The sequence below is a fragment of the Nicotiana sylvestris genome, chromosome 8, assembly GCF_000393655.2.
Source record: "Nicotiana sylvestris chromosome 8, ASM39365v2, whole genome shotgun sequence".
NCBI classification, from domain to species: Eukaryota; Viridiplantae; Streptophyta; class Magnoliopsida; order Solanales; family Solanaceae; genus Nicotiana; species Nicotiana sylvestris.
In genome coordinates this window covers 50304499-50376587 of record NC_091064.1, presented here as the reverse complement: position 1 = coordinate 50376587, position 72089 = coordinate 50304499, and the positions used below count along the sequence as shown (strand labels likewise).

At 40.3% G+C, this 72089-nt stretch overlaps 2 protein-coding genes across 6 annotated transcripts in view; both read left to right on the top strand.

Annotated features, from left to right (window-relative positions):
• Positions 1-8086, top strand: part of LOC138875011 (uncharacterized) — a 20948-nt gene extending 12862 nt beyond the window's left edge. The window contains exons 4-5 of the mRNA XM_070153816.1: positions 7370-7496; positions 7574-8086. Of these exons, the coding sequence (XP_070009917.1) occupies positions 7370-7496; positions 7574-8086 (640 nt within the window). The remainder of the gene's footprint in view (positions 1-7369; positions 7497-7573) is intronic.
• Positions 8087-31991: 23905 nt separating this feature from the next.
• On the top strand, positions 31992-50953 carry LOC104210898 (ribulose-1,5 bisphosphate carboxylase/oxygenase large subunit N-methyltransferase, chloroplastic). 5 transcript variants are annotated; one of them, XM_070155668.1, is made up of 12 exons: positions 31992-32082; positions 35636-35734; positions 35893-36018; positions 36433-36727; positions 38338-38456; positions 47801-47933; positions 48459-48535; positions 49239-49436; positions 49714-49903; positions 49991-50172; positions 50332-50432; positions 50511-50953. In XM_070155668.1, exons 1-12 carry the CDS (start codon positions 32068-32070, stop codon positions 50644-50646), a joined length of 1671 nt encoding a protein of 556 aa, XP_070011769.1. In that variant the 5' UTR covers positions 31992-32067; the 3' UTR covers positions 50647-50953. The 5 variants fall into 5 exon arrangements, with proteins under 5 accessions (XP_070011769.1, XP_070011772.1, XP_070011770.1 ...); XM_070155671.1 differs by having other exon boundaries at positions 32043-32082; positions 36397-36727; XM_070155669.1 differs by lacking the exon at positions 31992-32082 and adding an exon at positions 32089-32402.
• Positions 50954-72089: the final 21136 nt, after the last annotated feature.

The window sequence follows — 72089 nt, the reverse complement described above, 5'->3', positions numbered from 1 at the left end:
CCTCTTCTATTTTACGGGTTTGAATTTGGAGTCGACGCTCTGCCGATGGGAGGTTATTTCCGGAGGGATACCTATCATGTCTAAGTGGGACCAGGAAAAACAGTCGATGTTATTACTAAGAAATTGAATGAACCTTGTCCTGAGTTCGGGGGTCAGCCCCGTTCCCAGGTATACCTTGCAATCTGGGAGGTTCTTGTCAGAACAGTCTGCTCTAGCTCCTCGATCGTTGACTTGGTCGCATCTGATTCTTCGGGGGCGATGAAAGTTCGGGGGGCAAAGAAATCTTCTCGTCGTCTCCTAGAGTCTGCATGATGCTTTCCTCGTTGAGACCGAGTGCGTAGGGGTCGGCGTCTCATGGAGGACCGCGAATATCTCCCTTGCTTCCCACTGTTCTCCGTGTATCGTCGTAATGCCATCTCTTGAGAGGAATCTTATTACTTGGTACAAGGTCAAGGGTACCACCCTTATATTATGTATCCAGGTCTGCCAAGTAAGGCGTTGTACCTCATGTTGCCATCGATGACCTGAAACTCGGTGCTTTGGGTTGTTACAAACATGTCGAGCTGGAGGACGATCTCTCCTTTCGTTTCTTCTCCGACCATGTTGATGTCGTGGAGGACTCGGGGGACGGGGATAACTTGCTTAAGTAGCCCCAACTGTTCTACTGCTTCTGACCTGATTATGTTAGCCGAATAGCCCGGGTCCACAAGCACGCGCTTTATCCTCGTATTCTTTAAGAGAAATGAGATCACCAGCGCGTCGTTGTGTGGTTCCCCCATGGCCTCGAGGTCTTCCTTGGCGAATACAAGGGTTTCTATGGATAAGCATTTTCGGGTTGATCCCTCTTCTGTAGCGGATATTTTTGTTCGTTTGGACACGGGTCCTCAGAGGTCGTTAGTTCCTCCGATAACTATGTGGACGCTATGTTGGGGACCCCTCCATTTCACTCGTATTGAACCCGGGGATGCCTTGAACTTTGGATCGGCCGCATCTATTTCCCTGTTTCTTTTAAGGTCTCGGTTATCCATCTCACCAGCCAGCACCGGCGTTCTACCCTGAAAGCGAAGATCTTGGGCAAAAAGAAGTGTGAGAGATAACGTGCGTTTAAATGACGAAACCAGCAAGAAAATAATCACTACTATTTTTAGCCCCACGGTGGGCGTAAACTGTTTACCGTGAAAATGGTAACAATAATTAAATTTGTAAATGGGGTTCTAAATATACGTGATCTATTCCTGAGTTAGTTTTTAGGGTAGTTGATGCTTGAAATGCTAAGTGCAAAGATAAGATGTGAGCTAAGACGAAGCAGTAAGTAAACCGAAGGGGCCTGTTGCCCGAGCATGGAGCAGATCGATGGAGGCCTCGGGGCCGAGGCTCGAGCTAGGATCGAGCTATCAGGGATAGTCGAGGAAGGGATAATAAGCAAAAATACGATTAAGTGAGGCTCTTTATGGCCATTACACAGCTAGATAGGCGTAGAAAAAGTAAGAAAATAATGAACACGAGGTGGCCTCGGGCCAATGGGAACAAATGGCTTAGAAGAAAGGAGAGAGAGAGAGAGAGAGAGATATTATTGCACTTGTGGAGAAATGGAGCAACAACCAACCGTTTACAAGGTGGAGCAAGTTCCCTTTATATAGAGGGGGAGACTTGGCTACAAGTATGTGGGGGTTAGCTATAAAGTACGGCGAAGGGATGGCTTGACGTGATGCTTTAACGTAGGCTCCGGATAGGCTGCGTTTGTCAGGCGTAGCCATATGCCTAGAGGGTTTCTTCCTCTGCCCTGGCTTCGTCCTTTGCTTCCTCCAAGTTGGGCTTCGACAAGCCCCGAGGTCGAGAACGAGGTCGCGGCCTCCTACCCTCGAAATCCCGAGGCATGCTTCTGGAATGTTTTGACAGCGGGAAATTAAGTCCTCTAATTTCACCATGTACAATGATGAAGAATATGGAGATCGGGGGTGGATGAGCTGATTCGTTCGAGTACGGACTGTCGACATTATCCCTATGGAATTTCTGCTATTTCCTGAGGAATGAAATTTACACGTAAGTAGTACACTCGTGCCTTTGTAGTTTTTAGTTATGGCGAAGGCGGGCTCTGTAAATGCACCTTCCTTTTCCTTTCTGCAGCAATTTCATGGACGTTGTGCGAGGTCCCCGACCTGTCGGATTGGGCTCGGAAGTTGGCGACACACTCGACTTATAATGAGTGTAAATGGCAAGCTTTGTCTGGTGCTAGATGGGAGGAAAAACATCACGGTACATGCTATGTGATTTGCTCCCCCCTTTTTTCTTTTGAAGGGAACTTTCTCTTTCTGCGCACTAACTCTATCATCGTACGCATTGGGGAGTCCCTTGAAGCGAGGTCATGCCCTTTAAGAGAGGGAGAAAAACCGCTGACTCTAGGACCAAGGGATGATAATAATAACAATAAGCAGAAAAGGCCTTTGCAGGATGACAGTGATTGTAGCAAGACGAGTCAGGCCCGGAGGCTCAGAGAGGGCGTATCGGCCAAACCTGAAGCACCCGAGGCCCCTGGCTTTAGAAAAACAGTCCCTCCTTAGCCGCCTTCTTCCTTTACCATCAAAGATACTTAGAGGAACGAGGGTTCTCTGCCGCTGGCTTCTTCTCCCATCGAAGGCACTTCGAGGGATGTTCGACGCCAAAGGACGCGTATATTGGGTGATCATGTCCCAAACCAGGGTGATTCTACCGGGGTATATAGAGCCAGACCAATAGATGTATGCTCAACTCTCGAGGAAGCTCAACGGCTTTACTCTGAGGTAGGTTCTGGCCATTCGTACAGGTTTTATTTCGAAGATAACTGCAGATGTCTCCGTACCAATCTGCAAAACTCTACTAAACTCGCTTATGACTCGTAGCACCTATGAACCTAGCGCTCTGATACTAACTTGTCACGACCTAATTTCTCTTCCGTTGGGTTGCGTGATGACACCTAGTCTTAGGGACTAGGTAAGCCTAACATTTAGTGAATATCAACCATAAAAGAATGTCTAACAGTCTCAATATAGAAATCTTAATAGAATTTACTATTTACCGTGAAAATGGTAAAGACAATTAAATTTGTTGTTGGGACTCTAAAATATATGATCTATTTTTATGCTAGTTTGTTAAGAGTTGATGTTATGTATGTGAGACTTTAGAGATGAAATATGAGTAAAGGAAAGAGAGATAAGCAAACCGATGGATCAATTATCGGGGCCTTGAGGTCGATTCTGGAGCTCGACTTGGAGCTATCGAAGGTAATCGAGATATGGATAATAGTTATACTAAAATCGATGGAGTCTCTTTATGGCCAATAACAAGCGATAAATTAAGAACAATGATGAAGATAATAAATGGAACCAATAATATCAAGAGAGTTTGTTAGAGAGCAAAGATGATATTCTTGTATATTTCTTGTAGAGTAACTGAAGCAACAAGACTTACAAAATGGCATGGACCCCCTTTATATAGGAGGGGAATCCTAATATAGTATAAAATACATTTATTACAAAGGTAAAGGGATGGGACAACTATATGACACCCTTATTTGGGTTTAGAGTAGCTCTCTAGGCTTTGTCAGTCCTAGCCACGTGTCTTGGAAACTCCCCGTTTCTGTTGTGGCCATGGTCGACACTATCCCAAGATCGAGCATCGATGAACCTAGAGGGAGGAGACTCGATCATAACCTTGTAGCTTCAAGATAGTCTTCTGAGGTTCTTTGATAATGAGAAATTGGACCCTCCGATTTCACCGTATATAGATAGTCCCCGCGTTTCTTAGAGAAGATCGACAAGAAACGATTTTGACAACCGACTCTTTGGACCTCCTATGATGACGTCATACTGATGACGCAAGCCTTAGTGGTTATCGAAACGGCCTGTCGTTTCACTTCTCGGGATCATTCAAAACATAGCAGTTTCTCGTTCTTCAAATCCATAATGTCGATGTCGGTTCAGCTCCCAAGGATGCCATAAATGCACCTGTCGTTGCGCCTTTTGAGGGCGATAACGGCACCGTCGGTTATGTTGCCTCCCTTTCTATAAATGGGAGCCTCCTAGGACCAACTCTTCATCTAAGTATCTTCTCGTATCTATCTATTCTTCTCTTTTTTACTATCCTTATTCATTGTCGTGCACTATGTTTGGGGCCAATGGCCCCAAGATTGTATGGCAGCATTTTTAGCAGCCATGCCATGGCCTATCTCCTGGACTCTCTCTAGTCGAGCGGGATTACACCATTTTGCTATTGTTTTTGTTGTTGCCATCGTTGGCTCGGGACAATGAAGTAGGGGGCCGATTTCTCCTGCCCCAAGGAAATACTTGGACTCTGCACCGCTGCTTAAGAGGGGGCTCGAACTATACACCGCTGCTCACCTCCCCTAATTACCCAGTGTGACGCCTCACTCTGTTTTGCTTTCCATGGAGTGAGGTGTCACTATCTACTACTGTTGCATCCCGCACCAGGGCAATATCCCAAGAAGTGGATTCACAATGGTGGCACTGGCGAAATACATACTATCCAGATTTTTCACCCAGCCACTTCTCGTTGTCACTTTGCTCTTTTCCGTTGCTTTCCTCTTCTTCATCTTCCCATTTGAAGATGCCATTCTGGCAGTTCGAGGTGAGACCCTGAGGCGATGGTGGTAGAAGATACTGCCACCGAGGATGCATACCCAAAGAGATAATGCTCGAAAATGCTGCTGTCGAGGAAGCACCCTTGAGAGTAGGCTAGGCTCTAGGTTGTTTCTTGCATATGTACCTTTTGCTTCTTAGTTTCTGTGTAAGGACCCCTTGTGGGCTTTTGTAACCATACGTATGGACCCCTCGTGGGCTTTTGTAATCAAAAAAAATTTACGAATACAAAGAAGTTTCTTCAAACTTGTCTTCAATGCTTGCTATATTCCTTTTAATTTATGCTTATGGAGATTCTGAATGCATGACTCTACTGATTGCTGCCAAGATCGAGCCTGGATTGAACCGATGAACTCGGGTCGTCGGGACCCCTACTTTGAGTTGAATGAAAGTAACGCTTCGAGCCTTAAAACCGTGACTTATCACTTAGGTTCTGTGGTAACCTTCGAGGAGAAATTTGCTCGGAGGCTCGCGGACAGGGAATGCCTTTGAACTTTCGAGGGCAATCCCCGAATGGAGGTTCGTTTAAGTACGGACCACCTGGGAATTTGTTTTGAACATAGTGTGGATAGACTTAAGGCGCTGTAGATAGGTCCTGGAGGATTTTCCCAAATTTGGTCGGTACCCCGGGGCCAAGCCCATATGGGAGGAGCTTGAATGCTTATTTCCTTGGAGCCTAACTTTTTTTTGACGAAAGTCCCCGAGGTCGGGTACCACCTCGGGGCTGGTGATGATGACGTCGGCCTTTTATGCAGGCTAATTTCATTTTGATGGAGGTCCTCGAGGTCGGGTACCACCTCGGGAATGGCAATGATGTTGCTGACCTTTTAGGCAGGCTAACTTTATTTTGACAGAGGTCCTCGAGGTCGAGAACTACCTCGGGACTGGCGATGATGTCGCCGGCCTTTTAGGCAGGCTATCTTTATTTTGATGGAGGTCTTCGAGGTCGGATACCACCTCGGGACTAGCGATGATGTCACCGGCCTTTTATGTAGGCTAAATTCATTTTGACAGAGGTCCTCGAGGTCAGGTATTATCACGGGTCTAGCGATGATGTCGCCGGCCTTTTATGCAGGCTATCTTCATTTTGATGGAGGTCCTCGAGGTCGGGTACCAACTCGGTACGGCGATGATGTCGCTGGCCTTTTAGGAAGGATATCTTCATTTTGATGGAGGTCCTCGAGGTTGGTACCACCTCAGGACTGGCGACGATGTCGCCGGCCTTTTAGGTAGGCTAACTTCATTTTGACAAATATCCTTGAGGTTGGGTACCACTTCGGGACTGGCAATGATGTCTCCAGCCTTTTAGGCAGGCTATATTCATTTTGATGGAGGTCCTCGAGGTCGGGTACCACCTCGGGACTGGCGATGATGTCGCCGGTCTTTTAGGAAGGCTAACATCATTTTGATAGAGGTCCTCGAGGTCGGGTACCACCTCGAGACTGACAAAGGTGTTATTGGCTTCCTGGAGCCTAACCTTTTTTTTGATGGAGGTCCTTGAGGTCGGGTACCACCTCGAGACTGGTGATGATTTTGCCGGCCTTTTAGGCAGGCTAACTTCATTTTGACGGAGGTCCTCAAGATTGGGTACCACCTCGGGACTGGCAAAGGTGTTATTGGCTTCCTGGAGCCTAACCTTTTTCTGATGGAGGTCCTTGAGGTCGGGTACCACCTCAGGACTGGCGATGGTCCGGGGATTTCCGTTCTTCATAACATTTACACAACGTCGCCTAATATATTATATGGTTGTTGAGTTGTCGAGGCGATTTGGTGACATCGGCTAGTATTTTTAATTGGCTTTGAGGCAAGCGGGTCATCGCCATTTTTTCCACACACACACACACACACATATATATATATATATATATATATATATATATATATGAATGTCCCTGCTCTTTTGGAGATCCCACCGTCTTAAGTAGTTACCCTTCCTTTTCTACGTTGAGCCTTCCTACTTTCAAATTTTGCTATAGCCATGACTGTTATACTGGGGTCTGCTCAGCAGGGAGCAGAGAGTTCCACCTCCGGTATTCAGGACCATCGGGAGCATAACTTGCAGATCACTTCTTTGATAGAAGGAGAGCACCTTGAGTTAGTGAGAAAAGACTGCAGATGGGGGGGAGAAAGTAGTATTACACACATTTTCCCTGGATAAGGGCATCACAGACTGCGTCGAAGGAATTTTGAATGTGTACACGTATTCTTTCACACTGGGTCCCCTTGACAGGGTTTTTCTCGACTTCTATTTAAAGTATCAGGTTAGCTTGGTGTAGATCCACTCGTCGTTTTAGCAAAAAGTGTTGATGATGAGATTTTTTACGGAGAAGGCAGGGCATGAATTTACTTTCAGTCATCTTGTTAGGTTGTATCGTCCCTTTCACCATCGAGATTTGCTAACCTTGCGATGTCGGTCGACCACGCCCTTTGTTGTTGATGATGAGGGAGATGGAGATCGGGAATGGATGAGCCGCTTCGTCCGAGTGTAGACCGCTGACATTATCCCCATGGAGCTTATGCCATTCCCTAAGGAATAGAACTATGCACGTAAGTGGTGCATTTTGTGCCTTCTCAGTTTCGTTTATGGCAAAGGTTGGTTTTGTAACCGTACCTTCCTTTCTTTTCCTGCAGCGGTCTCATTGGTGCCGGGTAATGTTCCTAATTTGCCGAATTGGGTTCGGAAGTTGGTGATCCACTCGACTAGTGACGAGCGAAGATTGCGAGTTTTGTCCCAGGCTACGGAAATCTTTGAATGAGGAGAGATCCCTCAGGCTCCTTTGCGATGAAAAGGAAGTTGAGTTGGTACACTTGAGGTGTGAGGCGAGCCGGAGCTTGAACTATGAGAACTACTTGAAGGAGCAGGTAATTTTCTGTCCCGGGTGAGCGTGCATTCCGCCTTCTAGTGCCTGAGGCTAATGCTTCGCTTATTTTAGTTGTAGAAACAGACAAAGGCTCTAAAGAGCCTTCGAGATAGAGCTGATCGGGCCGAGCATGATGAGCTAAAAGCTCGGGTGGAGGCTCAGGCTTCAGAGGGGAAGGGTGCCCTAGCTAAAGTTCCCGCTTTCGAGGCTCAACTTCGTATGGCTCGTGACAACGCTTCAGTTCAAGTTGATATCATTAAGAAGCTTGAGTCCGAGCTTTCAAAATTCAGGGTTGAGATCGATGATGCTCGAGCTGAAGTTGTAGTGAGCCAAACAAAGGCTGACCAGGAGATGGCGATATATTTAAAGGATGTTACCGATGCACAAGCTGAGCTGAGAAGGATCCTCGACCATGAAGAGAGGATTGGAGAATACGCTCATTGTAAATCCCATAGAAAGACCCTTGAGGAGATCTGTGCTAGAGGTTTCGTCCTCTCGGAAGAGTTGGCGCGAGTGAGGGCAAACGAGCGTGATGCTCGGTTACTTCTGTCCGATTCCGAAGAAAGCAAAGACGAGGCCGGCGGGCCATAGCTCCTAGGAAGCGCAAATTTTTCCATTTCTGCGTAGCATTTTCAAAGCATGTTTGTAGATGGAGATTACATTTTTTCGCATATGTATATAAAAGAAAACCTTGCAGCTTTATTTCCTTTGTATCTCTTTCTATATTGAATTCGGCTAGGTGTACTGGTTTTTGAGTTGGTAGGAATCCTTAAATTCGTGATATGGCCCTGGGGCTCATTAGGTTGGCAACGATGGCTCTTACGCCTTGGGTCGAAGCGACCTTTATATGTGTGCGGCCCTGAGTCTCGTCAAGCTGGCGACAATGGCTCTTACGCTTTTACCTTTAGGCATATTTAGTTAACTGTTTTGGGTCCTGTCTCCGAATCAGTTACGACTCGAGCTCGTTTGACCCTCAAGTTTTCGAATTGTGCGGGCTGGCGACAATGGCTCTTATGCCTTGGGCCGATGCAGCCTTTTAGTGTGGGCTGGTGGCAATGGCTCAAACAGATTGGGTCGAAGCGACCTTTTATTGGCTTTAATTTTCCCTCGATAAGGATTTGAAATAGTGTTTGCCCGATTCTTCGACGCTTAATAAAAACTTCGATTATGAATCGTTATATGGTGATGGTCGAGCACCTCTGGAGGTTTTGGCTCAGAGGCTGAGTATCTCGAAGCCGATATTCAGGAGCTGACGTGGTCGAAGCTCATTTGCCTGTATCGAGGGTAGCCTGTTTAACTGGTTCTTTTTGAAGTAGATTCGAAGTAATTGAAGGCCTGTGTGGGCTGGCGACAATGGCTCTTACGCCTTGTAGCGACGGTCGGGCATCCACGAGCAGCATTAGTTTGGCTAGTATAGCCTAGTTACCGGAGTCATTTGTGTTTGGTCGGAGCCTTTAAGTCCCGAGTGAGGTAGTTTCGGCATCTATATCGATGGTATGCCTTTTTGGGGTCTTACAAGTTCAATATATAGCCGAAACTTTAAGATCGGGCTAATGCCTTTAGTAAGGTCTTACACTTTTTTCATGCCTTTGAGGTCTTACAGTTTTGAATACTTGGTACAAGTATGGTTCATGCCTTGCTTGAGGTCTTACAGATACTTCTATTGCCTTTTATCGGTCTTATAAGATCGAGGTTGTCCGCATGTGGCCTTACGACCTCGGATTTTGATCAATTGATGGAGATGGAACTTGACGGTAGTCCCCGAGTCGTCAAGGGTTTCTTGACTTGGGAGACAATACTTGTAGACTTGGTGTTGCCTCATTGAGGGCTTACGGTCTCGGAGATTCCGACCCTAAGGTCATATGATTTTTGAGATTTTGACGCCAGTCCCCGAGTGCTCGGGGCACTTTCGACCTTGGAGACATTTCATGACTTTTTTGTTGCCTCGTTGAGGGATTGTGAGTTTGGAGTTCTGACCCGGAGGACGTTCAAGTGTTGAATCATTGAGTCCAATCCCCGAGTGTTTGGGACGTTTTCAGCGGATAAGTCATTTTTGTGGAGGTTCTGAGCTTCTTTTGGATTGTGAGATGCTTTGACAAAAGGTATCCTTTGATTACTTGGTACAAGTGTACATATTTTCGCCGTCGGGGGCTCGGCTATACGGACACGGTTCGTTCGACCGTTTGGCCCGGTACATCATTTTCCTACTAGGACCTCAAGTGGCGTTCCTTAGCTTTTCCGAGCGGATGGCCTTTAGGGGGAATGCCCCTCAGTATTCGGGGCTGACTGCAAAAGAAGCCTTGAATACTTGTTGAGTCTTCCTTAGGTAGCATATGGATATTGCCTCGTTAAAAACCTCGCCGGTAAAACCCTTTTCGGGACAAAAACTTGGTCGAAGGAAAAGAGTGCAACGGATGCTTTAAAACCTTAAGGTCTTCGGGCCGAGTTAGTGCTTTGACTGCTTTGGTCGGGTCCTGCACAAAGGTTAGCATTTAAATATAAAATAAAAAAAGAGGTGGTTATACCTTAGTGCAAACGGCGCTTCGGATCTCGGTGTGACTCAGTCATTTATTATGAGGACTCGGTACGGTCCTTTGTTTCGTTAATCAGGCATAGCCGAGAATGTAACTTGTCATTGCTACTTTATCGTTTGCGTATCCTTTGGCTCCTTCGGTAGTGGAGGTACTGTGCCGGCGCTACATCATGTACCGCGAACATTTCCTTTGTCGCATGCTGCTCCCCGTAGACGGTGTTTATCCCATCCTTTATAGGGAATTTCATCATTTGATGGAGGGTGGATGGTACCGCTATCACGCAGTGTATCCACTGCCTCCCGAGCAAAGCGTTGTATCTCATGTCTCCGTTGATGACATGGAATTTGGTGTTCTAGGTTGTGCCAGCCACGTTGACTGGGAGGGTGATTTCTCCTTTTGTCGTTTCACTTGCCATGTTGAATCCGTTGAGGATTCGAGTGGCGGGCACAATTTGGTCAAGTAGTTAGAGCTGCTCTATTACCCTCGACCTGATAATATTGGCCGAGCTACCTAGATCCACGAGTACACGTTTTATTTGGAAAGTATTTACGAAGAAAGAGATTACCAGTGCGTCATTGTGAGGTTGAGACTGGGTCTCGGTATCCTCCTCGCTGAATGTGAGGGCATCCTCGGGTATATACCCCTGGGTTCACTTCTCTCTAGTGATGGATATATTTGTCCTTCTCATTACGGGCTCATATGGGGCATCGATGCCTCCCAAGATCATATGGATGACATGTTGTGGCTCGTTTGTTTCATTCTTCTTAGCTGCCTCTCTTTCCCGGAACTGAATTTTTGCCCGGTCACTGAGGAATTCTCGGAGGTGACCTTTGTTGAGTAGCCGAGCTACCTCTTCTCGGAGCTGGTGACAATCCTCAGTCCTCTGGCCGTGTGTGTAGTGGAATTCACAAAATAAGTTATGATTCCTTTGCGATGGATCCGATTGTACAGGCCTGGGCCATCTAGCTACTCTGATTTTGCTGATGGCGAACACCATGTCTGACACATCGACTTTGAAGTTGTACTCTAATAAGCGTGGTGCCTCCGTTGGCCCTGTATTTCTATCGAATCCAGCTCTGTTGATGAGTCCCCTAGGGTTCTGTCCTCGGTATATCCTTCGATTGTAGCGAGGTGGGTTGTGCCTCGGGGCGTTCCTTCTATCTTCAATGTATGGCTGATATCTTTCTTTGTTTTGCTTCGGTTCCTTCGCCAGAAGACTGCTTGGGTATACTAAGCCCAAGGGGGCTCCTAGATGGTTATTTTCGACCCTGATCTTCGACTGGTATCGGTTATGAACGTCTGACCAGGTCACAGCGGGATACTCGACCATATTCTGCTTCAGCTACTTCGAAGCCACCAAGCTCTATTCATTTAGACCCTACGTGAAGGTCTGCACTGCCCAGTCATCGGAGACTGGCGGCAGTTCCATTCGTTCCGTTTGAAATCAAGATATGAACTCTCGCAGCATTTCGCTCTCCCTCTACTTGATCTTAAAAATGTCAGATTTCCTTATTGCTACTTTGATGGCACGAGCATGTGCCCTTATATAGGAGTCTGCCAGCATGGTGAATGAGTCTATGAAGTTAGGAGCTAGGTTGTGATACCATATCATGGCCCCCTTCGAGAGTGTTTCCCCGAACTTCTATAGTAAGACAGGCTAGATCTCGTCGTCCTTTATGTCGTTGCACTTTACTGCACAGGTGTAGGCGGTGACATGCTCATTGGGATCCGAGGTTCCATTGTATTTTGGGAGTTCTGGCATTCTAAACTTCTTTGGAATGGGTTTCGGGGCTGCTTCCTCCGGGAAAGGCCTTTGTATGAACTTCTTCGAATCCACACCTTTCAGGACCGGGGGTGCGCCCGGGATTTGGTCGACCCTGGAGTTGTAGGTTTTGACCTTCTTTTCGTTGGCTTCTATCATTTTCTCGCCCTATTCGATCATTCTGGTGAGGTCCTTGAGCATTTTTATGATAACGGGATCAGTCATCAACCCATTATTGCTCGATCTCTTCGGTATCTGTTCGGTTGGGGGAGCTGTCCCCGGTGCTACCGTGCTAGGGGTTTTCCGGTGACTTTGCAGCTGGGCAATAGCTAGCTGTTGTGCCTACAACATTTCAAAAATAACATGAAGACTAACCTCCCGTTTTTCCCTAGTCGGGGTTTTCTGAGCTTCTTGTTGATCTCCTTGGTGCACACTCTTGTTGGTGTGCGAGCTTATGTCGATGTGTTAAGCATCGCGTGGGACCATGTCTACGGGGATTGGGTCTAGTACGTCCCCAGGATTTCGTGGTAACACATCAATGCCTGGAACAGTCACACCATTTTTTCCGTGGTCCTCAAGATTGTCGTTTTCACCTCCCCTCACCGAGTTAAACGTTTCGACCTGAAATCGAAGATCTTGGACAAGAAAAAACATGAAAGATAACTTGCGTCGTGTGACGAAACTAGCAAGAAAATAATCACTATTATTTTTAGACCCACGGTGGGCGCCAAACTGTTTACCATGAAAATGGTAAAGACAATTAAATTTGTTGATGGGACTCTAAAAATACGTGATCTATTTTTATGCTAGTTTGTTAAGCAGTTGATGCTATGTATGTGAGTCATTAGAGACGACATATGAGTAAAGGAAAGCGTGATAAGCAAACCGATGGGTCAATTATCGAGGCCTCGAGGTTGACGATTCGGGGCCTTTGGGTCAATTCCGAAGCTCGATTGGGAGCTATCGAAGGTAATCGAGATACGGCTAACAGTTATACTAAAATCGATGGAGGCTCTTTATGGCCAATAACAAGCGACAAATGAAGAACAATGATGAAGATAATAAATGAAAGCAATAATATCAAGAGAGTTTGTTAGAGAGCAAAGAGGATGTTCTTGTATATTTCTTGTAGAGTAACTGAAGCAACAGGACTTACAAAATGGCATGGACCTCCTTTATGTAGGAGGGGAATCCTAACATAGTACAAAATACATTTATTACAAAGGTAAAGGGATGGGACAGCTATATGACACCCTTATTTGGGTTTAGAGTAGCTCTCTAGGCTTTGTCAGTCCTAGCCACGTGCCTTGGAAACTCCTCGTTTCTGTTGTGGCCATGGTCGACACTATCCCAAGATCGAGCACCGACAAACCTCGAGGGAGGAGACTCAATCATAATCTTGTAGCTTCGAGATAGTCTTCTGAGGTGCTTTGATAATGAGAAATTGGACCCTCCAATTTCACCGCATACATTTACATCTTCCCGAAACCGGCGGTACAAGTCATAAGTTCTATAGAGTTTCGCTACAATTTCTAAACACAACTGTATGGAAATAAGTACAACAGTGTGAATACATATAGGAAGGTGACTCTGAAGCCTACGAACGCAGCAGCAGGTTTACCTTGAGTCTCCACAGCAACGGCCCATACAGCTACTAACGAACAATACTTGGATTTACACAAAAACGTGCAGAAGTGTAGTATGAGCACACTACATCGGTGCCCAGTAAGTATCAAGACTAACCTCGGTGGAGTAGTGACAACGTACAGTCAAGACACCCACTAGTCTAACAAGCAGAACAAATATAAATATAGAAACAACAGAACATGATATCTATATGAACACTATGCGATATGGCTAACAACACAGTAATTGCAATGAGGAAAAAAAATAGCAAGTAACAGTGGAACACTGTTATAAGAACACAGAAAAGTGAACGTAAATACAACCCAAATACGAAATCACAAATATAGCAAGGACAAGTCATAACTCAGCAACTACGGCAACTTTCACATTTGGTCTTAGCTAGCAAACTTCAATCAATTAGTCAAATCCTTCAAGTGATAAAAATGTTTCGAAATATACTTCCTTCAAATAATTATTTTTCAAAAATAGTTCTTTCAAAATAAATACCTTTCCAATATAATTTTTTCACATAAATAACCTTCGAATATAAGCCACCCTCTGACACCTCATCTCATAATCATATAATATGGGTCTCAATACCTGAACCCTACACTTGGCATCCTATTCCCTTATCACACCTCATAATCATACTGACAACTCACGTGCCCAAAAGAGTCATTCTCACATGGAAGGCAAATAAACAAGGGTGTGCGTATATACTTAGCAATATCAAGAAGCCTCATATCCAATAAGGGTGCTTAGCCACGTGTATGCTTGTGCAAGTGTCCTAACATAGTTCATACTAGCTAGTAAGCATAAGGACAAGAACGGACATCACATATAATGGTTACACAGGAATAGGATCAATGAAAACAATAGCTCAGAACACAATGATAATAATAGGGGGTCTCCCAGGATACCGTCCCGTAGTCCCAAACATAAATGTGCAGGGGGATCTCCCGAAATACTGTTCCGTAGTCCCAAAGTAAATAAGCAGAACAGGGGGATCTATCGGGATATTGTCCCGTAGTCCCAAATGTAAATGCACAGGGGGATCTCTCGGAATACCGTTCCATAATCTCAAAGTAAATGTGCAGAGGATCTCCTGGAATACCGCCCCATAGTCCAAATCATAAATATGCAGGGGGATCTCCCAGAATATTGTTCCGTAGTCCCAAAGTAAATAAGCAGGGCAACCAATGGAGATAACAATTTAAGCATGGTAGAAAACTTGTACATCATCATAACACGTACGATAGTAACAACGACAATAATACAAGGTACAGCAAGTAAATCAACTCAAGAACTATAAATCACAAAGAGACGGTAGAACCAGTTCACAAGGAATAACTATAGAAAGAATGCTAGGCGTAAAGGGAAACAGTTCAGCAAAGGGGAAAACTAACATGTAGCAACAATCCCACAATATACAAGTCAATAACAAGGAGATCAACACGAGTCAATTAATCCCAAATAAAGGCAAGTCAACACAGATATAGGTTATCTAAACTCCTTTTTAAGGTTGGAAAATTACGAGGATATTCGACCATTCAATTAAGGGAAGATGATCTTAGCTTCACTTAAGACTAAACAATTTCCAAGGGATAATAATAATTCCCAAATAAGACAAGCAGCTATGAAAAGATAGCATGACAATAGGAGAGGCAAAATTCTTCAGTTAAGTCAAATAGGAGTCGATTAGGCAAAAAGAGTGAATCATGAAGCAATTAATTCCAATTAACCATGTAGAGATGAAACTAGTAAATAGGAAACTCAGTCATGTCAAGAACACATTCATACACAGTGCATATAAAAACCTAAGAACCTTAAAAGGCCAATTTTCCACAAATAAGTCCGAGCACGCTCTCGTCACCTCGCGTACACGAACTACAATCAACATAGAAGACTCAAATCCTAAGGGGAAGTCCCACACACAAGGTTAGGTAAGATACTTATCTCAAAGTCGACAGACCCCCGGGCCCGCACCTCAGAACCCAATAAATTTTACAAAAACCGAATACCCATTCCGATACGAGTTTGACCATACAAAATTTGTCAAATTCCGATACCATTTCATCATTCAAATCATGATTTTTCATTTTAGACATTTTCTTCAAAAACCAACATTTTCCTCAATCCAAAACACAAATTAAATGATAAAAATGAAGATAAAATCATGGAATATGTTAGATTCTAGGTGAAGAAAACTTACCCAATCGATTTCCTTGAAATTCCCCAAAAGAAGCTCCCAAATCTGAAGTTTAAAACTCAAAATATGAAGAAATGGCCAAACCCTTGACTTATATGATTCTGCCAGGAATTCTGCATCTGCGGTCAAGAAAACGCATCTACGGGACAGCATTTGCGAGAAAGGGTCTGCATCTATGAACTCACCTATTCAGGCCAGTGACCGCATCTGCGGATATACAGCCGCATTAGCGAAACCGCAGAAGCGAAAGGGGAATCGCAGGAACGAGATTTCACCGCAGGTGCGATCGCTTGAACGCAGAAGCAACCTTCGCACCTGCATACCAGCCTCCGCAGAAGCGAGAAATCTCCCAGGCCTCCATGACCACAGAAGCGGACGGGCTCACGCAGAAGCAGAGCCGCACTTGCTCTCCAAAGTCACCGGTGCGAAAACACCAGAAATCAGACATGTTCCAAAACCATGCAAAACATCCGGAACTCGTCTAGAACACACCCGAGGCCCCCGGGACCCCGACTGAACACACAAATAAGTTCTATAACCTAAAACGGACTCGATCGAGGTCTCAAATCACATCAAAAGATGCCAGAAATGCAAATCGCGCCATGAATCGAGCTTATGAACTTCCAAATCTTCCAACTTCTAGAACTCGTGCCGAAGCCTAGCAAATCAACTCGGAATGATGCCAAAGTTTGCAGACAAGTCCAAAATGACATAACAGAGCTGCTCCAACTCTCGAAATCATATTCCGACCCCGATATCACAAAAGTCGACTATGGGTCAAACTTCTCCATTTCCAAACTTCAACTTTTCCAACTTTCGTCGAAATGCCTCAAATTACCCTACGAACCTCCAAGTCAGAATTCGGACGCACACCTAAGTCCAAAATTATCATATGAAGTTGTTGAGATCACCCAAAACTCATTCCGGATCTGTTTGCACAAAAGTCAAATTCTGGTCAAATTCTCTCCGCTTAAACTTCCAAAACTAGATTCTTTCTTCCAATTCAACTCTGAATCATCTGGTAACTAAATTTAACCATGCACGCAAGTCGATACTCATATTATGAATCTGTTCCAGACCTTACGCTGCCAAATGGAGCTTAATTTCTCAAAACGACCGGCCGGGTCATTATATCCTCCCCCTCTTAAAACAAACGTTCATCCTCGAACGTGCCAAGATTCTCCTCGAAGCCCTCAAATTGTTGAATGCATACTTCCAACATACACCCGCGGGTCATCCCACGTCACCCTAATCAACATAAGCCTGACGACACCATCTCAACTGGAATTTAGCCTTCCAACCCACACCGATAAGCCTCATAGCCAAAATCCTCACCTTCCATTCACTTCCAAAAGACCTGATTCTAAATCCACATCCGGTATTAGTCTCAACTAACTGCAACCACTATTCCTATACCCACAGAGTACGACCACACAACATACACACCACACATAGGCCTATAATGACATTTCTGATCACAATATCTGGCCGAAATCAAATCCTGCACCGGCCACTAGCCTTTTATTCAATAAGAACCTGTTTCAACCCTCCATAACACTGACAACGATTCAAGAAGCATGAAGACTCATAACCAGACACCTGAATCAATAAGTCGCAACTAACACCACTAGAAACATACCCGACAAGCTAAAACTCAAGAAGCACAGAACGAAAATGAGTGAATATTGAAAGAGAAACACATAAGGGAATTATCAAGCAAGCCCGATAGGCACAATTTTCTATCAGTACTAACCTACAAAACAATATAACAAGAAAATAACCAAGGCATATGAACAATTCACAAGGATCTCATACTAATATAACTTCCACCGCGGTACACAGCCCTGTTCAACACATCAAATCATATAAAATTACGAGGGTCCCGCCCTCAACTCTGAATCACAAGTAGGGTATACATCAAACCATTTGGAACCTCTCATTAGATCAAATCCATCAATAAAATCACAATACGTGTTGGCTCCCACACTGGTGGAGCATAAAAAACATATCACAGCTCGTAACCAAAAATACTCAGAAATCACATCAAGCCTAGCATAATGGACAATAGGAATTTACTACTAGTCTCATAACTCTCAATGATGAATAAAAATAGATGATAGACACGGCTATCACTCATAGAACCTCCTAGCAAGGTAACACATAAATAGAGTGCAAATCATGAAACGCACCCATAAGTGGAGCAACAAATAGGGGAACTCGCCCCGATAAGCAGAACTGTAATGAACTACAGATGGTGCTCCTCTACAACAACCGAAAGCATACCTGAATGACATCATCTGACATAGCGGCCTCAAGCCTACTATATGAGATACATCAACGGGTTGGGCCTCCCCCTCTTGGGCGCCCTCTACTCACCTGAATACCCCATTGTGACGCATCTGCCCGAAGTTTGGGACAATATCTCACCATGTGGCTAGTATCTCCACACTCAAAGCAACCTCGATGCTGACATGGTTGTGGGAATTGTACGGTAGGGGTACTCTTAGACCCATGAACACCTAAATTATGGTGTGAAGACTGAAACGCAAACTGAACTAGCGGACCTACGAAACCTCTACGATGTCGCACCCTGCCTCAAAAATAAGGACCAACAGATCTCTTTATTCTACGAGGCCTCCTCACCTCCCTGTACTCTCTCTCCTACTCTCGCCTGTCCTCTCGCTTCCGGTCCCAAATGCCCTCTAATCGGTGAGCGATCCCTACCACCTACTGAAACGAAACATTTGACTCTAACTCTCAAGCCATGCTAAACAAAATATCATGCCTGAGCCCCTCAATGAATCTGCAGACTCGCTCTCTAACTGTAGTGACCAAGGTAGGTGCATATCTGGCCAAATCACTGAATCTAACGGCATACTTTAATACTAGCATAGTGCCCTGGTGCAGCTGCTCAAACTCCACGTGCCATGCATCCCGAAGGGACTGAGGTACAAACTCTCTCAAAAACATCTCTGAAAACTGAACCCATGTAAGTGAAGCTGCATCAGTTGGGCAACTCAACTCATACACTCGCCACCACTGATAAGCTGCTCCCTTAAGCTGGAACATAGTAAAAGCAGCTCCACGCATCTCAACAATACCCATAGTGCGGAGAATGCGATGGCAATCCTCTATAAAACCCTGTGCGCTCTCTGAATCCTAACCACTGAATGTAGGAGGGTCATACTCCTTGAACCTTGCAAATCTAAATTTCCCTTCCTCAAATGTTGCTGCCCTAATTATGAGATGAACTGGAACCATAGGCTGAGTCGCCATGACACCTTAAGCCTAACCAACGTGAAATCACTGCTCTGACATGTGGTCTAGCTGCGACACGCCAAGACACCTTGATCTAACCAACGTGAAATCGCTGCTCTGGCATGTGGTCTAGCTGCGGCACGTACTCCTCGTCGGCCTCTACCTCAGCCTCTAGGGACACCTACTCCGGGAGTAGCGTCATAGGTAACCGTAGCTCGTGTCCTCATCGTCGGTGAGAGAATGGAAGGATAAAAGTTCAAACTCCGAGATCAATAAGCTCACACGATAGGAATAAAGGAAGTGAGATTGTCCTAATAGTTCTGTAGCCTCTCGAAGATAAGTACAGACTTCTCCATACCGAACCGCAAGACTCTACTAAACTCGCTTATGACTCGTAGCACCAATGAACCTAGGGCTCTAATACCAACTTGTCACGGCCCAATTTCCCCTTCGTTGGGTTTCGTGATGGCACCTAGTCTTAGGGACTAGGTAAGCCTAACATTTACTAAATATCAACCATAAAAGAACGTCTAACAGTCTCAATATAGAAATCTTTATCGAATTTACATCTTCCCAAAACCGGCGGTACAAGTCATAAGCTCTACAAAGTTTCACTACAACTTCTAAACACAATTGTATGGAAATAAGTACAACGATGTGAATACAAATAGGAAGGTGACTCCGAAGCCTACGAACGCAGCAGCAAGTTTACCTTGAGTCTCCATAGCAACGGCCCACACAACTGCCAACGAACAATACCTGGATCTGCACAAAATGTGCAGAAGTGTAGTATGAACACACCACAGTGGCTCCCCATAAATACCAAGACTAACCTCGGTAGAGTAGTGACGAGGAACAGTCAAGACACCCACTGGTCTAATAAGCAGAACAAATATAAATATAGAAATAACAGAACATGATATCTATATGAAGACTACACGATATGGCTAACAACACAGTAATTGCAATAAGGAAAGGAAACAGCAAGTAACAGCAGAACACCATAATAAGAACACAGAAAAGTGAAAGTAAATACAACCCAAATACGAAATAACAAATATAGCAAGGACAAGTCATAACTCAGCAACTATGGCAACTTTCACATTTGGTCTTAGCTAGCAAACTTCAATCAATTAGTCAAATCCTTCAAGTGATAAAAATGTTTCGAAATATACTTCCTTCAAATAATTATTTTTCAAAAATAGTTCTTTCAAAATAAATATCTTTCCAATATAATCTTTTCACATAAATAACCTTCGAATATAAGCCACCCTGTGACACCTCATCTCATAATCATACAATATGGATCTCAATACTTGAACCCTATACTTGGTATCCTATGCCCTCATCACACCTCATAATCAAACTAATAACTCACGTACCCAAACGAGTCATTCTCACATGGAAGGCAAATAAACAAAGGCGTGCGTATATACTTAGCAATATCAAGAATCCTCCTATCCGATAAGGGTACTTAGCTACGTGTATGCTTGTGCAAGTGTTCTAACATAGTTCATACTAGCTAGTAAGCATAAGGACAAAAACGGACAACACATATAATGGTTACACAGGGATAGGATCAATGAAAATGACAGCTCAGAATAAAGTGATAATAATAGTGGATCTCCTAGGATACCGTCCCGTAGCCCCAAACGTAAATGTATAGAGGGATCTCCCGGAATACCGTTTCGTAGTCCCAAAGTAAATAAGCGGAACAGGGGGATCTACCAAGATACTGTCCCATAGTCCCAAACCTAAGTGTAGGGAGATCTTCCGGAATACCATTCCGTAGTCCCAAAGTAAATGTGTAGAGGATTTTTCGGGATACCGTCCCGTAGTCCAAATCATAAATATGCAGGGGATCTCTCAGAATACCGTTCTGTAGTCTTAAAGTAAATATGCAGCGCAACCAATAGAGATAACAATTTCAGCATAGCAGAAAACTCGTACATAATCACAACATGTACGACAGTAACAACGACAATAATACAAGGTACGGCAAGTAAATCAACTCAAGAACTATAAATCACAAAGAGACGGTAGAACCAATTCACAAGGAATAACTATAAAAAGAATGCTAGGCATAAAGGGAAATAGTTAAGCAAAGGGGAAAACTAACATGTAGCAATGGTCCCACAATATACAAGTCAATAACAAGGAGATCAACACGAGTCAAGTAGTCCCAAAAAAAAGGCAAGTCAACACAGATATAGGTTATCTAAACTCCTTCATAAGGTTGGACAATTACGAGGATATTCGACCATTCAATTAAGGGAAGATGATTTTAGCTTCACTTAAGACTAAACAATTTCAGGAGGGATAACAATAATTTCCAAATAAGACAAGTAGTTATGAAAAGATAGCATGACAATAGGAGAGGCGAAATTCTTTAAGTCAAATAAGAGTCGATTAGACAATAAGTGTGAATCATGAAGCAATTAGTCACAATTAAGCATGTAGAGGTGAAACTAGTAAATAAAAAACTCAGTCATGTCAAGAACACATTCATACACAGTGAATATAAAGACCTAAGAACCCTAAAAGGCCAATTTTCAACAAATAAATTCGAGCACGATCTCGTCACCTCGCATACACGAACTACAATCAACATAGAAGACTCAAATCCTAAGGGGAAGTCCCCTACACAAGGTTAGGCAAGATACTTATATCAAAGACGATAGACCGATATTCTAAAATGCACATATTGAGTGAAAAAACCTTCGGGCGGTTCGAATCCAACAAAAATACTTCAAAGCACACATAAAACACATAAGAAACTATTCCGGATCATAAAGTCTCACTCTTTAACAAAATCCAAAAATCGGTCCAAAAGTCGACCTCCAGGCCCGCACTTCGGAACCCGACAAATTTTACAAAAATTGAATACCCATTCCGATACGAGTTCAACCATACAAAATTTATCAAATTCCGATACCATTTCGTCCTTCAAATCATGATTTTTCATATTAGATATTTTCTTCAAAACCCAACATTTTCCTCAATCCAAAATATAAATTAAGTGATAAAAATGAAGATAAAATCATGGAATATGTTATATTCTAGGTAAAGAACACTTACCCAATCGATTTCCTTGAAAAAACCCAAAAAAAGCTCCCAAATCCGAAGTTTAAAACTCCAATTATGAAGAAATGGCCAAACCCTCGACTTATATGATTCTACTAGGACTTCCGCATCTGCGGTCAAGAAAACACATCTGCGGGACCACATTTGCGAGAAAGGGTCCGCATCTGCGAACTTAGCTTATTACGGCCCGCAATATTACATCAATATTACGTCCCGCAGTATTATATTACGACAATGTTATGCTCTGTAGTAATATGTTACGATGATGTCACCTTCTGCAGTAATATATTATGATGATGTTACGTCCAACAGTATTAAGTTACGACAATGTTCTACCCAGTAGTATTACATTACGGTAATGTCACACTTTGCAGTATTAAGTTACGACGATGTTGCACCCTGTAGTATTGTACGTTGGATTTGTCCTAAGAAAATTGACATCAGTCCAAGTAAAAGATTATTTGGAGATTATAAGGATTATGCTATTTCACAAGTGATGAATAAATTCGTAAAGGTGAAAGGAGAAGCAAGTCAAAGAAAATGAATTTCTCGTCCAAGTTTGGCATATTGGGGTAAAATACGGCCCGAGCTAAAATACCCGGTATTTATGGAGTAGTGACATGCAAGGTACTACATGACCATGCTAGAATAGTGTATAAGGTATGTAAAAAGTGAGTAATATTTTTAGTAGCTGAGAATAATTCTCAATTTTTCGGGTAATTGGTTAATTACCGGGTAACAGGACATTACCCGATTAATTAATAAATGGATAAAAACTTAATAATTATCCCATCCCACGTGGCAGCATGTTCCATTCAACCAAAATGACTCATTAGTCATTTATACTAGATGTCACATTAAGGAATTAAGAATCCCTATGTAGCTTGAAATACTTTAGTTTACAGTTTCAGCTTTCAGAGGCATCTTTAAAAAAAAAGCTTACATGGTATAAATGTTTTCTTGGATTTTATGGCTCCCTACCTTTTGAAAAGGGATCTAAAATGAGAAGAAGCACAAAATGTGGTTTGGGATTTTTTTTTAAAAAAGGTTTTATCTTTATGCATTGTAGAAGTTACATTTAATGATCTTGTGCCTAAGAGTAGGCATTTGCGTCTTGTCCATTCTGTAAAATAGTATGTGTGGGTAATTCCATCCAACTGTCAAGAACCACATCTTGCATATCATGGCTCCATTTCGCAAGGATATCCGCTGTTACACCCAGAGATTGCATACGTGATTTACAATGGTCGGAGATATAACGTGAGATTTTTATGATTTTAAGGAAGCACGGTGCAATCCTTCTAAATATATATATATATATATATATATATATATATATATATATATATATATCATACGGATTTTTCCAACCCCAGGTATGTTAAGGCTATCCCTCTCTTTCTTTTGGCATGGTCCAAATTATACTGAAGAAACGAGCAAATACACCGTTTCTATAAATTACTCTATCCATAGAAATATTAGGGGTGTCTATATTCTTGATTTCCCATGAGAATTATTATTATCTTCTGTTCATAGGTCTCAGAATAATACGCAGTTGGAAAAGATTATCCGGAAGGAATATCAAGATTATTATGTATTTTTCATGCATTTCACTCATTTATACATGTGCATTGACCCATGACCATATGGCGTTATATATGCGTATATATGTAAATATATGTATATGGGATATGGAAAAGGTTGCGGCGTTATATACGCACCACCACCTGATCAGCTGGTATATGTTGATGATGTTGCCCACAGTGGCTGAAATATGATTCAAACGGCATTATATACGTGTATATATGTATGTATATATTTATGTATATGGGATATGGGAAAGGTTATGGTGTTATATACGCACCACCACCTGATCAGCTGGTATACGATGATGATTTTGCCCACAGTGGCTGATATGATATGATGGGATGCCCTCAGAGGCTGATGATGTTATGAAACATGTACCTATGCACGATATGACATTCATACGCATATGCATGACGCTAAAAGTAATTTATGATTTACAAAGTTATTCAGACTTACAGGTTGAGTCATGTGCTTTATATTTTTTCCATGTCTCTTACGTATTTATTTATGTGCCTTACATACTTGGTACATTATTCATACTAACGTCCCTTTTGCCAGGGCAGCACCTGCAGATCCACCAGTCACCCCAGTTCAGGATCAGGTCCCAGTTGTGGACGCTCCAGCAGCACCAGCGCAGGCACCAGCTATGCCCATTGTGATTTCGGGTCTTCATGAGGCCTTGGCTCAGATTATATCAGTATGCACTAGCCTAGCTCAGACGGTCTCAGTTAGTACAGTCGCATCTACTTCTCAGGCCGGGGGAGGCACTCAGACTCCCACCGCTCGCACACCTAAGCAGGTCATGCAGGGACTTCAGACACCGGGGGCACATCCAGCCCAGCCAGTTGCAGCTGCTTAGGACTATGTATCTTCATCCATGCCAGAGGACGAGCAGCGTAGGTTATCTAGAAAAATTCTATTGCCTCATTTGTCATATCATCCTGATTTTCAAGCCAATTTCCATTGTTGTCTAGAATTCTGGTGTCACGACCCAAAATCCCGCCACAGGCATCGTGATGGCACTTAGTCTCTAAGACTAAGTAAGCCGATCATAATGACAATTCAATCCATCTTTTTAAAAAAAAAAATAGAATCAAAACCAAGTGTCCAAACTAATAGCAGAATTATTCAAACAAACTCCCAAGACTGATAATACTGAGTCACGAACTCTAACCGAATACATATACTGATCTCAAGGATCGAATATGCAATATTGTTCGAGTAAAAGTTGACAGTACAATAAAATGGAAAGACTCCAAGGGACTGCGACACCAAGAAGCTCTACCTTAAGTCCTTGCGATCACACTCTAACTCTATCCGAGCCCAATATCTCCAATACCTGACCCTGCACAAAAATGTGCAAACGTGTAGTATGAGTACACCACAGTCGGTACCCAATAAGTATCAAGACTAACCTCGGTGGAGTAGTGATGAGGTACAGTCAAGACACTCACTAGTCTAATAACCTGCGCAATGTAGCATAAAAATAATAGGAAGCCAATAGCAGTGATAACAACAATAATCAACCAGTGATATAAAAAGCAAGGCAACAAGAATACCATAAATATTGCTCAAACGAATAAGGAACACATATACAATCAATTAATCAAGTCTCTCAAATATACGTTTCAAATGTAAGTACTCCAAGTATAAATCTTCAATTATAAGTTTTTCAAATAAAAATCATTAGAATATAATCCTTTCAAATAAATATATATTTCGAATATACTCCTTTAAAATAAATATCTTTCGGATATAATTTTTTCCAATAAATATCCTTCAATACAATTCTTTCAAATGATATTTTTAAGTATAATTCTTTCAAATAAAAGTCACCTTGTGACACCTCATTTCATAATCGTAAAAATACGGGTCTTAACCCACTTTCATATTTCCACGGCAACTCGTGCCAATATTTCTATCATAACCGCATGGACAACTCACGTGCCAAAATATCAATATATAAAATCTGCATGATCAATTTATTTTCAATAACTAAGATTAAAATTTTATTAAATCAAATTAGAAATTAACAAAGAAATGAATTTATTTTTGAAATAGTTTGAGTTAAGAAAATGACATTTCAATTTAAAATAAAGCATCTGATAAGCTACTGATTTGGATGTAAAACTTATTAAATTAAAACATAATAGTAACTTCTTTTATTTAAAACAACTCATTCATCAAAAATAAGTACAAACCAGAAAAATAAAACCTCAGAGTGTCGTACGAAAAGCCAATACAATACAACTGGAGCGCTCCCAAGGTACCGCCTCGTAGTCCAAAAAGTAAATACACGACAGGGGAGCTCCCGAGGTACCGCCTCGTATTCCCAAAAGTAAATATGCAAGACAGGGAAGCTCCCGAGGTACCGCCTCGTAGTCCCAAAAGTAAATATGCAAGACATGAGGAGCTCCCGAGGTACCGCCTCGTAGTCCCAAAAGTAAATATGCAAGAAAGAGGAGCTCCCGAGGTACCGCCTCGTATTCTCAAAAGTAAATATGTAAGACAAGGGAGCTCAAGAGGTACTGCCTCGTAGTCCCAAAAGTAAATATGCAAGACAAGGGGAGCTCCCGAGGTACCGCCTCGTAGTCCCAAAAGTAAATATCACAACGTAATATAACTTGCACCTCAAGTGCTCAAATATCACAACACATCATCAATTTGTGCATCAAGTGCTCAAATATTACAACATGTCACAAATTGCACATCAAGCGACCAAATATTACAACATGTCACAAATTACCCATAGGCCACAACCAATTCCAAAGATACGACAAAATCAATTAATTCCAAAGCAATTAGCCCAAGGCTCCACACAACGTATATAAAACCTCAAAAACAACCACAAAAATGGAAAAGTAACTTAGCGTAGGACAACACCTTCTTTAATACAAATTTCTGATAAATATATAATGCCTCTTTTTAAACTTATTTACTTAATTATTTGCAGATAGTAAAATCCATGCTATAATTATTTCAGGGGAATATCGAATCAACAAACACAGAGAATTTACATAAAAATTCAAGTAGCAATCACACCAATTTATCATATAAAAACAAATTCGACAAATAAGGATTTGAGGCATGAAAAATAGAGATTAAATAAATGTCCACAATTATTCAGTTTAATACGTAAAAATGCTTAAGACTTTAAACCAACAAGTTTTGCACATATAAGCCCCAGTACGTGCTCGTCACCTCGCGTACACGGCTTTTTCACATTTCACAAATGGCACATAATACTCAATGCCTAAGGGGTAACTCCCCCACTCAAGGTTAGGCAAGGTACGTATATTTACGGAGTTAGGGCCAATATTCAAAAATAGTCTTCTCACTTGAATTGACCTCGGGACACCTCAAATCTATCCAAATTAATTGTATAACTTCATTAAAATTCATCAGAAACAATTTCGAATAATAAAATGTCGACTTAAAATTTTTCACATTAAAAAGTCAACCAAAAGTCAAGGCGGGACCCACCTCTCGAAACCCAACAAAATTTTCACGAAATCTGAGCACCCATTCCGATACGAGTTCAACCATACCAATTTTATCAAATTCCGATAATGAATCGACCTCCAAATCTTAAATTGTCGTTTTTGAAAAGTTTTACAAATTTCTCCAATTTCTTCAATTTGATTCACTAATAATTAATGAAAAGAACCATGGAATCATGAAGTATAATCACTTTTGGATATAGAACACTTACCCCAATTCATATGGTGAAAACCGTCTAAAAATCGCTTCAATCCGAGCTCCATAGCTCCAAATATGTTAAAATGGCCGAAACTCCCTTTGTATAATCTGTCCAGGCAAGTTGCATCTGTGAAATGCGACTTGTCTTAAAATTTCCAGATAAAAACTGATATACCAGCCTTCAGTAAATCTATCAAAATTTTCTGTACAAATGTCCAAATGATGAATGGTTTAACTTTCTAGAACCTAGACACCAATGACTACAACTTTTATATTTTGCTAATCTCCCAATTCCTTATAGATTGTGAGATATAAGCTCTCAAAGTCAGACCTGTGCAGCAGAAATTTCTACCCATGCACACTGTTGTAGCCAAAACCTGCAGTACCAGCCTTCAGTCAATCGACCATAACTTTCGGTACAAATTTCCAAATGATGAATGGTTTATCTTTCTGGAAACTACAATCAACGGGATACAACTTTCATGTTTTGATAATTTCCATATTCCTTATAGATTTCGAGATACAAGCTTCCAAAGTCGGCTCTGCGCATCAGAAATTTCACACACACCAGCGGTTAAAAATGGCCTAAAAATTATCCGAAACCACTCCGAAAATCACCCGAGCCCCTCGGGACCTCGTCCGAACACACTAACAAGTCTCAAAACATATTATAGACTTAGTCGAGGCCTCAAATCACATCAAAAAATGCCGAAATTACGAATCACGCATCGAATCGAATTATGAGTTTTCAAATCTTACAACTCCTATATTTTGCGCCGAAACATATCAAATCAATCTGGAATGACTCTAAATTTTGCACGCAATATAAATGATATAATGGAGTTGTTCCAATTTTCAAAATCAAAATCCGACCTCGTTATCAAAATTTTCACCTTCCGTCGAATTTTCCAAAAATCTTCTATTTTTCAACTTTCGCCAAAATGCGTCGAATTGTGCTACGGACTTCCAAATCCAAATTCGGACACACGCCTACGTCCAAAATCACCATACAAAGCTATTGACATCATCAAAATTTCATTCCGAGGTCGTTTGCTCAAAACTCTCCTGTCAACTCTTTACATTTAAGCTTCAAAATGAGAATTTTTCTTTAAATTTTTTTTCAAATATTCCAAAAACCAAAATTGGCCACGCACGCGGGTCATAATACATATTACAAAGCTACTCGAGACCTTAAGTCGCTGAACGGGGCATAATGGACATTTGTAATCTCTTCCTCTTTCCTTTAACATGAGCATGGAAGAATTTTGTGTTTTTATCAGTGTCGCACCACATTTTTTCTGAGGAACATGGAGTTTTTTCCATTAAAGCGACATTAATCGAAATGAAATTATTTATTTAATTAGTTTAGAGTCGCCATATGGGATAATGATGGTGTCCCAAGTCAACGGTTTATTTTAAATTCCAAATTGAGGAAATTGACTCTATTTTTACTGTCCGCAAACGCAGAAGACCGAGTAAAGAATTTTGTTAACCTGGGAGAAGGTGTGAGTCACTCCTGAGTTCCGTGGCTTTAGCACGATCGTTCAACTATTAATAACTTGGCCTAATTGTATGGTTTATTACATATTTAAAACATATTGTACATTTTTACTTTTTAATCATTTATTTAATCCGCTTTTATTGTTTATGGAATTCATCTAAATAAATCACGATGTCGCGCACTTATCGTTTTTGAACACAATGAGAACCGCATCATGTGAAACACACCCACGATTGACAATATATTTATTCTTATTATTTTTTAATTTGTAGTGCAATCGCATGAAATGGGCACTCGAATTGGGGATTATGTATCATGACTATGCCACAGAAATCATACCAATAGTTATGATGATTTATTAATGGCCGCACCTAAAGCAAACTACAGTATTTGATTTGTTTCCTAACCCAATTTGAGATTATTGTAAGGCCATGCATTATGGAAAAGGCATTATTGAAGTAGAGGTTCAACCGTTCTTACACTGTCAAAAGAAAAAAACGTTAAAATGGTTTCCATACTATGAGTTATTGATCACTTCCTAATTGTTGGAAATCTGGGTTTGTTTATTTATGTATTTGATAAGGTTCAGACATTACTAAACTCCAAAAGACACTAATCTTTGGTAAATAAAATAATTAAGGCACTAACAAATCTCGTAATAACATCCGTGCCTTATTGGCCTGCTAGTATCGACAGATTCAAGCAAGATACGTGAATGGGCTTGAGTGAAAAGCACAATCTCAAACATCCTTATAAACAGCCAGCCTTTGCAAATTGGCTTGATTTCAAAAATAAATCCAAAAGAATGAATGTGGGCCGCAGAACTGGCCCAACACCATGAACATTGATCATATTACACAAAAAGAAAAAGGCAATCCAACTAGACGATTCAATTAAGGAATTTTTACCCCCTATAGCAAAGGTTAACACCTTATTTATTTTAAATAAATACCATTTAAAAAAATTATATTCTATAGATACTTTTTAATATTTATAGCAAAATATTTAATTTTGGTTACTTCCTACCCCTAAGCCACTAAATACGCTATTCAGTTACACTATTTTCTTTTTCTCTCTCTAGTTTGATACGCTATTCAATAATGAAAGCATTAAGTTTCCTCTTTATCAATTTTCCATCTTCAACTGCTCCAATCCGAATGTCCAGCAATTACACCGCAATTGATAATCAGAATGTTTCCGGATCTGTTCCCGTAATTCTTTTCTCATTTTTTTTGGTTTGATTGAACTATTATTCTGCCGTCGTTCAGATCTAATTGTCTAATTTCTTATATTATAGGCAGTTGCAAATCCACCTTGCCAAGTTGCCGTCAAATTCACTAGTAATGTCTTCAGATTTTCAACAAAATTATACAGTAGTAGTGTTGCCTTTTACCTCCACTAGTAATGTCCCCCACTGCATCCTGCCTTTTACCTCTAGAACTCCTCTAAGTGCAAATACCTTAAAAGATCAGCCTGAACTTTGTGTAGTTTAGCTCTATTGTTGGCAGTTGGATTAAACTCAAACTCCACCTCATGAACTTTAGTTACATTCTATTTTATGACTATTTGGGGAGCTTTGAAGTAGTTCTTGAAATTTGAACCAAATTTGAAGTAGAAGATGATATGTTTATCTAACTATGTATTTCCGGTTTATAATTTGTGTATCCCATATGTATAAAATGTGTATCCCTTGAATACATACTTACATATGAGATAAATGAGAGATACACATTTCATAGAGAATTTTTAAACTCGATTTTAAATACGAATTGTGACTCAAAACCAGTCTAAATTCCCTACATTCTTACTCAAATTTTGCATATTGCCTCATTATGTGTTTTCGACGAATTCGAATCATACTCATTAAAAAAAATTGCCTAGGTTTTTTGAATGTTGTACATCATTAATAACAAATTTTGACCCCAAACTAGTTCAAATTACCTCCAACCTCTCTCAAATTTTGTATATTGCCTTATTTATGTGTTTTCGACGAATTGTAATCATACCCATTAAAAATTCTTTTTTTGCCTAGATTTTTTGAACGTGGTATATTATTTATCTTTTTATAATTATTTTTAGTAGCATGACTTGATTGCTAATTGTTTATAAGTATTGTCTATTTCTCATTATTCCTGCCATTCTCTAAAAGAAATAGTGAGATACAAACTAGGGGCTGACTAGGTGAAAAGATATTTTTTAAATGAAGTTTATATTGGACTTGGAGTCCGTTAGGGCATCTCCAACCTTTCACTCCAAATCTTTACTCCAAAATAGAGTAAATTAACTCCAACCATTACTCTATTTTTTACTCCAAAAAAGAATATTCCTTTTTATATTCTTTCCTCTCTCTTCTATATTATATTATTATTTTTTATTTAAATTTTATTTTTATTTTCAGTAAAAAAATCTTTTTTTCTTTTTTACATATTCATCCCATATAATTCATATTTCTTTCTTATATAACTATTTAAAATAAAATTATTTTATATCAAAAAATTTTAAATAATATAATTTGTATGCAAACATATTAATATTATAAAGATATTACATAAACATAATTAGGTATATATTATAATAAATTAAAATAATTAAATAATAGAAAACAATGATGGAGTGGATGAATAGTGTCACAGTGATCATCCTCGAAAATGGGTAAATTTGCAGTTGAGTTGGAGCAAAATTACTATATTAAATGGAGGTGGGTTGGAAATAGCCTTAGGGTTCGTTTGGTAGGGTGTATAAGAATAGTGCGGAATAAGGTGTATTAGTAATGCACGAGTTAGTAATGCAAGCATTAGTTATGCAGATATTATTTCTTATATACTGTTTGGTGTGGTGTATTAAAATTATAATGCATTGCATAATTTTTAAGTAAAATAGTTGTTTACAAAAATGCCCTCTATATTCTCTAGCTTTAAAGGACTTTAAGGACAATTTTATCTTTAACCATGCTAATGCATGCATTAATAGCTTGGTATTACTAATGTCATAGTTTTCTATGCATTACTTGTGCATAGGATAATGCCGAGTATAATATATAACTAATACAAGTATTAATTATATACAAGGTAAAAAATATACTGAACAAGACATTATTAATGCATAAAGCTAACGCTTGCATTATTTTGCTTTTTGCTAACACGTCCCCGCAAACGACCCCTTAGTGTTTGGCGACTTGGGTGCCTTTTGTGCCAACATTAAAGGCATAGTTATTCTATTTTCAATAGTTAAGGGGGGTAAAGTTGGCCATTTTTTTCCTTTAAAATTGGATTGAAGTTGCTTCAGTTAAGTTTCTTCCATTTTCCTTTATCAATGGATACTCCTGAGGTAAACTTCAGCTTTCCTACTCTTTCACTTTAGTATTGGTTCGCTGCTTGACCGTTGCAGTTTTGGAGGTTTTCTTTTGACAATAGCTATGCCAGTTCTTTTTCCTTTCTGTTTCGTCTTCTCTTGAGTAACTTTGGGCTACTTTATCTAGCCATTGCTTTTTATATTCTATAGTAATGGTTGACAATTAATCACGAGAAAATAGGGGAATTGATTTTGGGAATTACTACATAGTTGTGTTAATTATATCTTAAAAACCTTTGTTGGTTTTTATAGACAGTTCTTAGGTATTTGGAGCCTTTATATGGAAAAATTTACAGGTAATTTGTCTTCTATTCAGTTCTATTCTCTTATGTTTTTAATCTATTCTGCTGTAAAATTTTCTTCTATATACCCCTACGTGGTTCTTTGATGGAATACTGTAGTTATCAAAATTATTATTGTTGTAAAAGCAAAACATCCAGCTGGTGTACTCCATGTCTTAAGTTCACCAACTTTCTCCTTTCCATCCTTACCCCCACTTATAGGATGGTAGATAGAGATGAATCTAATAGTGATATTGAGGAAAATCAGTACCAAGAAACCGAACGACATTAGGAAAAGCAGAAACCGCCTAGAAACTGCATTATTCGTAATTGTCTAAAGGTTTGGAGTGGCGGGGTTGCTTAATTCATGAAACATTTGTGTTAACCAAGTTAAGGTAAGCTAAATCATCATCACTTCCAAATTATCAGAACACTTCTAGTTCTAATGATGATTATGGTGTCAGCAAAAGGATTCCACCATCATGTTTGTTCATCATTCATTGTGCAAACTGCAAAGACACCTGCTTGTTCTGCTAACGTAGAGTTTTGAGCAATTTGTAGTGATTGAATTGCTTGTATCATAGAATATTAGCGTATCACATTGAAATCTCGTTAGTGTTCTCCTTTTGTTTGGATATCTAGTTGGTTTTCTTATTTTCATTTAGAACATTCTATTTGACCATTGATTGAACTTCTTTTTCTTCTTGTTTTGCATTTTGTTCTTAATACTCCAAGGAGTTATCCAGGCACTCCATTTTTGTTTATGGACTGGATTTGTGCATTTAACTACTGCTATCGAAGTTTCTGATTTGATTCAAATGAGAAATATATCAAGTAATTCAGTGGAAAAGCAACTTCTAGAGATATTCTAGTTGAACATAAGGTGAAGCGCTTCTCAATATGTCTGTCTGCCAGTGGTTGGGCAGCTCATATTGTTGCTGATCATGGTGTGTATAGGATTGTCATTCCACCAGTTTGATTTCCAAAATTTTCTGTCATCCAATTTCAAGAACCAGAGCATAGCAGGGTGCACTAGCTTAAGAATAGGGATCTAAGCCCAAGTATTGGACCTTTTCGGTTGCATTTTCAAGCCCTATATTACGATAATACAAAAATAGTGTAGTTTGGCACTTGGGTAGTGCATCGATTAGGAAGCCTAGTCCTAAGCAAGATCAAAACATTGATCAATAGCTCGAAATTAATGTAACCGAAAACTTACGAATGTGAAAAAGCTAACAGTCAATAAATAATATTCCAACATAAGACAATTAAAAAGTGGCAAACTGTCGAACATGAAAAGCTTAATTAGAACTTGAAAATAAGAACCTACGCCTTGTTTAGTAACCATAATATTCATTTGTCTATATTTGTTTCCACTATGACAACATAATGCTTGCATGTGTCATAAGTTAAATATTAAGTTTTGAAATTACAGAATGAATGAATTTGGTGAGTACAAAAATGTTCTCAAAACAAGTTTTGGTAGGAAGTGAAAATGATAGCAGAGTTGGGGATTTGGTACCGTAGAGTGGGGATAAAGATGGGGATGGTGAAGGGGAAGGGGATGCGGGTGGTATGGGAAGAGAGGGTTAAGGGGTGGGGAGAAGGGTAGGGTTGTAGGGGTGGAGGGAGGATAAAGTGAGGAAGGAAGTGGAGACAGTCACCAAGTTATAATATAGAACTAAAAGAGCTAGACTTTTGTAGATCCACTAAGTCTCACGGAGGTTGTGGTTTCGAGCCAGTGGGTTTGTAAGTCTGCTGGGAGGACCAGGGGAGGGGTTTGAGGTAAGGAGGCAATGTTAGTTAAGAAATAAGTAAAGCAGGTACGGGAGGCAATATAGTTTAAGCTTTGCGAATGAGGAAGAAAACTTGTTAACAAAATTATGATGGAAGGGCTTTCCGGTAGCCAAATGGTTTCATTACTAAAAACTAAAAATTTTGTAGTACAGAAATTTTCAAACCTGATAGTAATCTACTACAAATTCAAAAACAACCAATCCAAATAGGACTGACTAAGTTGCACAATCCAACAGATAAGAATTTGAATGACAAGACTTCGTGACTATAAACTACCAGAATCCAACGTTTCAAGTTCAAAGGCGCAACCACATTACAAGTTTACAACTGTAAGACCATAACCCTTAACTGGTAAAACTACTGAGTAGTATGGTTATTTTTGGAGGATATTCAATGCAGGAAAAGACTTGTATATGTACATTGCAAGGATGAACATGATAACAATGAAGTTATCGTTTTCTATCAACCCTTTTAATATCTTTGTTTTTATTCTTTCTAGATGATGCCACACTTCAGGGAAATTGGGACAACTTGAAACTGTAGTAAATTTTAGCAATTGTGAGTAAGTTACCCTTGAAAACAGAGTAAAACCTAGGAAGCAGAATAGGTTGAAATATCAATTATAATGCAATAAAAAACAGAGCTAATCATGTATAAGCCTGTAAAATTTAAAAGGAATGCAATCCTGCAAACTGTAGTAACATTGTTGTCGAATTATGTTTGGATGATCATAAACAACATGAATATAATTTTTTAATATATACCTGTTTTCCTAGTGTTACAAAATTTTGATTAGAATATGATGTCTTAGGTTTTCTATTTTGAATATTTACGGATAAGATGTCAAATACCAAATTTGGCTTGCGAGGGCAGTTCAAGGGTGAAATTTAAGAGGGGAGATAGGGAGTGCTAGATAGAGGAGAGAGAGGAGACCAACGCGCTGCGGAATAACTTTTAGGGATAGAGGGTAAAGCGGCAGAGTGGAGCTGGTCGTTGTCAGCAGTTTCTGGTTGTTGGAGGGAGTGGTAAGACTAATAGGGTTTTCTGGGGACAGAAAGAGAGATAAACTTTCATCTTTGTATTTGTGAATGGTAAAGTTTATGCATCGACTTTTGCGTCAACCTTTAGCACCAAAACTGAATCAGATTCTTGAATATATCAGAAAAATGAAACACATCCAGATAACCATTTCAAGTGAATTGGATGCTTCAGTGAATTTTCCAAGAATTACTGAACTGTGAAACCCCAAGATTCGACCTTGGGCTGAATGTGTCAATGTATAAATTTTATGTAGCTATTTTCTTGATCATGAAAATTAAGAAAAAAGCTAGATATATATGTCTTGTAATATGAACGTAGTATATTTTCTATAGTTGTTAATACGATTAAATTATAGATTTATATTTTGTGTAATTACTGCTGAAGTACTTCCCATTTTATTTTCCTTTTAGTTGTTGAAGCAGAAGTTGCCTCATGATGCTCATAATGATGGCGACTTCTCGTTGATACTTGAGCTTCCTGAAAATGACAAGTTCTTCAAGAAAAAGAAGGTTTGAGGTTTTGAATCTGATTACTTTGATAGTCCTTATTCCTTCCGCCTCCCCCCCTTAGTTTTGTTACATTGTCCATATAGAAACTCGTCAAAGTCTGATCTTTATGTTTCTCTCATGTTCCCTGGGCGTGGTATCTCATCTAATCTTGTCTACAGAAACTGCTGGAAGAAATGGGTTCTCATGCAAAATTTGTATACATACAGAGTTCTGCAAGTACCGTTGAACTGAAGTCTTCCTTAAATTTGATGCTTCAGAGAGCTAGAATCATAAACTTAGATGAGGTATTGCTTTCTCAATACTAATTTCTAAAAGTGGTTGAGTAACTTTTAATTGCTAATAACACTTTTTTTTTTCTTTCCTCGAGTAGCTTTTTAAGAGTAGCAGGGATACTTTGTGAGATTTCCTCTTAAATGCTTTGATTTTTGGAGGACAACCTATCATTGATAGAACAGTTAAATTGCCTGCAATTTGGTATTTAAGCAAAAGATGTGCAATTAGTTGCTTTTCTAACGAGCTCCTTACTTACTAGCTCGGTTGTATATCTTCCAAAAAAACGATTTCTGCTAGAATTTCAATTCTGAATATTAACACAGCTTGCCACAACTTATCAGAAGAAGGAACCATTCATTTGCCACCAACATAATGATAATCATCTCCAGGTTGAGCTGCACTGATAAAAATTGTCCTTGGTTCAGCTGGAACTCTACTTTAGTGGAGAAGATGTCACCGATCTGGTAGAGTTTAATAGTCCAAGGAATGAGATGGAAGCTTTGAATTCAATTCTCACAGCAATTGCGAAGTTGGGTGGAGAACATTCTGCAGCAACTGCATTGCAAGAATTACGAGTTGCAACTGTCAATTTGATCTCTGAGGTGGCAAAGAACTTCAAAGAGGAGAGAAAAGTTGTTACTGTATCTAGCTGCGAGCAAGAGAAATGTTTACAACAATGGGGTGAGGACGAAGGTGTGAAGTCACAATTAGAGATATCTTGTAAGTTCTTATCTAACCATTAATCTAAAAGTCAAGATAACTTGTTTATTCTTGGCATACCTGATTGAAAATGCTGAAGAAAAGAGAAAACTCGTATTCCTTTTTGGGCTATGCATTGGAGCTTAATCTCTGAACTATACAACTATTCAGCGTTACCTTTACATTTGTAACTTCCCTGTTTATGTGAAATTTTGTGTTCTGAACTTTTGGTTGGTGTAACCAAAGACTCTTGTAACTTTCCTTCTTTTTTGCTCGGAGTTGTATTTGTCATTGACGTCAGAAACTACTTCGCACATAAAGGAAGAACATTTGCTGCTGTTTTAATTTCATTTATTTGTAAACGTTTTAAGACAAAGCCTATTTTGTAAGATGAGAATGTATTTTCACTTATTATTAGAACCTTTTTTCTTCCTACCCTGTCATATTGTATCCCCTCCCAGTACTACCAACTCAATTTCACACCTAGCCTCCCATGCGAATCTACCTCCATTGCCACTACTTATTGCAGCCCCTCCCCTAACTTTCTGCCTCTCCCTCTCTGCACCCTAACTTGCTGCCTTCCATTGCCGGGCTCTCTTTGCTTATTCCTTTCATCCTCTTCACCCTGGAGACCCTCTTGCCCATACTCTACTCGTCCTAACCTCTTGCCATCTACTTCTAGTTAAACTTGTTACAAGAGCATTTTTTTTTGCCCATAAACTTGTTTTTCCTTTTGTTTTTTTGTATAAAAGATGTTAGTGAAACAAATTAGCACATGGTATCAATTACACGTGTTGTGGTTGAGGTATGGGAGTAGCAACTTGGAACACTTCATGTGAGCCTATCCATTTCAATCTTGGTGGGCAGGATTACCTAGGCAAAATGAGCTTGTGGGCTGAACAGGCTGCTCAGTGGATTAGTCAAGGTGCATTCAAGCTGGCCTAAGCTCCACCAATGTTAATAAAAGAAACAAAAACAAATTAGCACGTGCTCCTTTTGTTTCCTTTTGTAATAGACAAAATGATATCTTGCTTTTAGTGATGACATTTATAAGTAGTAATCCAGAACACGCTTGCTGACAAGATAATGATTACTTTATTTGCATCTAATCAAGGGTGGAAAGTATGAGTCAGTTCTATTCCTTTCTGGTGAAGCTATTGTTGCTTCTATAATGCTTTATGCTGCTTACCTTTGGTGGCTATTCCTGTGGAATTTTTGGTGAGACTCCTACAACAATTGTCATCCTTTGCCTCTCGAATTTGTATTTTACCAATGTTGATACCCTGCTAACAACATTGCTAAAACATTTCTCTTCTTTTTTTTTTTTTTCTGTTTTTGATTGCAAAAACTCGCACCATCCTCCGGTTATTCTACAACATCCTAACCGTCATGCTTCTCCCATTATTTCAACCATATGCAGTCCTATAAACTCCTACTCTTCCAGTCTCATACTTTCCTAGCCTTACTAGTTATGCAGACATTACTGGTTAATCTGAGACTTTCTATGTTAATTTCCTGGCATTGTGTCCCTCACAAACTGTAACAAGCTCCTTCAACAGCTAACTTCTTGATTGAAAATGGTGGAAATACTATTTTCATTTCCTTTCACTCTTGTGTATCTTATGATGCAGATTTTGAGGGAGCGGGAAGGGGAGCCGTTGCAAGACAAGACATGAGAATTGGAGATATAGCCATGGAGATCCCTTTATCCATTGTCATTTCAGAGAATCTTGTGCATGCGTCTCAGATGGTACATGTTGTCAATGTTATTGCATTTGCTTGGTTAAATTATTTATGCTTTCTTCTTGCCTTTTCCCTTGGCTTGCTCCAATAATTCAGCAATTAGATTGTACTATTTTGGTGTTTCGCGTAACTTGCCATTTGTCATATTTTTTTTTGATAAGGGTATATCTTATAAATGGAAAGAACCACACTAAGAAAGTGCCTCTAAATTTACATATTGTGCAACTCCCGGATCATATCTAGCAAGGAATCAACATCATCTACATAGGCTAAGTTGCACCAAAAACCTAACGAGAAAATATAACTAAGTTTAAGGCCAAGGATATTTTCATTCAAAAATTCTTTTGTTTCTTTCTGTCCAAATTGTCCACCAAATGACCAAAGGGGAAGTGTTCCAAATCTCGCATGCCTTCTAGTTGAGACTAGCTGTTGTCCAGCTATAGAAAAAATCCCGAACATAGTGGTGCATTGTCCAGTTTAAACTCTAATGTTGATTGAAGTGCTTATAAATGAAAACTTGATATTATCCTCTAGATCGTAATTCTTGTATGGTAAAAGGACTTAGAAGGGAGGATACAGTTGCATGTCCATAAAGTTTAGGCCCAGAAGTAGTTTCAGAAGAAAGACATGAGCTCTGACCTGGGAAATGTGCTGCCTTTATTCATTCCTTTCTAATTTTCTCTTTCCGGTGATTCTTTTCTCTAGTGTACTTTCTTTTTATTATGGGAGGGAAATCTTTTTTCATTGCAGGAGATAATCTTTCGAACTTATTTAAGAATGCGAGTGTCTTGACCGATGGTTCGTATAGATTGAGCATGGCCATAGATTCACTAGTCAGATTAAGATCGATGAAGAAAATTTGAGATGGGTATGCGAACAAATGCAGCAAGCTTCACGGGGCTAGGGAAATCTTTACAGAATATGGGGGAGGAAGATTCAAGCATACATCTACAGAGTTTATCAAAATTACAACATTCATAGCAGATATCTCAGAATCGAAACATGGGTTGGGGACAGGGAAAAAGCAATCATCATTCCAGATGTTGATTACAACAGGGGATGGGGTGACATAGCAGGAAAGATATTACATTTTTGGGGGAAGCCTCTAACTACAAGTACAAGGAAATTGCAGACTTGCAAAAAAGATCCTTCTTGACTGCTGCAGCAATCACAAAATGGCCCACACAGCTAGAGGAAAGAAAAACCTCCTGTAAAGCAACTGTAGAGAGCTCTCAATTTCTAGCGAAATGCTTGGTTGGCTGTTTCAACGATCCTTTCCGCTCCAGCCCCAATCCTGAAGTCATCCAGAAATGGTTCCTTTCAAGATGGCAGGTGACGACAAGCCTCAGAATCACTCCTTTAGCACACAACAAATTCCTCTTTGAGCTCCCATCCAGACAAGAAGCAGCCAGAATTAAAGCAGGGGATTGGTATTGGAATGGTAGGCACCTATCTTTGGTGTGGTGGTCACTGGAGACTGGGTCATCTCCGGCAAAAATGAAGCTGGTCATAAATGGGTGAAGGCATTTGGTATTCCATTACATGGATGGACAAGGAACACTTTTTGTTACCTCGGTGACTTATGTGGTGGCTTTGCCGGGATAGACGAAGATACAAAACACAGATCTAATCTCTATTGGGCTCGTATCCGTGTTCATAGAGAAAATGTTGATCCCCTAAAGGAATTGGATCTGCTGATTGATGATTTGAAATATAAAGTATCAATTTTAGAGGACCAAATAACCAAGATAATCCAAGATGCAGACAGAATTGCAGGGGTGGAGAAAAAGGAAGACGGTGGAGACAGGGCAGAAGGTTGCGCTGGTGGTGGCTTCTTCAAGCAACTCGAAGATGACAGGGGAAAACCCATTGTGTAGTAGCGCTATGCACAGACATCAAAGCTACTTTAATTCAAACGTAATAAAAGCGACTCAAAACAAAATGGGTGACCCGCCATGTGTGCTAGCCCCTAGTGTTAGTAACAGACATGATAAAGAGGCGGACAAGAAATTGGGCGGAAAACTGGATCAATTTTATTATGCAAAAGGCTTAAAGGGCAAACAAGGAAAAGAAGGGCATCTTCTATAGACAAAAATGGCTGGCTATTGGACCACTCATCGACCCATGCTCTAAACGAAATAGCCCTCTCCCATGGTTAAATAGATTCGACCCTCTCAGTTGAAATAGAAGATGTAGAAGAGCAAATAACAGAGCAGCAGATTCCGTCCTTTGCATGCGATTCTCCATCAGATGCAGATGACGAGGCAGAACCAATGAATATGATTATTCCAAGACCACCGCTGCTGAAGCAAGAAATAGTACGCAGCTCTGAAGCTGATTTCCTCTTGTGATATTCTCTCTCTTCCATGGTATGGTATGGGCCACTCTGATTCGCAAGCTATCGGTGCACCAAAAGTTATTGAAACCTCAAGATGGACCAAGTCAGCGATGCTCAAAGCATGCAAGGTGTTTGGGGTAAATGTTGTGGGGTTCGAACATGAAATTTTTCCCATGGTCATGCGAATGGAACAAAAAGACAAGAACAGAATCAGAAATCTTCACTCAAGATTAAGACAAAAGGGAAGAAGAAGCAGTCCCTGGAATTGGAAAGGTTGAGATGAGGAATGAACTATGATGGTAAGAAGACATGGGAAAGGGACAGACACTACAAAGCCTTTTCTGGATGAAGATCAAAGTCCTAATTTTGAATGTACGGGGCCTAAATGAAGCGGAAAAAAAGCACAATAAAATCATTGGTACACAAATGGAAAGCAGATATAGTTTGTCTTCCAGAAACAAAAATAGAAGAGTGGTCACCATATTGGATTAGGCAAGTTTGGGTCGACTAGGCAGAACTCAATTCAATTGTAAAAAGTGGTGGTATCATTGTTCTTTGGGATAAAAGACAGTGGCTCAACCCGGGGGGGGGGGTTGCATCAAGGCTCATACACTATCTCATGCATGTTTGAAAGCACCCAAGAGGATTTTAGATGGTGCTTCACAAGGGTGTATGGCGTGCGTACTAACCCAGAGAGAGTTTCTCTGGCATGAGCTTGCAGCCATCAGAGGAATATGGGATGATCAATGGGTCATAGGGGGTGACTTCAATGTTTGCAGGTGTGAGAGTGAAAGATATAATTGTATAAGGAGGTCCAGGGCCATGAAATCCTTTACTAATATCATACACGATCTGGGCATCATAGATTTGCCTCTTCAGGGTGCTCATTACACTTGGTTTAGAGGTGAAGATTCTTTGTAAGCTTTAGAATAGATAGGTTCCTTATACCCCCGAGTGGAATGAAAACTTTAAAGCAATCAAGCAACTAGCGCTTCCAAGAGTTGCCTCAGATCACAAACCTCTATTATTGGAATGTGCAGATTGGGCAGCAAACCCCTCGTATTTTAAATTTGAAAATATGTGGCTTCAAGTTGAAGGCTCTATGGATAAGGTCAAGGATTAGTGGCTTAGTTATGCAGTTGAGGGTAGTCCAGACTTCATTTTGATGCAGAAACTGAGGAGTCTGAAAAAAGACATCACAAGATGGAATAAGGAGTCCTTTGATCAGATGGAAGCAAGGAAGACTAAACTACTGGAGGATTTAGCTTTACTGGAACTAGCAACTGAAAACAGACTTATGACACAAGCAGAAAAAGAGGAATCAATGCACCTGAAGCTTGAGCTACAACAGATAGCAAAGGCTGAAGAGGTTTCGTGGAGACGAAATTCTAGGTGTCTGTGGCTCAAAGGAGACAAAAACACCTAATTTTTCAGTAAATCGCCAATTCTCACAGAAGAAATAATTGCATAAACATACTGTGGGGAGGAAATTAGTTAAGAAAGTGAGAAAATTAAAGTTGAAATCCTGAGATTCCACCAAGATTTGTACACTAAAAATGAAGTATGGAGGCCTAGTAGTAACTTTGAAAATCTAGCTAGCTTAACATAAGATGAGAAGGTATGGCTAGAAAGAGCTTTTGAAGAGAAAGAGGTGATGGCAGCAATTCACTCGTGTGCACGGGACAAAAGTCCAGGTCCTGATGGTTACGTAATGGCCTTCTATCAAGGAGCTTTGGATGTAATTAAAGCTGACATATTGGGTGCTCTTAACCACTTTCATCAGCATTGTTACATGGTGAGGTCAGTAATGCCTCTTTTATCACACTAGTTTCCAAAAAGAAAGGTGCAATTGAACACAGAGATTTTAGGCCCATAAGTCTCATTGGAAGTGTGTACAAGATTATAGCCTAACTCTTAGCAGAGTGGTTGAAGACAATAATTGGGAAGTTGGTGTCAAGAGAACAAAATACATTTATGAAGAACAGGCAGATCACAGATGCATCACTTGTAGCTAATGAGCTAATGGATGGGAGATTCAAGAGTGGGTTCCAAGTATTCTCTGCAAGCTTGACGTAGAGAAAGCATTTGATAAAGTCAACCGGTCATATTTACTCTCTATGTTGAAGGGAATGGGGTTTGGTGAGAGATGGATTAATGGATTAAATTTAGCCTCACTTCTGTTAAATACTCCATCTTAAATTCTTAGTCAACAGAACTCCAGTTGGTCTCTCCACAAAAAGGGAGAAGACAAGGAGATTCCTTATCTCCCTTTTTATTCATTTTAGCCATGGAAGGATTAAGCAAAATGCTTGACAATGCGAAACAAATGTAGTGGATTGAAGGGTTTAAGGTGGGCAATATTGCAGCTACCTCAGTGGCTCAGTCACAATATCACATTTATTATATGTAGATGACACTATAATATTTAGCGGGGCAGAGAAGCTACAAGTGCAATATCTGAATCTGACACTATTACTTTTTGAAGCTTTCTCAAGGTTGCACATCAATATGGTGAAAAGTTTAATTTACCCTGTGAATGTGGTGCCTAGTTTGGAAGAATTGGCTGGCATTATGGGTTGTGGCATTGGCTCTTTCCTAACAACATATCTAGGCCTTCTTTTGGGAGCAAAGTACAAAGCAACTAATGTTTGGAATGAAGTTACTGAGAAGGTAGAGAAAAGACTGGCAACATGGAAAATGCAGTATTTGTCTTTGGGAGGGAGATTGACACTGATCAATAGTGTTCTGGACAGTATTCTAACTTACATCATGTCTCTTTTTCCTATGCCAAGCAAAGTTCAGAAGCAACTGGACAAAATCAGAAGATCTTTTCTAAGGGAAGGTAACAGTGAAGGGACTTGGTTAAATAGTCCAAAGTAGTTATGCCAAAGAACCAAGGTGGACGGGGTATTAGAGATTTACAAAAGCACAACAAGAGTCTTCTAATGAAGTGGTGGTGGAGGTATGCACAAGAAACCACGAGCATATGGAAGAAGGTGGTCACAACAAAGTATGGGAAGCTGGACAGTTGGAGCACAAAGCAAAGCAGAGCTCCACATAGAGTGGGGCAATGGAAACATATTAACAATCTAAAAAAGGAATTATTTCAAGAGGTGTCATTCAAAGTTAGGGATGGCAGCTCTGTCAAATTCTCGAAGGATAGGTGGCTCCCAAATCAACCTCTAAAAGACTCACACCCTGGCATATATCAGATGGCTATTGAACCTAACTCAACAATAGCCCAGAAGAGAGCAGGGAGCATATGGGAACCTCATTGCTGGAGAAACATGCAGGACTGGGAACTTGATGAAATCTTTGACCTATACAAAATTCTTGAAGGCTTCACAATAAACCCCCAAATCTCAGATAGCCTAAAGTGGGTAATTTTTACAAGGTACATATACAGTGAAGGGAGGATATAATAAATTGTGTGCATCAAATGGAATGATTGAGAATTGGCCATGAAAGCATATATGGAGGTCAAAATTACCTACAAAAGTAATGTGCTTCTCTTGGACTGTCCTTAGAGATGCTATCTTGACCCAGGACAACTTATGCAGAAGAAACTTTCAGCTAGTAAATAGATGTTACATGTGCCACAACAACTAGGAATTAGTAAATCATCTTCTTTTGCACTGTCCAGTGGCAACAGATATATGGAATATGCTTTAGCATTTTTCGGTATCAGTTGGTTTACTCCTAAGAATATTAAGGAAGCTATTTCTGGTGCTCGTGGAAAGTTGGCAAAACCATTGAGAAGATCTAGCAAATGATCCCAACATGTATTTTTTGGTGTATTTGACAGAGAGGAACACCAGATGTTTTGATTGCATTTCAATTTCCAATAGCCTACTGAAATCTAAGTGTCTGATGAACGTGTTTAGTTGGAATTACCTTTCCCCTGTAAACGATGTTATTCCCCTCTCAGATTTCATTAGCTCTCTTTCTATGGCTTAATAGTCATATTTTTGGTTTTTGGTTAACTCCCAACTATATAGGTTTTTTTGTGTTTAGAGTTAACCAAGGCTTTTCAATTTGTACTTTTTCTGCATCTTCTTGATGCCTTTAATACAACACGTTACTTCATAAAAAAGAATTGCATGTCCATTTGGAATGAATTGTTTCTATTCCAATAGTCTTGTAGGAACCTTGTCTGATGCACCAACTCGCAACCTGATATGGGGGAAAGATAAGAGGAAGAGACAATCAAAGATAAGGGGATTCCTACAGTGTTCTAGGTGTTACTTATGTGGGGAGCAGGCAGAGACAATCAACCATCTTTTTTTGCATTGCAAATACACTATCTAGATATGGAGGATCTTCATTAGTTTAAGGGGAGTTCCATGGGCAATGCTGGGTAGAGTCCTTGATATTCTAGCTAGCTGGAATAAAGAGGGAACAATCTCGAGAGACAAAGAGAGATGGAGAATTGTCCCAGCTTGTATATGGTGGTCAGTATGGGAAGAGAGAAATCAAAGATGCTTTGAAGGAAAATTCAACAATATTCAGAAGATAAAGATGAAATGTGTAGCTCTTTTTTATTTTTGGTGTAAAGGAAAGCTTTTGGAGGATCATGAATCCATTTTAGATGCCTTAGATTTAGTTTAAGAAGATATTGGGTGTACAGTGTCCTTTTTTTGTTTATTTTGTATGGACACTCACAGTGTAACTATGGGTGACTTCACAATTTCAGTGAAGTCTTTATATTAATATACAATTGTTACCTTCTCAAAAAAAAAAAAAAAAGATAAGAGGAAGAGAGATAAATGCATTAAGCATTTCGTGTGTCAAAACAAAGTACACTGTGACCTACTTATAAAGTAGAGAACCCTGAACAAGCTAGATTTAGAACTTCATTTCTATGAAAAGATAAGGATAATATTTAATATTCTCTTGGAAACCTGTGCTTATGGGCAGGATTACTTTGACAACTTATGTTTTTTTTTTTTTTTTTGGGGGGGGGGGGTTGAGTCTCCTGTTAGATTAGTCGAGGTCTCTTCACATTGGTCAGACAATCCCGCTTAAAACAATTAATAATTAAAAATAAGATAAACAAACTAAGGTAATGATAAGGATAATCTAATTGAAAATATTTTGAACATAATATAACATCTAAAATATAAATATGAAAATAAATATAAAATATTCTTAAATCTCAAGAAATTTCAAAATCTACATTGATTCGAATTATTGTAAATCTCCTGAAAGCTGCATCATATGTTTCTTAAAAATACATGTTGAACCCATCAGGTCCAGGGGCCTTGTCTCCATCAAGGAGCTTGATAACAGCCTCTACCTTTTCTTTCGTGAAAGGCCTTCAAAGCCAATCACCTTCTTCTTCAGAGACTCTGGCTAAACCATCATCTTGCCACACTGGTCTCCATCTTTCATTTTCCGAGAAAAGATTTTCATAAAAAACCTACAATATGCTCCCTGATAATTTTTACTTTTTTTGTTTTGTTTTGAAAAGGTAAAGAAGGTTTAGTAATTGCATACCAAGATTGTACTAGAAAGAAATACAAAACTGCTGGGAATATCCATGCAGTTAATTACAACATTTTCTAAGTAACTCCATAAAGTCCATGGAATGATCAATACGATCTACCATACTGCTATTACACCAAAGAAATAGATTATGCAAACACTTATTTTTTATTCTAAAAATATGATCTTTCTACCCATCAAAGCAAGCTTTATTCCTCTCTAGCCAAATGGTCCAGAATATGCAGAGATATGGTTCTCCAAATCTGTTTAAGTGCTTTATGTGTCTTCTGATGCTGGCAACCATTCAAAAGGTCCTGACATTCCGAGGCATGGTCCGCGAAATCCCACATAAATTGGAAAAGAGCTCCCAGCACTTTCTAGCATATCTACAATGCAAGAGAAGGTGATTAGTAGTCTCCGGTTCTTCTTTACACAAATAACATCTGCTACAAAGAACAAAGCCTCTCTACTGAAGATTATTTTGGGTAAGGCAAGCTTCCGAAGCAGCAGTCCAACCAAAACATGCAACCTTTACGGGAGCTTTGTTCCTCCATATCATTTTCCAAGGCCAATTAGGTTCCTAGTGACTTAGCATTTTTCCTTAACAAATTATAACAGCTTTTGACTGAGAACTTTCTGTCATTACTAGCATTCCATAATAATGAATCCTTCTTCCACCAATATTCCATCAGTTTCAATTCTGTCAATACAGTTATATCTCTTGTGAGGATTGTCTTGCTTTTGAAAGAATTTTGTATTTTTATCTCCCCGTTTTATCCAAAGGCATCTCGACTTTATTTCCATGAAATTTCCTCAGCTTTAGCAATATCTTCAAATTCTCTGAGTCCCTTTTGCTGTTATTCTCTTCTTCTCCCTGTATCTCCAAATTTTTATGATCCAACTGTTCTAGTCTTGCCATAGCCTTACCCTTTCTTTCTTCAAGGCTGCCAAACACTTCACGGTTCGATTTTTTGATATCATTCTTCAGCAGCATTAATTTTTCAACCAAATAACATCATGCTGACCCTCTACTTCATAGGAGTTCCACCAATGCTTCAGCAAAATCAGCATGTTCAAACCATATACTCTCGAACTTAAATAATCCTTGCCTCTATTCTAGTCACCACATTCCCATAAAATTGGGCAATGGTCGGAAGCCACTCTTAGAAGGCACTATTTGCTTGATAAATTTGAAGTATTCATCCCATCCATTCAAAATAAAAATCTGTCTATTCTTAATGCTCAATGAGTGCGCTGCCTTAAAACTTCCATCTTTAACTCGAGAAATGATCAAGATATAATCCTATCTGAAAGTTCTGAAAGTAATGTCTGCAATAGTTCATCTTCTTGTATAATAAAATCTCTCAAACCTGCATCAGAAATTGCATCTTATGTTGATCAAAACACCATGCATGACTTCTTCCCGTGCTTTATTGGCATGAAAGCTGATAACAGTGTATTGATTTATACTGATACCACTAACAACTTGATAAGAAGAGTAGCTAACAGTCGTCTTATTTATGTGGCAGCACTCCATTTTGGGAGAAGTGGAGGGTATGTCAGCAGAAACAATGTTATTGTTGTGGAGCATGAAGGAGAGGCACAATCCTGATTCCAAATTTAAGTTGTACTTCGATACACTGCCAGAGAAATTTAAAACAGGTTTGTCTCTTTGAAATGATGTTTTTTTCTCGAATTGAATAAGGTATTGCTGGTCTGCAATCCCGTTTAGTATGGAGTTTAATCCTTCCTCTGTACTTGTCTCTGTCTTGTGATCACTTATCGACCTTAGCCCACTAACCCGTAAGTGCATAATCTACATATGTGTGCGTTTACACGTAATTATGTTTATGTATATGTATGTGTGTGTTGTAGGTGCAGAGTTGGGTTGAAATTGCATGTATCCTTCTGGTTGTACAGATTACCAACACCCTCTTATTATTTAAAGTTTACCTTTTGCTCCTTCCACCCAGTCTATTTACCCACCCAATAGAAAGAAAGAAAATTCTTCAAGAGTTTGACATGATTAATCAAAGTACAATATGCTCTATATCTCGTTGTTCCTTATTTGAAGCCATATTCCTCTATTTTAATGTGCTTGCACTTTTCTTATCTTCTTCAGGGGTGTGTTATTGTTCAGCTTCATGGCTTATATGACATCCTTTTTTGGTCATGTATACTATACAGGTTTGAGTTTTGGGATTGAAGCTATAATGTCCTTAGACGGAACCTTGCTGTTAGAAGAGATTGTCCAAGCAAAAGAGGTTTCAATCTTTAATCCATTTTGTTTTAGGTTGATATGCTGATCGAACATTAAAGTTTCCCCAAAAATTTGCATAAACATAATCAGTAGAAAAAGGTCAGGTGTTCTTGTTGCTTCTTTTTTCGATAATTTGATTGTGATAACATATAAGTAAGGTGGTTCTCTTTCACTCTTATCTTTCAATGTCATGTATATGGCTTTATATACAGAACAGGTTGAGAAGCAGCATCACCTAAATCCCATAAAATCTGGGATTTTGGGATTGTACAGAATCATATAAAATACAAAAAGAATCAGTAATCTAATATTCTAGATTACAACAATTATCCCTAGATTCCTTCAATTGGTAATGATAGTAAGTTGTTCTTCTGTCTATATTTATGTGAGAATTAATAACTCGGAAAATTATATTATTGATGTGTATTAACTATAATACAAGTACCCCTATTTATAACTATACACAATACCTACACTACTCCTATTCCATGTAGGACTATGCTTATTTACATAACAACTAACTAACAATTTGGTTTACCATTAGTATATTAATTTCCTCTACTACTTTAAAAGTCACCATAAAACGTGAGAGCCTAGAGCAATTCAAGTTGACTTGGTGACACTATTTTAGCACTATATTTCTGAACTTGTATTTTGTTTATTCCATGTCCCATTCTCCCAGCATGAATTGAATAATGTTCTTGCAGCACTTGCGTACACAGTATGATGAATTATTTCCAGCCCTATGCAATGATCATCTGGATGTATTTCCTCCAGAGCTGTACACCTGGGAGCAGTTCTTATGGGCTTGTGAACTTTGGTACTCTAATAGCATGAAAATTATGTTTAATGACGGAAAACTAAGGACCTGCTTGGTTCCGATTGCAGGGTTTCTTAATCACTCGGTAAGTGTATTCCTCCCGACAATCTTTATTCCTCCCTTATATGGTAACTGTGAAGTCTAATCTTGTGAAATTACTTGATGTATATGGAGCTGTACCTTTGCTTGCTGATTTAAGCTCTTGTGACATACCATCCATGTCCCCAAAAGTTTAAATATCAATAAGTTGGAATATCTTGTTGTGTTGAGAGTTTCAAAGAGTATCAAAACACCATTGAAAATCAGTTTCTTCACATAATTTTTGACGTCTTTCTGGATTTTGTCATTTCTCTTTCCTTCAGAGTTGTCCGCACATAGTGCACTATGGAAAAGTAGATTTCACGACAAATTCTATTAAATTTCCTTTGTCAAGACCGTGCAATGCAGGAGAGCAATGTTTTCTTGGCTATGGAAACTTCAGTAGTTCTCATTTACTGACCTTCTATGGCTTTCTCCCACAACTAGACAACTACTACGATGTGATTCCTCTAGGTAAATTTCTCTACGGTGAAATCTCTTCGTACCCAAGTACAATAAATTCGTTGGTGCGTATTAAACAAGGGCTTGTTTGTGTGGCAGATATTGATGTTGAAAGTAATGAAGGTTTTGCGGACACTGGCCCTACGTCTGATTGGACCTCCCATATGATTCGTGGAACCTGGTTCTCAAAGAATCGTGGCTTCTTCCGTTATGGTTTACCGCCTTCTCTACTGGATCATATGCGTAGATCTCGGAATCCTTTTTTGCAAACATTCAACCTTGTAATCCCTCATAAGTTTCTATGTTACCACTTTTCTTTACCCTGTATCCCCTATGTCTTACTTTCTTCTCAATTTTTACAATTTCTTTTTCCTCTAGCTAATGTCAAATATATATTGTCCATGAATATGCTTCACCTGACATACATATACTCTTTACAGACACCAGAGAAGTTGGAAATTGAACTCGAAATACTTAGAGACCTTTGTTCTATGTTCCAAGATATGACGGATGCACTAGGAGATGCTCAACTTGATGACAGGTAACAGACATGATGAGCATGTCATTCTAGAGAAATGAATTCCATCGACCTAAGCAATAGTTTATTTTTACATTTCAGGGAGACCACAAGTTGGGATACAAAGCTTGCACTGGATTTCAAATATTTACAGAGGAGGATTTTCTACTCCGTTGTTGCTTCGTGCCAGGCAGGTTGTGAGTTGGTAGAAAGCGAACTGCAAAGATATAGATTGTAGTTTCATTACGGGAAGGGACAGTGTGTGCTAAGTATATGAGGTGTGGGCTTCAAAGAGTTTTGTTATATGTCCATTCTAGTTTCCGTACCAAAGGTCCGACTGAATTAGCCTTTTCTGTCGTACCAATGAAACAATGATAATAGTTTTCTCTAACAAGAAATCTAGGCAAGTGGTTTATAACCATCTTTTCTTCCTACTAGCTGGTTAAATTTAAGTTCTTGTCTTATTCTTAGGCAACAGAGCCAGTAGAAATTTTGTAATCCTCTCACAATTTTCAGGCTATCATCTCAGTGATTCTTAGTTTTCTCATCGCCTCTATTTGGAATCGTGGTATGTTTATGAGAAAAGTATTTCAATTGTAATATATGTGTAATTCTACCTTTTAGCTTGTATAGGTTTAACAAGAAAGTAAACTTAGGAGAGGAGGCAGAACTGGTTCTTTTTAGGCACTCCTCCCTTCTAGTGCCTTTCAACTCGAGAAGCATTAATGTTTATATTAGATTTAGGGTGTGTTTGGTATGTAGGAAAATGTTTTTCAATTTTCTTATGTTTGGTTCGCTTAAATATTTTGAAAAACATTTTCCTCCGCTGCATCCTGCCTTTTACCTCTAGAACTCCTCTAAGTGCAAATACCTTAAAAGATCAACCTGAACTTTGTGTAGTTTAGCTCTATTGTTGGCAGTTGGATTAAACTCAAACTCCACCTCATGAACTTTAGTTACATTCTATTTTGTGACTATTTGGGGAGCTTTGAAGTAGTTCTTGAAATTTGAACCAAATTTGAAGTAGAAGATGATATGTTTATCTAACTATGTATTTCCGGTTTATAATTTGTGTATCTCATATGTATAAAATGTGTATCCGTTGAATACATATGAGATAAATGAGAGATACACATTTCATAGAGAAATTTTTAAACTCGATTTTAAATACGAATTGTGACTCAAAACCAGTCTAAATTCCCTACATTCTTACTCAAATTTTGCATATTGCCTCATTATGTGTTTTCGACGAATTCGAATCATACTCATTAAAAAAAATTGCCTAGGTTTTTTGAATGTTGTACATCATTAATAACAAATTTTGACCCCAAACTAGTTCAAATTACTTCCAACCTCTCTCAAATTTTGTATATTGCCTTATTTATGTGTTTTCGACGAATTGTAATCATACCCATTAAAAATTCTTTTTTTGCCTAGATTTTTTGAACGTGGTATATTATTTATAACTTTTTATAATTATTTTTAGTAGCATGACTTGATTGCTAATTGTTTATAAGTATTGTCTATTTCTCATTATTCCTGCCATTCTCTAAAAGAAATAGTGAGATACAAACTAGGGGCTGACTAGGTGAAAAGATATTTTTTAAATGAAGTTTATATTGGACTTGGAGTCCGTTAGGGCATCTCCAACCTTTCACTCCAAATCTTTACTCCAAAATAGAGCAAATTAACTCCAACCATTACTCTATTTTTTACTCCAAAAAAGAATATTCCTTTTTATATTCTTTTCTCTATCTTCTATATTATATTATTATTTTTTAATGCCGAGTATTGTGAGCACGTGATTTTTGTTTTACGCGACAATCACTCCAAAAGAAACAAAAATAATAGCGATCGGCCTTGCTGTACAATTTTTGGATTTTACATGGCACTTTGTTAATTATTTATGATTTTTGCCCATTTTTATTTTATTAAAACAAAAAAAAATATATATATGTGTCATGTGCTGTTTGAACCGTAATCCGGTTATTAAATAGAAAAATCATAAATATGCATCCTTGTCCGTGATTGTTGTTTTGTTTGATTTTACCTGTTTTAAATATTTTAATATATGTGTGCAAATAATTGTATTAAGTGTTTATTTAATTTTAATTTGATTTACTTAGGTTTTGTTTTAAAATAAAAAAAAATAATAATAATAAAAGAGAGTGCAGAATTGGGTTGAAAATCAGTTGGGCTTATTTTTATTTTAAATTCGAGGCCCAAACTCAAACCCAAAACCCCATGTGTAACCCGGTCCACACCAGCTGACACCCAGGGCATCCAAACGACGTCGTAGTGACCTAGCTTGGTCTAGGCCGTTGATCTCAGATTGATCAACGGCCAAGATCACTTCCCCATTAACCCATGAACAAACCCGATCCATTCCGCCCGGACCGACCCAACCCCCTTAGGTCTAAAACGACACCGTTCCCTGTTAGTTGAAGGATCCTAACGCTTCATCTCACCCCATCCAACGGCTAGGAATCAACCCCTCACTAACTATATAAGCCTATAACCTTTACCCTGCCCCCCTATCCGAACCCCCAGGCCCTAGTCGTCCCCTCCACAGACTTCAGACCTCCAAACCCTAGCCGCCCCTGTATACCTTCACCATGAAAGCCGGCGGCATGGACGCCGGTGACCCCATCCTTAACACCATAGATGCTCCTCACCGTCCTGAACCCAAATCCACCAACTACACATTTCGAATCCCCTCCCACCTTCTCGAATCTTCATTTGAAGATTCGAGTCGGAACCTAACTTACACCGATTGACCCCAGTTTCGCACCAGACAGTCCCCAGACCCCCCTCGTGACCAAACCATGCTTGGTTTGGTCCGAATCTGACCAGGGAAACACGAATCCCAGATCTGATTTTTTGAACCCTAGGGTTCCTCGTGCCTGTTCCGTGCCTGTTTAAACCAAGAGATTAGGGTCTAATGGACCTTAATCGAAGTGTTTCTCATTTGAGAAACACTTCGATTAAAGTCCGTTCAACCTTGAGAAGGGTCTGTTCAAACACAAGTTGATTTTTCTGTTTCTTCTTTCAAAGTTTTAAGGTAAGTTTGCTTTCTCTTTGTTATTCAGTACGTGTGTGGTTTAAAGGTCTGTTCGTATGGCCGAATGTTTTGTGTAATTTGTGTTTTGAATTTTACCAACTGTTTTCTCACACCTTGCCTGGACCTCTGTATTTAATCAAATGTGTCCTCATTCACTGATAATGTGTGTGTATGTGAACGGCATAATTGACTGAATTGAAATTGTTTGAGTAATCAATCCCCAAGTTAACCTCTGTATTGACATGTGCAATCTGACCCCTTGTTGATACTGTTTGATTCTAATCCTTGGCTTTGATTGTGTATGTTGTAATTAGTATAGTCGATTCGATACATGTCGTCAAATAGTTTTAGCTGTTTGAATGGTAACAGTTTGATTTGTCTCGCTGAATATTGTTTGAATCAAAATTGAGAATCGACTATAACTACTTACAATTGATGTATTTGAATCAGAAATATAAAGGGATTGGTTTTGTTTAGTTGCAGTTAGAATTGGAGGGCATGTGCACTTGTGCACAACATGTGCATAAAGGCCTTTTCTTTTGAATTAAAATAGTTTGACAGCATATGCTGTCAGATTACATTCTGCTGCCCATACTCTGCTTTAGTTTCAGAAATAATAAACCTTACTCAAAAGTAAGTCTGCCAGGGAATATCATGGGGTTTGTTTTTATTTAATTGGTAAGTGGAAACTGAAAAGAAGATAGCACATGGGAGGGGTGTGCTGATTGTCTAACAGGCTGTTAAAGGGTTGATTTTAGGTTGATAAAAGGGAGAACTTCCATCAGTTTAACACAGATTTTGACATATACACACACACACACAGAGAGACACAGATACACATAGGGAACCCAAACTGAATATATTGAGCTGAGTTCTGAGAGAAGAAACAGATAGAGAGGGGACTAAAAGTTGACACTAAATTTCATAAGAAGAAAGAAATAGGGAGAACATACAGATACATATTTAGAGAGGCATAACACAAAAACAGGAACTGCATTTCCATCGTTGTCTTGATTCTCACTGGCCTGGATTTGCCTGTTCCATATTGATTTCTTCTGAGTCCTGATTGAGGTTACTGGTTGTGTTGTAGCATTAGTTCATTTCCGGATTTGTTCTGCCTAAATTCTGATTCCATACTACTGGGAATTTGCTTCATTCTGCCATTTTTCCATCGGCTCTAACTGCATCTTGCACTGGGATTTGTCCTGTTGGTTACCTGCTGTTACTGCTGCTGCATTTGTTGTCATTGTTACTCTGCTGACTTCTCTTTTCTCTTCAATTGTAAAACATTCCAGGTACACAACTTCTGAAACCATATGTTGTTGAAAGTTTGAAGTTTGAAGCAGAAATAAAGAAACGAATGTCTGTTTACTTTATAATACTGTTCAAAAATAGGTCAAATGTTAGTTTAGCATGTATTTGTTTAACTTCAAACTGCAAGTATTCTGTATGAATTAACATACCTTCTGATTTGAGATGAACTATTAGATAGCATTTTCTTGTTAGATCAGATGTGTTTCAATGCATACAACCATTATGTTTTGTTTTAGTTATGACATTATAACATAGAATCACAGCAATCATCCGTATGTATTTTGGTTTAGATATCTGAACTGTCAAATCTGTTATATTTGGTTCCGTTTAATTTCAAGATAAGTGTACCCCAAACTAATTCTCATGCAGCGTTACGTTAACAGGGTGACAATGTATGTCAACCCTCTTGTTAGACTACTTGTCCCTGTATAAGTTCGATATGGGCTTCAATATAGATTCATTGTTTCGAAATAATGCTATGACTTTTTTGAGGAAAATTAATAGGCATTCTCGAATCCAATTAATAGTACTCTTTCTTAATAAATAGCCGATTTCATTTATCAAGCCTAAATAAGTTAATTTTAAAATTCAAACTTAAGGTTCTGTTTAATGTAAATTTAGTATGTGTTATTTGGTTTGCTTGCAATCTCCCTTATAAAATTAACAAAGCTTATTCACCCTTTGAAGACAAGGCATGAAATGATTCTCACCTCATATTAGGCAATCAAGCAAAATTCGGACTCGTCACACATAGTAGAGATTTAATATGTTAGTAGTTTAAACAAGTAAGCTTGGTATCTTTCTCTTTTATTTTTTTAGAGACAAATGTAATAGAAATGTAGTCGCTTCAGGATATCCTATTTTTAAAAATAATGAGACGAGCCTCGCCAAATAAAAATGCCAATTGCGGGGCCCTCAACAACTAAATATAATAAATATTTAGAATTCAGGACATGCCGTTTAGTGAATTTCATGGCCTTCCCCAAAAATAATAACACGTTTAGACTCTTTAGGCGCGGCTCAATTAAATTACATTCTTAAACTCGGGTGCACATTGATGTGACCCGAATCCAAATCTCAACGGAGTCGAAATGTGTTAACAATCACGGGTGCATTGATTGCGACGTGGTTCGAGATGCATTTTCACGACGTTGCAATTCTATAAAAATAAATGATAATAATAAAAGCGGTTTTAAACTTAATAAAAGCACATAAGTCACAACATGTATTTAAATCAGATATTTAGCCATTATAACAATTTAAGCGACCGTGCTAGAACCACGGGATTCGAGGGTGCCTAACACCTTCCCTCGGGTCAACAGAATTCCTTACTTAGAATTTCTGGTTCGCAGACTTCATTTGGAAAAGTCGAAAATTTCCTCGATTTGGGATTCAAGATAAACCGGTGACTTGGGACACCAAAAACCAAACCTTTCCCAAGTGGCGACTCTGAATTAAATAAATAATCCCATTTCGAATATTGTCACTTAAATTGGAAAAACTTCCCTCGCGCATTTAACCCTTCGGGGCGGGCATGCAAAAAGGAGGTGTGACAGCTCTGGCGACTCTGCTGGGGATTTGACGACCCAGAACCACTGGTTCAGGGTTCAAGAATTCGAGCTTAGAATAATTGTTATATTTGGCTTTATTATCTGATCTTTATTACATGTTTTTGCATAACGTGCTAAATGTTGTCTTTTACCGCTTTGATATTATCTGAACTGTATATAAACTGTGCCGAAACCTTTCTCTTCTTACCTCCGGGGAGAAGCTCGCTGGTCGAGACTCCCTATTCTGTTAGTGTCAATACCTGAAATAAGAAAGAGGTCGGACAAGTTACAAAGCCGGACGATCTCGCGGGTCCCCGGTACGTAGCCCCCTCCTCGACTCGAGTTGTCCGCTCGGGTACACAGTCTAGAACAAATACCCAGGGTATAAACCTAGTATAACGAAACTGCATGCCGGATCCCTAGTAGGAACGTTTATTTGCATCACGTTGCATTTGACTTAGGGGGGCTCAACACAGGGGTTGGGTCCGTCTAGGACAGGCAACCTGAAATAAAAAGACCACCCTGCTGCATCCTATTTGTTTTGCGCATCTATCTGCTTCGGTTCCGCATGCTGACCGGTTTCTAAAAAAGGGGAAAATAGCAGTGTAGGGGGATAATTACTTATTTTGGAAAAATAAAACCAATGTCCAAGTAGTGTAAAAACCTCACCAGAATTTTCCTAAAAAAATTTTTTTTCTTCTAGTTTGATTTATTAAAATAAAAAAAACATATAAAAAAAATTTCTTTTTATCACTTTCAAAATAATAAAAAGGGGTATTTATTTAAAAGCAAAAGAAAAAAAAAACGGGAAATTCATAATTCAAAAAAAAATGTTGTTTCTTTCGTAGTACCTCCTTTCTAAATTCAGACTAATAGTCCAAATATTTCCTTAAAAAAAAGATATATATATAATAAATATTTTCTTTAGTCTTTGCCTCTTTTCAAAAATAATAAAAAATATATTCTTGCTTTCTGGGTTTAATTGATTTCATCTATTCATGATGTACCGAACTACGCCGGTTTGATTCTCTCCGGATGTGAGATACGTAGGCAACCCCCATCGGGTTCAACCCCGCCTTTTACTAAAAAAAACGAGCAAATAGTAATAATAATAATAATAAAATGTGTCAAAATTTTAATTCTGTCACGAATAAATTAGGTGATGTTGTTTTGTCATAAATAGCCGAATGTTCCCGAAAGGGACGCCGGAAGGCTGACTTTGCATAAGTGGGACAAACACAGACGGGTAGCCTTCATGATGATGTTCCTGGGCCTTCTGGTATTTCCAAGGAAAGACGGAAACATTGATTTGAAGATATCCGGGGTCGTCAGCACTTTACTCACGCAAAGTGACAGTACTCTCGCGCCTATGGTGGTATCTGACATCTTTCGAGCTCTTACAGCTTGTAAAGCTGGGGGAAATTTCTTCGAAGGTTGTAACTTGCTCCTACAGATATGGATGACCGAGCACCTCTGCCATCATTCCGAGATTTTGAGCCATGGTTCCCCGGAAAAGACTTGCATAGAAGAATCTTACACGAGAACCAAAGAGATCAGTTTGCCCAAAGGAGTCCTGGCATGGACCTCGTTCTTTCAAGCTCTTACTGCCAGCCAAATACAATGGACGCTAGGATGGTTGCCTGTTGATGAGATCCTATATATGTCGGCAGCTAAAACTCATTTCTTACTGATGGGGCTTAAGAGCATTCAACCTTACGCACCCTGCCGAGTTTTGAGACAGTTCGGAAGATGCCAGACAGTACCTCATGAGGAAGATCTTAGCACTCAAGCAGTTGAGATAAGTCCTAACGGACAATTCCCAGAAGCGAAGATTCGCCAAATCTGGAGTGAGTGTCAATATTTGAAATCAGATACTTGCGTGCGGGATCGAGCCAAAGGTGAGACGGCGCCGGGTTACCTTGCATGGTACAGAAGGGAACTTGAGCATGAAAGGCCGGCTAAGAGACCCCACATTCTGAATTTCGCCGAATCATCGCAAAAGCAGTGGGATTGGCTAGCAAAAGAAAGAGTCTATTGCGCCGAAATCAGCAGGTTAAAGCGACAAGTGGAAAGCCTGAAATATGATCACAACGTGCAAGTTGCTACCAATCTGGGAGAACGGAACAGGTTGATTCAGGAAAACAAAATGCTCAGAGCCCAGATCAAACAAATAAGGATGGATGCGGATAAACAGCCAAGGCATCGATCAGATGAGCAGTTGATAAAAAGGCTAAAAGGAAAAGTCAGGGAATGGCAAGAGGATTTAGAGAAATCTAAAAACGTCATAGCAGAGCTCAGGACACAGTGGGATACAAGGGTAGATAAGCATCACCGATACTTGAATCAATTGGAAGGCGACCACGAGAAAACTGTTGCTAAAATGAAGAGAGAGATGGCTACACTTGAGATCAAAGCAGCTAATCAGGCCAAGGATTTCCAAATTGAGAGCAGATACTGGTACGACTTGTTGGCCCAGATAAAGTTAGAAGTACGGCAACTAAAGCATCAGCATATGCAGGATGCTCAGGTATTCAAGATATGTAGCGATCAGATAAAACGCCTACTCATAGAGAAGAAGCAAACCAGAGATAGGATCAAGGCCATTGCCCATGCCATCACCAGACGATGTCTACGATGTGAGAACATGACCAGCGTTACCGTCCTCTCGGCAGTGATGGGTTATGTCAAGTAGACTATGCATGAGCTGGAGCAATTTGAGAGGGATCTCACACCTAGGACCACGGCGAGGCCGAACGATGCCCCGCGGACACCAATTTTCAAAACCATAATGTACTCATAAGTCAAGTCTGTATCTTAGCATCTTCTGCCTGTTTTTCCCATCAGGGTGATTTTTAGTCTATTTTGAGTCTAGGTTTATTTTCAAAGTTTGCTTCTTTCTTTCGCAAAATGTAGTTTGTAATAGACCATTTCAACAATAAAAAGGTTGCTTTCTTTTACGCTCATTTGTGTTTTTGAACTACGTAACGATCTGATTCACGTGGCATCGTGATACGTGGGCAATCCTCATCGGATCCGGTCGCATTTTTACCGCAAAAAATAAAAACATAAAAGAAAAAACAAAAAATGATAAGAAAAGGGAAGCTTAGAAAGAATGCCGGAATGACGCATGCTTTCGTCGCGAACATGTAGGAATCCACTTAACTGTATAGGTGCATCATGCCAAACGTGAGATTGCCTATCTGTTATTTGCTGCAAATTAACCGTGCGTTTGTCGTTGAGTATTTCCAGGTTTTGGAAAGACGGTTGGTTTGGTGAAAGTCTGACCTCGCACTCATACTTCACGAGGTCAAAGAGAAGTGTTCAACTACCTGTTGTTAAGACCAGAAGCAGTACTCACACTTACTTCACCAGGTCAAAAGGAAGTGTGGAAATGTCTTCAGAAATTCCGTTACAAACAATCCCTGTTTCCGAGGAGAGCTCGATCTCAGCTGTCCTCACCCCTGAATCCGCAACTACGGAGGAAAATAGAATCCTAAGACTCCGTATGTTGGAAATGCTGGACGACTGGAATAACGGAAAAGAACCGCCAAGTGTCGTCCCCGGATTCCCTGAGTTATTCTCCCGGTCAAGCGGGACTTCTAATGTCCCCATAAATTATCCCGCTACCCCATTCGGGTACCCAGCCACTTCAGCCTTCTCTGCTGGATCGCCTTCTGAGCCTCATCCCCGAATGTCAGCCACCGATTCAAGCATGAACATCTTTACTGCACCGCCCTGCCCGATTACGGCACAGCCTGCTACGTACAAGCCAAGCTTTGACTCATCCTCTTTTACATTCCAGGCACCCTCGTTCTCAATGGAACCAACTAGGTTCGCTACCAACACTAATCCTCCACCGCCTCAGTGCGAGCTTGCACCCGGGCAGGATCAGAACCCCAGAATTGCAGAACAAAATGAGATGGCCAAAAGAATGAGAAGCCTTGAACAAAGTTTGAAGAATATGCAAGGTTTAAGCGGACAGAAGAGCGTCTCTTACGCCGACCTATGTATGTTCCCTCACGTGCACCTGCCAGTGGGTTTCAAGACCCCAAAGTTCGAGAAATACGATGGGCACGGTGACCCCATTGCACATCTTAAGAAATACTGCAACCAATTGCGGGGAGCCGGCGGAAAAGAAGAACTGCTAATGGCATATTTTGGGGAAAGTCTAGTAGGGATAGCCTCGGAATGGTATATGGACCAGGAAATGTCCCGATGGCATATATGGGATGATCTCGCCAGAGATTTTGTGAAACAATTCCAGTATAACATCGACATTGCACCAGACCGAAATTCTCTGTCGAATTTGAAGAAGAAACCTTCAGAAAGCTTCAGAGAATATGCTATTAAGTGGCGTGAGCAGGCATCGAGGGTGAAGCCTCCCATGGATGAGGTAGAAATGGTCACTACTTTTCTCCAGGCTCAAGAGTCTGACTATTTCCAAAATATGATGTCAGCCATGGGAAAGCCGTTTGCAGAAGCAATTAAGATTGGAGAGATGGTGGAAAATGGTCTGAAAACAGGTAGGATTCTGAGTCAAGCAGCCATAAGGGCGACCTCCCAAGCCGTCCAAAGCGGGTCCGGGGGAATGGCAAGAGGGAAGAAGAAGGAAGAAACGACCATGGCAGCCTCAGAAGCAAGGGAATATCGTAATCCCAGGCCCCATTTTCCTGAAAGAACCCCACAACACTACTATCCCCACTCAAATCTGGCATATGCTCATCAACCCTATATGGTCATGAATGCCCAACCTTATGCCCATCCACCGCAACAAGACAACCGAGGCCAAGCTCCACCTCCCAGAAATCAGCCTCCTTACCGCAACCACTATAACCCACAACCTCCGCAGAATAACTTCCGCCCTCAGGAACCACCTAGAAGGCGGACTTTCACGCCCATCGGTGAACCATACTCTACTTTGTTCCCGAAGCTAGTCCAGTTGGGTTTCTTGCAACCAATCCCTCAAACGAGGCAAAACCCGACGTCACCTTCTTACAAAGCTGGAGTCAGATGCGCCTATCATTCGGGGGCCGAGGGACACGATACAAATGACTGCTGGTCGTTGAAAAGAGTGGTCGAGAATTTGATAGAGCAGGGGAAAATAGTGCTAAGGGACGAGGAGATCCCAAATGTAACTAACAACCCATTGCCTGCTCACAATAATGGGCCGCTGATCGGAATGATTTGCGAAGACAAAGAATTCGACCCTGCTCTGAAAGCTATAATCGCCATTGTCGACACGGGGAAAAGGCCTGAGACAGACCAGAAACCAGAAAAGGGGGAGGAGCCCAAGGCTTTAAAGAGCGAACCTGAAAAGAAGGTGGAGAAGAAAGTGGTACCGGTAAAGGATGGAGTTCTTTACATACCACGAGGTCGAGCTAAGAAGACGCAGAACTTCGGGATCAAAAAGGCAAAACCTATGTACGTGCCAAAAGGGGCCTATGTGGTCCGGGGGAAGATTCAACCACCTCGGCTGAATGAGCCAGTGGTTATCGGACGCGTGCCACAAAAGCCGATGACCAACTCGTCCACAGTACCGTGGAATTATCAGAAGACTTTGGTAATGTACAAAGGTAAAGAGGTCATGTGAGAACTTCCAGAAAATACTTTCATTGGAAGGTATTCAAATACCCAAGAGCTGAACAACGCCACACAAAGGCGCTTCCCACCAAAGAAGCCTGTAAGCGTTGAAGAAGCGGAAGTGTTCTTCCAACAAATGAAAATGTCGGATTACGAAGTGATAGATCAACTGCGCAAGTACCCCGAGCAAGTGTCCATGCTATCATTGTTGATGAGGTCGGCCGAGCATCAAAAGATCTTACTGAAGACCCTGAATGAAGCATATGTGCCAGTTGAAACCTCGGTTGAACAACTAGAGCGGATGACAGAAAGATTCTTCGCCGTCAACCAAATCTCTTTCAGCAAGAACGATTTACCCCCGGAAGGAGCGGCACACAACAAGGCCTTGCATCTAACAGTTAAATGCGAGGACTACTATGTCAAGCGGGTAATGTTGGATGGGGGATCAGGTGTTGACATTTGCCCGCTCTCCACGCTACAAAGAATGGAAATTGGGACCGGAAGAATCCGACCCAACAATGTCTGCGTAAGGGCTTTCGACGACATCAAGAGAGATACCATGGGGGAAATAGACCTGTTGTTGGTCATAGGACCAATCGAGTTCGAAGTAACCTTCCAGGTGCTCGACATGGATACATCCTACAATTTCCTCCTCGGCAGACCTTGGATCCATGCGGCAGGAGCCGTGCCTTCCACTCTTCACCAAATGGTGAAGTTCGAGTACGAAGACCGAGAGATCGTGGTCCATGGAGAAGACGAGCATGCTATCTATCGGGACCCATCCATCCCATATCTTGAACCGAGAGAAGGGAGCGAACATACGGTCTATCAAGCTTTCGAGATTGTACTGGCAGAGCAGCACGAAGAGGGAATACCCTGCCCCCAGCCTTTCTTGTCTAACGCCTCGGTTATGGTGGCCAAAGAGATGATCCGGCACGGATTTAGGCCAGGGAAAGGGCTTGGACGAACCCTTCAGGGAATAACAGAACCCATCACCTTGCCAGTCACCAAGAAACCTTTTGGACTAGGTTTCAAACCTACTCCAGCAGACAAAGAGTGGGCAAAGAAAGGGAAAAATGAGGGTTGGAAGTTACCTCGACCATTGCCGGATTTATATGCAACTTTCATCAGGCCAAGGTACGCCGAAGAAGAAGACGATGAGGTCTTCACAGCTGAGGAAATCGAGGAGATATGTGGGGCGATGAGAGAAATGCTCTACGAGACTCACATGGTTCAAACAGATGAAGGCACAAGCACTGCTGAGATGTTGTACGTGGGGCCGAACGCCAAACTTCGAAACTGGGAGGCCACGCCATTCCCGACTAGACGGAAGTCCGGGTAGACCTGTCCTGCCACCTTTCCTGTGTCACAAGTTGTCTCCAGGACATAACTTGAACGTTTTCTTCCTTTCAATTGTTGTTTTGAATTCCTAAGTTGTAAACATTGTTGTCTTCCAACTTTCCAAAGAAAATAGAAAAAAAATCATCATTGCTTTCCCATTCTTTCTTTTGTTCTGATTTTTGTTATTTTTCCTTTTATCTTTCCTTTCAGTTATAATAATGCGGCTTTAAATACGACATGCTTGCGGACTTCACGCCCAGATCACAACGAGCTATTTAACTGTGAATTAATGAACCCAGAACCAGAATATGATGCGGAAGAGGCTTTTAGGGAGATAAACCGAGAGTTGGAATATTTCGAGAATAAACCTAAGCCAAATCTGAATGACACTGAACCGGTAAATTTAGGAACCCCGGAAGAAATCCGGGAGACCAAGATAAGCATTCACACGGACAAGAAAACGCGAGAGGCGATAATTCAACTTCTTTTTGAATTTAAAGACGTGTTTGCTTGGTCATATGATGACATGCCGGGACTAGGTGTTGATCTAGTGGTTCATAAATTGCCGATTCATCCTGATTGTCCTCCAGTTCAACAAAAGCAACGAAAGTTCAAAACTGAGGTCAGTGACAAGATTAAAGAGGAGATCACCAAACAACTGAAAACGGGAGTGATACGGGTAGTCCAGTATACGACGTGGTTGGCAAATGTGGTTCCAGTACTGAAAAAGGACGGGAAAACTCGGGTATGTGTAGATTACCGAGATCTGAACAGAGCCAGTCCTAAAGATAATTTCCCACTGCCCAACATCTACATCCTCGTTGATAATTGCGCCAAACACGAAATACAGTCTTTCGTAGATTGTTACGCTGGGTATCATCAGGTATTGATGGATGAAGAGGACGCCGAGAAAACTGCCTTCACCACGCCTTGGGGCACCTACTGTTATCGGGTCATGCCGTTTGGTCTGAAGAATGCCGGGGCTACTTACATGAGAGCCATGACTGCCATTTTTCATGACATGATGCATCAGGAAATAGAGGTGTATGTGGACGACGTGATAGTCAAGTCCAAGACGCAGGATAATCACATCCAAGATTTGAGGAAGTTCTTCGAGAGACTAAAGAAGTATGACTTGAAGCTGAACCCAGCCAAATGTGCTTTCGGAGTTCCGTCGGGCAAACTTTTGGGCTTCATCGTAAGCAGGAGAGGTATCGAACTAGATCCCACTAAGATAAAATCTATCAGAGATTTACCTCCCCCAAGAACAAAGAAAGACGTGATGAGTTTGTTGGGCAGATTGAACTACATCAGTCGATTTATTGCCCAGCTGACAAGCACGTGTGAGCCCATATTCAAGCTGTTAAGGAAAGATGCGGCGATCAAATGGACAACTGAGTGTCAAGAAGCCTTTGATAAAGTCAAAGAATACCTTTCGAATCCCCCAGTTTTGGTCCCTCCAGAGACAGGGAGACCACTTTTCTTGTATCTGACAATCTTGGAGAACTCTTTCGGTTGTGTCCTCGGGCAACACGACATAACCGGTAAGAAGGAGCAAGCAATCTACTACTTGAGCAAGAAATTCACCGGCTACAAGGCCAAGTACACTCTGCTGGAAAGAACATGTTGCGCTCTGACGTGGGTCGCTCAAAAGCTGAGACACTATCTCCAAGCCCACACTACCTTCCTCATAAGCAGGCTGGATCCTTTGAAGTATATATTTCAGAAACCGATGCCTACCGGGAGACTGGCCAAGTGGCAAATCTTGCTTACTGAATTCGACATAGTCTATGTCACTCACACGGCAATGAAAGCCCAGGCGCTAGCAGATCATTTGGACGAAAATCCGGTCGATAAGGAATATCAGCCATTGAGTACCTACTTTCCAGATGAAGAAGTAAACACCGTAGAAGTGGTCTCGGAGGACGCTCATGTTTGGAAGATGTTCTTTGATGGATCCGTGAATGCCAAAGTTGTAGGGATCGGGGCAATTTTGATCTCGCCTTTCGGTCAGCATTATCCCGCCACAGCTAGACTGCGTTTCTTTTGCACAAACAATACAGCTGAGTATGAAGCCTGTATCATGGGCATGCATATGGTGATCGATCAAGATGTCGAAGACTTACTGATTATGGGAGATTCTGACCTGATTATCCGGCAAGTCCAAGGTGAATGGGAAACTCGGGATGTCAAGCTTATCCCTTACCGACAGCATGTGGAGGACCTCGGCAAGCGCTTTACATCAATAGAGTTCAGGTATATCCCAAGGTGTCACAATGAATTGGCAGATGCACTTGCCACTCTAGCTTCAATGCTACCCTACCCGGGCAACGCCCACGTCGATCCTTTGGAAATCCAAATCAGGGAAAGACACGGTTACTGCAATGTAATCGAGGCGGGATCAAATACGCAGCCTTGGTACCATGACATCAAGAGGTTCTTGAAGATGCAAGAATACCCCGAGCATGCTACTGGAGATCAAAAGAGGACCATTAGGCGACATGCAAGTGGTTTCTTTCTGAGCGGTGAATTGTTGTATAAGAGGACCCCGGACCTCAACCTCCTAAGATGTGTCGACGCCGAGGAGGCGAGAAAGATTATGCACGAAGTACACGCAGGTGTGTGCGGACCTCACATGAACGGGTATGTCTTAGCGAAGAAAATCCTTCGAGCAGGTTATTACTGGATGACCATGGAAAAGGACTGCTTTAGCTTCGTTCGGAAGTGTCATCAGTGTCAGGTGCACGGTGATTTGATTCATGCACCTCCCACAGAACTGCATCCCATGTCTGCGCCTTGGCCATTTGTCGCCTGGGGCATGGACGTCATTGGACCAATCGAGCCAAAGGCTTCAAATGGACACAGATTTATACTGGTTGCCATAGACTACTTCACAAAATGGGTAGAGGCTGTCACTCTCAAGTCGGTCACTAAAAAAGCTGTAGCAGATTTTGTACACTCAAATCTTATCTGTCGTTTCGGTATTCCTGCGACTATCATTACAGATAACGCAGCAAACTTGAATAGTCACTTGATGGAAGATGTATGCGAGCAATTCAAAATAACGCATAGGAATTCTACTCCTTATCGGCCGAAGGCCAATGGTGCTGTAGAAGCAGCGAATAAAAACATCAAGAAGATTTTGAGGAAGATGATCCAGAGTTCCCGACAGTGGCATGAACAGCTACCATTTGCATTATTAGGATATCGTACTACGGTACGCACGTCAGTAGGAGCAACTCCTTATCTTTTGGTTTATGGGACCGAGGCTGTGATACTAGCAGAAGTAGAAATCCCTTCGCTTCGAACCATTGTTGAAGCAGAAATCGAAGACAGCGAATGGGTCAAGACTCGGTTAGAGCAGTTGACTTTGATCGATGAAAAGCGAATGGTTGCGGTTTGTCACGGGCAGTTGTACCAACGAAGGATGGCCCGTGCTTACAACAAGAAAGTCCGACCCAGGAATTTCGAAGTAGGTCAGCTGGTACTGAGGCGTATTCTGCCACATCACCAGGAAGCAAAAGGGAAATTCGCTCCAAACTGGAAAGGCCCATACATTATTAGGAAAATACTGTCGAGAGGAGCATTGTATCTAGGTGATATCGAAGGAAATGACCCCGAAACAGCAGTAAATGCAGATGCAGTCAAGAGATACTACGTTTGAATTATACTCCAGTGGTGTTAGCACATTTGAAATGACGAAGGTTTTATTCCCCACTACTCCCAAACACTACCAACTCTCTCTACAAGCCATTTGAGCCGGTCACATCCCTTCGGCGATGAATTTTTTTTTTTTAAAAAAAAACATTGATTAAGGCCTGAACTACGTTTGACTTGATTCCGAAAGGATACGTAGGCAGCCTCTCCCTGAGGTTCAGTCACACCAACAATAAAATCCCATTCACCCTGAAATTGAAACTGGGGCACGTCAAGCGGCCTAGAAGTTAGTATCGTCTGCCTCTCTTTGCCAAGCACAAGCTTTCAGATCAAATTATCAAAGATAGTGGGAAGCCAATAAGCGTCACGAATGGAGACCGACACACTCTAAATGGAGAGATAAAAATGAGAGAGTCTCGTTGGTGAAAACCTTTGGGCACCACGAGGCGACGAGAGTAGAGAAACCAAAATGAGAGAGCTTGTTTAGTAAAAACTCGCAAAGAGTGCTATCAAGCGATGACAGGAAGATAAATGAGAGAGGTCAGCCAGCGAAAACCCACAAAGGGCGCTGTTGGCCGAAAGAATGACTCCACCCAAGGAGGTCTCGGCAAAGTTCCACCGGTTTGGGATCACAGATCCGTTTTGGTTCGGGGAAACGCAAGTTCATTGAAGGTCAGGCGTCCAGTCCAAAGAGCATGTCATGTCATTTAAAGCCAGCATTATCTTCCTCAGATAAGTCTTTCTCGTCCCGAAAGGGACACTCCTTTCCTGAAATTTGTTTTCTCCTTTCTTTGTTTTTCTTCAAATCCCTTTTTATGTTTAACCCCAAGTTCCAGATACACCGGAAAGGGCAGGTGACAGGTTTGGTTTCACGGAATTCCGTTTTATGAAGGAAAACCCCCCATTTCGTTGGTACGTCTGTCCAAACTTGATGAGTCATGATGCTTGATGGCGTTAGAAGTAAAGAGGAACGAGAGAAATTTCCCCAGCAAGTCCGCCTCGGACAAACCCTCACAGGGTTTCCCTTTGTACGAATCCGCACAAAGAATCCACTTTGTAAATATTCCCCAGAAGGTCTGCTCCAGCAAAATCCACACAGATTTTCTCTTATACAGATCCCCACAAGGTCTTCCCTTTGTTAATAAAAATGGGGACACAAATCCCCATCACATCCCCGGCGAGTCCCTTCGTAAAAAAATTCCCGAACAAGCTTACCCCAACAAATCCTAGAGAGCCCACTTTGAAACAAATCCCCAGCATGCCCCGTTGTACAAAAGTCCACACAAAGAATCCACTTTGTAAATATTCCCCCCCCCCACAGAGCTTCCTTTTGTACAAATCCCCACGCAGTATCCCCAATAAAATCCCCGTTGAGAATCTCCAAGCAAGATGGGACAAAAAAAAAGAAGAGAAAAGGAAAAAAAGAGAGCCTTACGAGGCAAATCATCACAGAATCTGGAAATACAAGCCTGAGCAATCAAAAGAGTTTCGCCATTTGAACCCAATCAACGGCAGGATTTCGCGACAGAAATAAGGACGCAACAAAGCAACGGGAACGATCAAGGTCACCAAACCGACCGTCATTTCCGAACTAACAATTGTTCTTTGTCTGAAAAGTTGAAACAGGTATAATCCAAGACAACCGTGCAAGAAGCAGGTGTCGCCCAAAGAAGAAGGTACATGGGTACAAGAAATATTTTGGCAATAAGGAATTCACTCGAAAGGTAAGTTTCCACGAGACTCCCTTTTATCTTCTACTAAAACAAGAAAATTCAAAAAAAAAGAGGTCGTTTAGTATTCTCGAACTTTGTCCCCAACCATTCAGCATTAGGGTTTTAAACCCTAAACTGAACCTTTTCCTTTCAGTCAGCATTAGGGTTTTAAACCCTAAACTAAACTCTTTCCTTTAGTCAGCATTAGGGTTTTAAACCCTAAACTGAACTCTTTCCCTTTAGTCAGCATTAGGGTTTTAAACCCTAAACTGAACTTTTTCCTTTAATCAGCATTAGGGTTTTAAACCCTAAACTGAACTTTTCCCTTTAGTCAGCATTAGGGTTTTAAACCCTAAACTGAACTCTTTCCCTTTAGTCAGCATTATGGTTTTAAACCCTAAACTGAACCTTTTTCTTTATTCAGCATTAGGGTTTTAAACCCTAAACTGAACTTTTTCCATTCAGCCAGCATTAGGGTTTTAAACCCTAAACTGAGCTTTTCCATGCAGTCAGCATTAGAGTTTTAAACCCTAAACTGAGTTTTTCCATGCAGTCAGCATTAGGGTTTTAAACCCTAAACTGAACTTTTTCCTTTATTCAGCATTAGGGTTTTAAACCCTAAACTGAACTTTTTCCATTCAGCCAGCATTAGGGTTTTAAACCCTAAACTGAGCTTTTTCATGCAGTCAGCATTAGGGTTTTAAACCCTAAACTGAACTTTTTCCTTTAGTCAGCATTAGGGTTTTAAACCCTGAACTGAACTTTTTCCATTCAGCCAGCATTAGGGTTTTAAACCCTAAACTGAGATTTTCTATGCAGTCAGCATTAGGGTTTTAAACCCTAAACTGAACTTTTTCCTTTATTCAGCATTAGGGTTTTAAACCCTAAACTGAACTTTTTCCATTCAGCCAGCATTAGGGTTTTAAACCCTAAACTGAGCTTTTCTATGCAGTCAGCATTAGGGTTTTAAACCCTAAACTGAACTTTTTCCTTTAGTCAGCATTAGGGTTTTAAACCCTGAACTAAACTTTTTCCATTTAGCCAGCATTAGGGTTTTAAAACCCTAAACTGAGCTTTTCCATGTAGTCAGCATTAGGGTTTTAAACCCTAAACTGAACTTTTTCCTTTAGTCAGCATTAGGGTTTTAAACCCTAAACTGAACTTTTTCCATTCAGCCAGCATTAGGGATTTAAACCCTAAAATGAGTTTTTCCATGCAGTCAGCATTAGGGTTTTAAAACCAAAACTGAACCTTTTTCCTTTAGTCAGCATTAGGGTTTTAAACTCTAAACTGAACTTTTCCTTTCAGTCAGCATTAGGGTTTTAAACCCTAAACTGAACTTTTCCTTTCAGTCAGCATTAGGGTTTTAAACCCTAAACTGAACTTTTTCCTTTAGTCAGCATTAGGGTTTTAAACCCTAAACTGAACTTTTTCCTTTAGTCAGCATTAGGGTTTCAAACCCTAAACTGAACTTTTTCCATTCAGCCAGCATTAGGGTTTTAAACCATAAACTGAGTTTTTCCATGCAGTCAACATTAGGGTTTTAAAACCTAAACTGAACTTTTTTCCTTTTGTCAGCATTAGGGTTTTAAACCCTAAACTGAACTTTTCCTTTCAGTCTGCATTAGGGTTTTAAACCCTAAACTGAACTTTTCCTTTCAGTCAGCATTAGGGTTTTAAACCCTAAACTGAACTTTTTCCATTTAGTCAGCATTAGGATTTTAAACCCTAAACTGAACTTTTTCCATTTAGTCAGCATTAGGGTTTTAAACCCTAAACTGAACTTTTTCTATGCAGTCAGCATTAGGGTTTTAAACCCTAAACTGAACTTTTTCCTTCCAGTCAGCATTAGGGTTTTAAACCCTAAACTGAACTTTTTCCTTTAGTCAGCATTAGGGTTTCAAACCCTAAACTGAACTTTTCCACTCAGTCAGCATTAGGGTTTTAAACCCTAAACTGAACTTTTCCTTTCAGTCAGTATTAGGGTTTTAAACCCTAAACTGAACTTTTCCCTTTAATCAGCATTAGGGTTTTAAACCCTAAACTGAACTTTTCCATTCAGTCAGCATTAGGGTTTTAAACCCTAAACTGAACTTTTCCATTCAGTCAGCATTAAGGTTTTAAACCCTAAACTGAATTTTTCCTTTAGTCAGCATTAGGGTTTTAAACCCTAAACTGAACTTTCCATTTAGTCAGCATTAGGGTTTTAAACCTTAAACTGTACTTTTTCCTTTAGTCAGCATTAGGGTTTTAAACCCTAAACTGAACTTTTCCTTTAGTCAGCATTAGGGTTTTAAACCCTAAACTGAACTCTTTCCATTTAGTCAGCATTAGGGTTTTAAACCCTAAACTGAACTTTTCCTTTAGTCAGCATTAGGGTTTTAAACCCTAAACTGAACTTTTCCTTTAGTCAGCATTAGGGTTTTAAACCCTAAACTGAACTTTTCCTCTTAATCAGCATTGGGGTTTTAAACCCTAAACTGAACTTTTTCCTGTAATCAGCATTAGGGTTTTAAACCCTAAACTGAACTTTTTCCTTTCAGTCAGCATTAGGGTTTTTAAACCCTAAACTGAACTTTTTCCGGTAATCAGCATTAGGGTTTAAAACCCTGAACTGAGCATTCATATCTTCTTTAATCAATTTTATGAACTTCCTGGCGAATAATTCACGAAATTTCCTAGTGAAACTGGGGCAGAAAATTTCGTTCGTTTGTTTTTCCCGCAGGTCTAACCTCGAGCCACACGGATCGAAATGACCCACGAGATGAGTCTCAACTTAGAATCTAAGAAGAAAAATACAAAAGAAGATGTCCCGAGATACCGGAGAAAATGGAAGGCGGATCGCTCCAGGATTTGATTAAGGTCCAGAACTCTGCCAGTCGCGTCTCAGCGAGTATCCCGGAGATTAAACAAGTCGCCACAACTCGCAAGCATCAAGATTCGTATCGAAGTCTCCAAGCACAATCAGCTAGGACTCAAGATCAAGTCGCAAAAGAATCATAGATATGAATCTTGTAACTAGCAGTTGGCATGCATATAAGTATTTAGTTCAGTTTCAATTTTTCTTTGGTTGTAATAAGGCGGTCAGTAAAGCAACGGTGACAACAGCAACAGCAGTAACAACAAGCTTTGCAGTCCCATGGTGGTCCCAGCTATCAAGAATTTCCCAAACTACATTGACCTGATTCCTGTTTAGCCCAGGATATGTAGGAAATCTTTGAAGCAAGATTCGGTCAAATCTTTCAAAAACATGCTTCACACGGAGTAGTCCATAGGCAAAAATCGCTCATATCCGCTCACTTTATCTTTGCACGAAAACTCTTCGTGTTTCCGAACAAAGAGGGGCAGCTGTGAGCACGTGATTTTTGTTTTACGCGACAATCACTCCAAAAGAAACAAAAATAATAGCGATCGGCCTTGCTGTACAATTTTTGGATTTTACATGGCACTTTGTTAATTATTTATG

Excerpts from the sequence above, each read along its gene's own strand:
- LOC104210898 (XM_070155668.1), top strand. Across the intron at positions 38,457-47,800 it reads TTGTGCATGCGTCTCAGATG|CACTCCATTTTGGGAGAAGT; the intron begins GTACATGTTGTC and ends TTTATGTGGCAG. Across the intron at positions 47,934-48,458 it reads GCCAGAGAAATTTAAAACAG|GTTTGAGTTTTGGGATTGAA; the intron begins GTTTGTCTCTTT and ends TATACTATACAG.